The 70,309-nt window shown below is 53.6% G+C and overlaps 5 protein-coding genes and 1 non-coding gene across 8 annotated transcripts in view; 4 read left to right on the plus strand and 2 right to left on the minus strand.

The window, feature by feature from the left end:
• Positions 1-3,905, plus strand: part of LOC144736030 (uncharacterized) — a 14,892-nt gene extending 10,987 nt beyond the window's left edge. Inside the window, exons 7-8 of the mRNA XM_078618670.1 lie at positions 355-640; positions 3,302-3,905. Of these exons, the coding sequence (XP_078474796.1) occupies positions 355-640; positions 3,302-3,591 (576 nt within the window). The 3' untranslated portion in view covers positions 3,592-3,905. The remainder of the gene's footprint in view (positions 1-354; positions 641-3,301) is intronic.
• Positions 3,906-8,994: 5,089 nt separating this feature from the next.
• LOC144735936 (uncharacterized) lies at positions 8,995-21,745 on the plus strand. Of its 2 annotated transcripts, XM_078618526.1 has the most exons (10): positions 8,995-9,553; positions 11,445-11,538; positions 13,272-13,400; positions 14,457-14,564; positions 15,683-15,772; positions 16,434-16,495; positions 17,519-17,834; positions 18,402-18,698; positions 20,245-20,411; positions 21,493-21,745. In XM_078618526.1, exons 1-10 carry the CDS (start codon positions 9,500-9,502, stop codon positions 21,655-21,657), a joined length of 1,482 nt encoding a protein of 493 aa, XP_078474652.1. In that variant the 5' UTR covers positions 8,995-9,499; the 3' UTR covers positions 21,658-21,745. The 2 variants fall into 2 exon arrangements, with proteins under 2 accessions (XP_078474652.1, XP_078474653.1); XM_078618527.1 differs by lacking the exon at positions 15,683-15,772 and having other exon boundaries at positions 9,272-9,553.
• Positions 21,746-25,486: 3,741 nt separating this feature from the next.
• On the minus strand, positions 25,487-25,568 carry TRNAS-GCU (transfer RNA serine (anticodon GCU)). The gene has a single exon. It is a non-coding gene; the product is annotated as a tRNA-Ser (tRNA).
• A 1,451-nt stretch (positions 25,569-27,019) lies between these two features.
• On the plus strand, positions 27,020-40,818 carry LOC144736005 (dipeptidyl peptidase 1-like). The gene is made up of 7 exons (XM_078618635.1): positions 27,020-27,645; positions 30,772-30,917; positions 31,134-31,330; positions 35,469-35,612; positions 36,411-36,529; positions 37,856-37,987; positions 38,631-40,818. Exons 1-7 carry the CDS (start codon positions 27,480-27,482, stop codon positions 39,137-39,139), a joined length of 1,413 nt encoding a protein of 470 aa, XP_078474761.1. The 5' UTR covers positions 27,020-27,479; the 3' UTR covers positions 39,140-40,818.
• A 414-nt stretch (positions 40,819-41,232) lies between these two features.
• RRN3 (RNA polymerase I transcription factor RRN3) lies at positions 41,233-54,986 on the minus strand. Its single transcript, XM_078618634.1, has 16 exons — positions 54,274-54,986; positions 52,903-52,992; positions 52,368-52,497; positions 51,756-51,815; positions 51,286-51,349; positions 49,746-49,815; positions 48,389-48,487; positions 48,146-48,232; positions 47,130-47,289; positions 46,016-46,146; positions 44,781-44,911; positions 43,692-43,876; positions 43,290-43,398; positions 42,973-43,122; positions 42,729-42,816; positions 41,233-42,563 (listed from the first exon to the last, which is right to left on the minus strand). Exons 1-16 carry the CDS (start codon positions 54,448-54,450, stop codon positions 42,390-42,392), a joined length of 1,905 nt encoding a protein of 634 aa, XP_078474760.1. The 5' UTR covers positions 54,451-54,986; the 3' UTR covers positions 41,233-42,389.
• Positions 54,987-66,909: 11,923 nt separating this feature from the next.
• Positions 66,910-70,309, plus strand: part of CENPM (centromere protein M) — a 6,581-nt gene continuing 3,181 nt past the window's right edge. Inside the window, exons 1-4 of one of the 2 annotated variants that reach the window (XM_078618539.1) lie at positions 66,910-66,990; positions 67,339-67,645; positions 69,233-69,312; positions 69,619-69,717. In XM_078618539.1, coding sequence (XP_078474665.1) covers positions 67,589-67,645; positions 69,233-69,312; positions 69,619-69,717 — 236 coding nt within the window. In that variant the 5' untranslated portion in view covers positions 66,910-66,990; positions 67,339-67,588. Of the gene's footprint in view, positions 66,991-67,010; positions 67,646-69,232; positions 69,313-69,618; positions 69,718-70,309 lie in introns of those variants that run through there. The other variant, XM_078618540.1, reaches the window with a different exon arrangement.

Here is a 70,309-nt window from a genome sequence, read left to right on the forward strand (position 1 = left end):
TTCTGACCTGACTGAGTATCCAATGGGGAATGGAAACTCCACACCACCACCTGTGTTGTGTAGAGAGTGCATTCGTCATTTACCAACTGGGTATGGGGCGCCTGTCACTTTATTATATAACCCAAGTAAAAGCAATATCGGTCGGCAGACTTACCTGCCTTTAACCTAAGAAAATGTTTGTTAAATATAAAATGAAAACTTAATGTGGACTAGCTTGTGATTCAAACTCAGGAACAAATGAATGCTGTTTACATTGTTTGGATGTGTTTCCTATATGAACCATGTGCAGATAGACCATTATGTGTACATTGTATTCAGTCCTATTGAGAGATTGCTTCTTTATCTCACTTTTAGAGACCAGGAGAGCAAAATACACGGAATCTCATCCAGGACAAAAAGGAAATCCTGACGGCATGGATCGGAATAAATCCATCCCCTATCCTGGAGTACATGGATACACATTCTCTGATCACACGGAAGGTCTACAATGAAGCCAAGAAAGAGCATGGACCAGAATGTGCAAACTACTTGCTGTTGAAATGTATTGCTGCTGGTAACAGCCAATGCCAGAAGCTGCTGGAAGCACTCCTTGATGTGCAGGAAAGCTACCCTCAGATGCAGACATGGCTGATGGGCCTGGGTAAATATTTTGTTTTACATTCGACTGATAATAATTATACATTCTTTACTGTGATGTGTGCTAGCATTTTGGGTCTCTCATTCTGTGCAGAACATTGCATCCTTCTGTCTTCAAATAATAACCTCTGGAAGCCAGACTCTGTTACACCAGAGTTTTGGGTGTGCCAAAAAACTAAAAATTTCAATCATAAACCCCAAAAATTGCAGGTAAAACACTCTTAACGTGAGAACTAAGTTATGGACAGAAATATTCAGCGTTGTGTGGTCATTCAACTTGAGGATCCAAAGGGGAGATTGCAATGTACAGGTAGTCCCCGAGTTACGATGGTCCGACTTACGATATTTCGATCTTACGATGGCGATAGTGATGCGACAAAATTTAAAATATTTGAAATTTCGCACGGAAGGCAAACGCAGCAGCGTACGAGGTACGATACTGTACGTTGGGACGATACGTTCAATGCATGTTAAAAGTTTTTATAGCAGATAGGATTGTTTCCTGAAAGAAACTTTCTATTAAATTGCAGTTCATATAGGTAGGCTAAGAATTTACCTCTTTTTTTACTTTACATTTTACTGTGCAATACAGTATTGTAATTAATAAATACATACAATATGTAGTTTATACAGTACGGTACTGTAAATTGCTCTGTTTTGCTAAATTATCACCATTCTTTAAGACTCCTGGGTAGGCTATACCATCTTCGACTTAGGAATTTTTTTGATTTACGATGGGGTCGTCGTAACGCATCTTCATTGTAAGTAGAGGACTACCTGTATTTGAACTGTATTTATATTTTATTGTTAAATTGTATTTAAAGTTATCCAAAACTGAGAGCACAGGGTCCCGAGTACCACGTAGTCTGATAAACCAGACAACACACACAGACACACCGTGTCACTAATAAACCAGACAACACACAGATAGACAGACACACCGTGTCACTAATAAATCAGACATTACACACAGACACACTGTCACTAACAAACTAGACAACACACACAGACACACTGTCACTAATAAATCAGACATTACACACAGACACACTGTGTCACTAATAAACCAGACAACACACACAGACAGACACACTGTGTCACTAATAAACCAGAAAACACACACAGAAACACTGTGTTTACTAATGAACTAGACAACACACACACACAGACACACACTGTCACTAATAAACCAGACAACACACACACACAGACACACTGTTTCACTAATAAACCAGACAACACACACACACACTGTCACTAATAAACTAGACAACACACACAGACACAATGTCACTAATAAACTAGACAACACACAGACACACTGTCACTAATAAACCAGACACACAGACAGACACACTGTGTCACTAATAAACCAGACAACACACACAGACACACTGTCACTAATAAACCAGACAACACACACACAGACACTGTGTCACTAATAAACTAGACAACACACACAGACAGACACACACTGTCACTAATAAACCAGACAACACACACACTGTCACTAATAAACCAGACAACACACACACAGACACACACTGTCACTAATAAACCAGACAACACACACACACAGACACACTATCACTAATAAACTAGGCAACAGACACAGACACACTGTCACTAATAAACTAGACAACACACACAGACACACTGTCACTAATAAATCAGACAACACACAGACACACCGTGTCACCAAGATGCAGAGACATGCGCTATCACGAACACACGCGCACCACCCAACACAAACGTGCACAGTCACACGTTGATAACTTGAACAACTCAATACAAATAAGTGAGTGTGCCCACCACACCTGTAATGCGATCCACGTTATCGCAACAAATTCAACAGCGATGCCCACAGCTGCAACAGCTCTTGCAAAGCAGCATACTTACTCGTGCAACAAGCACGAGTAAATATGCTGCCCACTCCCGACACGAGCATGGTCATAGTGACACGGTGTGTGAGGAGGAATGAACCACAAACGGACAACGGTTGAGAAAAAGCTCCTTGATTCAGAGCCCACGCATCTTTTAACACCCGCGGTGTCAACCTCCGACAGCCTCCCTGTGTACATGGACAACTGCATGACGCTTTCCGCGAGACCCTGGCTACCAAATCCTTGGCCACTGATGGAGAATGTTTATGTGAGCATCCTGCGGTCACATGAAACAATTTGTCCTTCCCCTGCGCCTCCGATTAGCACGGTTGGCTACGTATGGTGTTAAAGAAGTTCAACGTACGTACATAATTGGTCAGATCATTACGTGGCCAAACTCGGTCAATTCTGAATTGTAGTTTTTATATTAGGCACTGCGCATGCGAGACAAGAATATAGCTCCTTTAAAATAATGTCGTGCAACAAACACAGTATTCCCTTATGTGTCGAGAGCTGTCAGCCCTAGATGCATGAAAGTAATCATGTGTGTTCAATTACGCGTTTGTGAAAGGAACTTAATGCACCACAATTTGGATTTATGAAGCATCTGACCACGACCGCACCTCGGGATGATGTACAAACAGGTGAAGCATGCCCATTTGACCAATGCGGTCCATATGGAACTTTTGTCTTAAGCGTTGATTGACTCCATCTGGAACCGTACCACGATTAACGATATCTGTGTTGTGCATTCACTCTCCTCGCCAACCTAAATCCCACAGACACCAAGCGGCTGATTCCAACGTTCGAGGGAATCGTCTGCAAGAAAGTTCGTAGAGCGAAACCTGACCTCAAGCACTGGATCGGTGTGGAGACTCAACCCCTCGTGGCGCATATGAAGAACTCCTTGATGATGCAACAAATCCCTCACAACTTGTCAACATCCTCTGATCTCATTGACTTTGTCATTGATAATGGGGAGGAGTTCTGTCGGGCACTGGTGTCTGCCTTGAAGGATCTGCCAGATCAGTATCCAAATGCCCAGCCTTGGCTGCAACTGTCCCAGAAATGATCTAAAATGCCGCTGTGAGAATTATAAGCTCAAAATCGAATCCCGAATCGAATTAAATATCTAACTTGCAGTCTTCAAGATCCTCCATTCCAACGTTTCCCGGGGTATCTCTATACTCCACGCACTCTCCCACCTCTCTCTCTACTCCACGCACTCTCCCACCTCTCCAATCTCATCTGACCTCACTCCCTTATGTGCATTCTACATCCTAGCAGCTGAGACTTCCATTCTGTCAAAGCCTCCAGTCAACCTTTGTTCAGTGGGAGGTCGCTCTTTATCCTCTGCTGCCCCCAAGGTCTGGAACTGCCTTCCCCCAGCCCGCACACGCCACTGCCTGCCCCTGCTCAGGTCCAGACCCAACACTGCTTTGTTTCCGCATCCTATAACTGCCTATCAAATAAACATGCTCGCTGTTTCTGTACAGTGCCTTGGGATGCAGGTGCATGAAGGCACTGCATATTGAATGCTCTGGGTTCGAGTCCTATGGATGGGTCTCTCTCCCAAATTGGGTCACAGTGCATCTATCTGAATATTATATTGAGGCAGCGGCACTCGTATAGTAGTCCTAGCAGTCGCTAAGCCATCGATGGGGCTGTGGTTTCAAACGTTCCTGCGGGTGTCACGAGCCATTTCCCCTAGCCAGGCCTCCTGGACAGGCTTCATGTCCACATCATCTACCACGATGATGATCTGAGCGTCGGAGTCCTGGGTTATGTTTCTGAGCTCCCAACTTGGGTTTAATTAAGCGATGGCATCTGGTGTGCCTGATACCATCTGTTTCATCACTAAAGCCTGGGGCCATTTGTGTTTTTAATTCTTAATGTTAATTCTAGATTTGAAGCTTTCGTGACTGCAAGGATTCATACTTTTAGGTCTTTTCGGTAAAGTCACGTAGGTAAAAAATATAAATAATATAAGAAATAATAGAAATAAAATAATAAATCACGACGTTTCGGAGGCAACACAAGCTTTCGTCTTCAGGTGGAACCGTCACAGCACAATTTCTGTATCAAGTAAAGAGAGAAGTCCCAATAGACCCGACCTTGTATATACTGTATGTAGGATGGGCCTCGGGGGATGAGTTATTGTGAGATGGTTAGTACGGCTGCTGCTGCTGGGACTGAGCCTTTGTTATGTAGATGGCAGAAGCAGAAAAGCAAGTCAGGACAAAGCAGCCCCTTGCTATGCTGCTGGGTGGGTAAAACTCAAGGCATGCAACCAGCGTGTGAAAAAATAAGCTAAACATGATAAAAACAAAACTGGCTGTCAGTAAACTGTACGGTAACTAAAGAATAGTACCTGTCAAATAAGATGGTCCAAATATGTGTAGTTAAATCTTTTTTGCATGGTTAATGGGTGATATGTTCCATGTACATTGTCTTAAAAAGTTACTGTAGTGGAATTTTTCCTAAATATATCGTATGTTTATCTAATACGTGTTTTAAGTTAGGTTTATCGGTGCATATTTACTCTATATAACCTTGTTGTACAGTTTGTTCTGTAACGCTGCGTGTTTTCATAATGCAAATTGTATAGAACGCAATTTGCCTGAACGAACCACGTAGCGCGAGTAGGAATAAGCGGTCGTACGGCTGCCTCGGCGTAGCGTCATCGCCACACGAGGCATTGGGATGCTGCTGGATGCTTCTAGATGCTACCCACGCCTCGGTGATTGTTCAGCCTGCATACGCATCTCACGTGTTATCGGCGACCGCTTTATTTATGAAACGCGATTTTCCCATTAAGCGGTGTTCGTCAGGAACGCAACCACTACCGCGTTATAGGAGAGCAGACTATGAAAATATTGGTGCAAAAGTGGCCATGGTGCTGAGAATATCGGTGCCCCTGTGATGAATCTGACTGCTCAGGTTTACTGATGTGATGATCTCAGCTCGGCCACCAACAACTGCCCATGAAAAAAAAACATTACACCAAATTTCATTATGCACTTAATTTGGGAACATTCCAGTTCTGAAAGTTGAAAAGAGAGTTGACGGTCATGCAGTGAACATTACTCTCATGTGGCAGGGCAGATGAGAAAGCGGTATCCCATTCTGTGTAGACCCAGGTCACTTGAAGCGATCTCGAAGGTGGCTCTATGGTATCGGCTTCTTTGCACCTTTCACGAACACAATACGTCGCACTCTGGTGTGAGAGATCAGAATAGATCATTTGTGTTCGTCACTTGACAATGTAAGCACAATTGGGATAACATCGAGGGAAAAAGAAAAACTATTTAAAATGTGCCACATTGTAAGTTATATCATTTATTACTAATCGATGATTTATTTCGCGAATGCTGTTACACGTGACTTCCACACGGTTAGAGCAGATACACAAGGAAACAAGCATTAAGTCCGTATTATGTCGACGTTCTTGTCAGTGGACGTCAGCCCACGTGGCCACAGAGCCACGTGACGGCCTCCTCCAACGACCATAGGCAGCGCGCCCGGCACGCAGTGGCGCGCTTCACTCTCTCCAGTGGTGTCCAGTGGTGCTGTGGGCCACGATCCATCCACAATGGGTACTCAGTAAGGTCATTTATAGCCGCGTGGTTTTCACCTGCTTTGAATCTCCACGTCGACGCATTTATATCATTATTCAGCTGTGTGTGCTTCTTTGTATTTTTGTACTTTAATAAACTTCCCACAATCCCAGTGTTCACCTGTTCCTGCTCACTGCTGCCAGGCTCTTCACGCACCGTCAAGAAGACTTCTCTTCTCGGGCACACGCCAAAGACAACAATCCCCCATCTCCCCGGTGTCACTGACAGATACTGGAATACAACTGGAAAACAGCAGGAAATACATTACCAAGGGCAGGTGTTGAAGTTGCGTTGGGATAAATTTGCATTCGAATCAGTATACCAGTGTGCCTAATTAAAGTGGTAATCAGTGCATATCACCTGCTATGATGTCTATCATGAACGTGGACAGTGACGAAGAAAATCAGAAGACAAGCAGCATGGATGAGGGAGCAGTGACCAGCTAAGACATCGTACTGGGGGCTTGGACTGGACACGACCTATAGAGGGGATCGTGCGCTCGAGACGAGCGACAGAGTAGCAGCCAAAGGAACTCGCACCAGTGAGACCCCAGTGGAGATGGAGCGATGAAATGAGCTGGCACGTGGGAGCTGGATGGATTTTTCCATTGTTTATTTAGCTGAGTGGATTGTTTCGACAAGTTCCCTATTCCTATAAACACGCGAGGCAGCAGGTATCGATACCCACGAAGTAATAAACTGCGCATCACTGCTGGACAAAGGAACCCCCCGCACCGCGTGGGTTGCGGGGCCCTGCAGACCGTACATACTTCCCCGCGCTGGTCAGCGTGGGTCAAGGGAAACGTGCGAGAGCACAGAAAGTACCGTACAACACTGGGTTGTGCTGCCCACGTGGCTTCTCCTGGCTGCATGTCGGGGCACGGCAGTGAACCGCGCGCGACTTCTTAAGACGACTCAGCTGCCCCCTTCCCCCGGACGCCGTCCAACGAGACCGGGGACATTCCTGGGATTCGGCGAAGAGGGCAGTTCGGCCTCTGCTGATAAGGTCGCTCCGTATAAAGCCGTCGTACCGGTTTCACAAGGTTAGGGCGATACCCCTACCCTTTGAATAGATTTCACGACACAATCACTGCCGGTCACTGTAACACATTTGTACTGGTAGGAACCACCTGGTTCCACCAGCCCACAGGGGATTATTGTATCCGTCCGTCGTGCAGGGAGGGGCTGGGTGGGGAGGGGAGGGTGGGGAGAGGCTGGGTGGGGAGGGTGGGGTGGGGCTGGGTGGGGGGTGGGAGGGTGGGGCTGGGTGGGGAGGGGCTGGTCACCCCGTGGTGCCCTTATAAAACTCAACGTTTAACCTAATCACGCCGGCTTGTGCCCGCCCTCACAGTCGGGCATATTTGCGGAATAATTATAGATTTGAAGCTTTCGTGACTGCAAGGATTCATACTCTTAGGTTTTTTCGGTAAAGTCACGTAGGTAAAAAATATAATTAAAATTAATAAAAGTAATAATAGAAATAAAATAATAAATCACGACGTTTCGGAGACAACACAAGTCTCCGTCATCAGGTGGGACCGTCACAGCTAGATTTACTGCATCAAGTGAATTTAGCTGTGACGGTCCCATCTGAGCTGTGACGGTCCCACCTGATGACGGAGACTTGTGTTGCCTCCGAAACGTCGTGATTTATTATTTTATTTATATTATTACTTCTATTAATTTTATTTTTTACCTACGTGACTTTACCGAAAAAACCTAAGTATTTTGCGGAATACACCACGCCGCCATTGACCCTGGCCATTGACTGAGCAACCCAACGTTCCTACCAGCTCCCTCCGCAGGACAATGTGTTTCACTACAGGCTTTTTTCAGTCCACCGCTGGAGGCCTCCAAAACCATTTGGGTCATGGCAGGTGTCAAACCAAACTTCGCCACGTCGGTCCGTGCTGGTTGCTGAAGGGGTGGGGCCCGTGACCTGCTCAGATTCCACTCGCCCACCGATCCTCCCCGTAGTCGGGAATCGAACTCGGGTGACCGGGTTCTGAACGCTGAGCGATAACCGCTACATCGCAACTCCAGTGAGTCGTGACGAACCACAGATTCTGCTCTGACCATCAAGCAGTCTGTAGTATAGTCTCACGGGAAAGCTACCGTGGGTGTCATTGTATGTACTGTATGTTAAACTTATTTCGCACCGTACGTAGCCAACCGTGCCAATCGGAGGTGCGGTGGAAGGACAACAAACTTCACACAAAAAGCAGTTCTAAAGAAATGAGTTTGTCAATGTAGATGATTTCAAAGTGCACAGTGATGTTGGTTCACAGGTGTTGTCACCACATCTACGCCTATATTTAAGGAACGAAACAAGTGGACTTCACCAATCTGGCTGCTGTCCGCCTGATGAAGCTGGTTGTAATTACTGGCGAAACGTCGTACTCAGATTGTAAATGTTGTGGCTTGGCTCTCCAACACACAACCGGTTCGTGCTGTCCTCATGACGAATTGGCCACGTTCTGTTTACGTGACAACTCTTAATGGTTGACTGTGTCAGGTGGTGGCGGGTTTAACGACACATTTATATATTTACGCGATCTAATCTAAAAATCCTGTATTATGGTTTATACTCCTTGCCGAGATCAACGAGGGATTGTGGTTTATATGCGACAAGCGCTTTGTGTGTCATGAGTGCGACCATCCATGGATTCGTTCGGCAACCGAAAGCCAACGCAGCTCGGCACGCACCGCACGGACACGAACTTGCAGCGCGGAGGTCGCGGGTTGACCTCCTCGCGCCAGAGGTCAACGTCGGTGCGAGCCTCTCGCAACCCAGAGGTCGTGTCCGCCCAGCGGTGTTCATGGGCGACGCCGCAGTCGATGGGAAACAGGCGTAGCGGAGCTGCGATGCTGAGAGTCTAACAAACACGCTGGGAGCGATCTCGAGTCGTCATATCAGCACAGAAAAGCACTACGACCATGGCAGTACAATATGATACGTTTGTGGGAAACTGCTAACGCGATGCTATTGTCGTCTTTTTTCCTCCTAATGACGATCGATTGTGTTGTGATCGTAACGTCGTAATCTTTTGTTATCTACGTGACGTTACCGAAAGATCGAAAGACCCAGAGAACTCTTGCTTTGGTTCCTCTTTCGTTTCGTTTGCCCTTCCGCCCAGCAGCATGCAGGCCGAGTGAACGCAGCGACTCCCCGCCAGGTTTTAAAGTGATGTAAAACTCCACGGCGTGAACACAAAAACAACATTTTACACACACACAGAGATCTCTGCTGCTGCTGCTTCACAAGACACGAGGCGCGGGTCTCGGGGGAGGCTGCGGTCGATCGTCGCAGGGTCACCGATGCGGCCGTGGAGGTCACCGAGGCAGGCGACTCGCGGCCCGCGCGATGCAGGGAGGAGCCTGGGCGAGGAGGAGAGCCGTCGTCTCGCTCGCCCTCGGGGTGAGTCGCCCCCCAAGGCTCAACCTCGTCGCACTCGTCACCTCGTCGTCTTGCGAGTTGTATAAATGTGCGATGTGTGTCGGACTTTGTTCGCGCCGTGCGGAGCCGGCCGCGCGAGAAGCGGAGATGAGAATGTGGCAGCTGCTGTGCCGGACTCCTGAGCTGAAGAGGGAGACACACACAGACACACACACATACATAGACACACACAGACACACACAGACACACACACAAACACACACATACACACAGACACGCACAGACACACACACAGACACACGCACAGACACACACAGACACACGCACAGACATAGACACGCACAGACACGGACACGCACAGACACACAGGTGATTGGGTGGGTGAGTAGGTGGATGAGTGAGTGAGTGGATGAGTGGGTGGGTGAGTGGGTGAGTGAGCGGGTGGGTGGATGAGCGGGTGGATGAATGGGTGAGTGAGTGGGTGGGTGAGTGGGTGGGTGGATGAGTGGGTGGATGAATGGGAGGGTGAGTGGGTGGGTGAGTGGGTGAGTCAGCGGGTGGGTGAGCGGGTGGGTGAGCGGGTGGGTGGATGGGTGAGTGAGTGGGTGAGTGAGTGGGTGAGTGGGTGGATGAATGGGTGGATGAGTGGGTGAGTCAGCGGGTGGGTGAGTGGGTGAGTCAGCGGGTGGGTGAGCGGGTGGGTGGATGGGTGGGTGAGTGGGTGGATGAATGGGTGGATGAGTGGGTGAGTCAGCGGGTGGGTGAGTGGGTGAGTCAGCGGGTGAGTGAGCGGGTGGACTTGTTGTTGTTGTCTTGGTGTGGTCTGTGACTGTTGTGGTTGTTTTGCTGCCTTGCCCACTCGCATTTAGTCTTGAAACATTGGCAGGAAATAATATACGATTGCGATTTGTAAATGAGTGAGTATTTAGTTTCAGTGATGTGCACAACTTCCTTATACCTCGCGCTCCTGCCGTGTTTTTGTATCGTTGTTGTTGTAACTTTCTGACAAACCCTCATTGGACATCGGTGATAAAGAGCTTCATAGCTCATCGGATTCCTCCAGGACAAACAGATTCTGAGTCACCCCGCGCGGTGTCGGCGGGGCTCGATCGATCATCGTCTCCCCAGGTCCGTGCAGGTTGACCGATCGATACAGCAGGGAGCCCGCAACCGCCACTGCGTGCACCCAGCCCGCAGGGTGCACGCAGAGTTCAGTGCGCTAACCACTGCGCCACTACTCCACCCACAATTCAAATTTGTCGTTAAACTCTCCTCGACGTTTGCGACTGCAACCGCCGGCACCAAACCCCCACCCCGCCCGCCCGGTCCCGACTCGCACGCCCCCTGCTGCCCCTGCTGCCCGCGCTGCCCTGCTGCCCGTGCTGCCCGCGCTGCCCCCCTCCCCCCACCTCCCGTGTTTGTGTCCCGGAGGAATCCGATGAGCTGCGAAGCGCTTTCCCACAGATGCCAGAATGAATGACGTCATCGAAATCAATCGGCAGGTCGCGTGCGGTGAGTTAAAGTGTGGGCGCCCCCACCTCTTCAAGGCGTCTGAAGAGCGTGGAAGAGTAGGCCAACTCTCCTCTGTAGAGGGCCTCTTGGAGGCCCTTCCTCCGGCGATGGTGTGAGCGAGGCAGTTGCGGGGCTGCACCTTCGCAACGTTGTTGACCATTTGGTCTGTAGGCGCCGTAAAGATGTCGAGTGAGTCCGTGAAGGCATCGCCCCTCCACACTTCTCGGGACTCGCTGCTGTTGCCCCCCCACGGTGATTCCGCTGTCGCTTCCCAGGTGTCGCGTTGTGACTGGAGCCATCGTCCCACACGCGCTGTTCACTCACAACGGATGTTTAAATGCCCATGTCCTGTACACATTGAGCCGTGACTGTTTTGTGACGTTTTTGTTTTTCTTTCCAGATTGTATTCTTCACCAGGCTGGTGTCTTGTCAAGCCTGCAGTGCAGAATTCTACAAAACGAGTAACAACATCTGTTGCAAGCCATGCCGTGCAGGTAAATCAATCGTACATTGTGCCATGTTAGGGCTCATAATAAAGGTTGGTTTGGGTTAGATCGCTTAAATGTGGTGTCGTTAAACCTGTCACCACCCGACACAGCCAATTAGTAAGGTTTGTCACGTAAACAGAACGTGCCAATTCGTCACTAGTACAGCACAACCGATTGTGTTGGAGAGCCAAGCCACAACATTGATAGGTCGTGTTTGGGTTGTTAAACAACAACAGCAGCAGCAAAACAAACCGGTCGACCGGCTTCTCTCTCTATGTGAGTCACGTTCTCTCTCAAAGAAGTTGGTGATCACAGCCTCCTGCCATTCAGCTCTGAGACACACAGACTCACAGAGATACCCACAGACTCACATAGAGACCCACAGCCTCACAGAGATACCCACAGACTCACATAGAGACCCACAGACTCACAGAGAGACCTACAGATTCACATAGAGACCCACAGACTCACATATAGACCCACAGACTCGCATTGATACCCACAGACTAATATAGAGACACAGACTCACATAGAGACCTACAGACTCACATAGATACCCACAGACTAATATAGAGACACAGACTCGTATAGAGACCCACAGACTCACACGGACACCCATAGACTCACTGCTTTCACATCCACACAGGAGATCAGACTTCCTATCTAGCACTGAAGTATTCTAATTCTTGTTGTGAATAATAATATACTTTTCAATAGAGATGCCATTTTCTATGCTTCTCTTTATCGCTGTGACGCGCCTTGCAGCTACTGTTACCACGCCTCCTAAAGAGTTAATTGGCTCCCACAGCACCTGCTGGTTGTGGACGTCACAGACTTGTGTTTGACATTGAGGCTTGAACCTCTTCACTGGTATGAACAAACACCCTGTGTGTGTGTGTATACAGTGGATTGTTCATCCTTTCTTTAATTTCCTAACATAATTTTTACCCGGCGTATTTTGCAAATCGCTCTCAGATACTGCAATGAATACAATGCCATCGGAATGTCTCAGGTCATTGATATTTTGACCACCATCTTCCACTCCATGCAACTCCTCTGTCACTCTCAGCATCCTTTCACTACACGGCGAGTCATCGCTTAACGCGTGGCGGTGTTCGCACGACAACACTTTTCGCACAACGCGGAACACACGCCGTTATAACGCTTCTCGTTATAACGTAGTTTCTGAGCGGTCGATGATGAACTACTTTCTTGAGCTGTGCGGCTGAGTGGTGCAGTGATACAGCACGCGGAATGATGCAGTAATGCGGCTGCAAACCCTCAGCTTCTGAGATCTCGCCAGATGGGGCGTCAGTCGTGTGTACAGTATTCACTTCAAAACCGGAACAAAACAAGCCACGTTTAACACCATCAAACTTCACTCGACAGCACAATATACTCAGCAGCGTCACTGGGGAGAACAAACTAATATAAATAAGCGGCCAAAATACCTCGTTCCCATAACTGACCCGACACCGCCAAGATTAAAGTATTTTTGACACACCTCATCTGCCACACGGCCTTCTGGGAGTGCATAATTTCAGGGGCATTGGATCAACACAAGCAAGCACTGGGCCAATTGAGACAGCATTGTTGTTGACTCATGGATCACTGCCGACCTTCGGTGAACTGTAGCCAACTCCACAATTGAGCACGACTTAGCCAATCACACAATAACTGAAGCACGTTCGCATGATTTGGCATCTCATCAGTATGACTAATGTCTCTTTTTATTGCAGGAACTTACAAGGCAGTGGACTGCACAGAGAATGGAAAGGATGCTTTCTGTTTGTTGTGTCCCGAGGGCCTCTACATGGAGACAGAAAACCACGCCACATCCTGTAACCCGTGTAAGAAATGTGGAAAAGGTAAAGACATCGTGATCGATAGAGGCAGCATTGGCATGGCTATTGCACCGCAGTGTGGGGCGGCCGACTGTAACCATCACCGAGAACATTCAGCTGACTGAATGCTCTCAAATCCAGCCATCCCCGAAGATCTGAGAGGTCTACGGAATCGCCATTCACGGCAGCTTGAGATGCAGAAGCATCTCGACGCTCGGTGCATTTAAAACATCGCCATTGATGTGGCGCCTCCTCAAAACACCACCTTCACCATGCCTTAGGAATTCCGCATTACGACTGCAGTTATACCATCACGCGTGTACCATCACGCAACTCCGGTCATACTCGCAGCAGCAGCAGCTCTTGGCTGGCCATCAATCAAAGACGGCAGTCACCGCATCGTGCACTTTTAGACGCGCTTTTGCGGCCGTCTGGAACGCTCTTCCTTCCGATATTGGGAAGCCTCTGGAGCTGTACACTTTTAAATCATCATCGTCTAGAATGGCAAACTAATTTTATTAGAACTGATTTTTGTGTTTAGTTTGTTGTCCTTCCCCGCACCTCCGATTAGCGCGGTTGGCTGCGTACTGTGCAAAAGAAGTTCAACACACATGCGAATACGTCATCACAGCCCATAACAGTTTTTTTCTGGATAAACTAAAGAAGATTGGAACTGCATGGGCCACCATTCGAAGTTGGTATATTCACATTAAAGATGAGAATTGTCTATTATTCTTGAAGTCCACTGAAGACAATGGTATTATCTGGATTGTAGTTGGGGAATACAGTTTATAATAAAATATAAAGAAAAATAATGTATATATGTTGAACTTCTTCTGCACAGTACGTATGCTAATAGGAAGTGCGGGTTACAGGATGTGGCATGGTTTTCTGTCTCCATGTAATGGCAACGCATCACGTGGCATAACCAGTTACCAGAGTCCACATCCAACTCATTGTGGCAGTAGACTGAGCAGTGCAACACATGGAGGAGTTGTCGTTGCTTCCAGAAAACTTCATCTGATCACAACATAAACTAAAAGTTGCATTTATGATTTACGCATGCTGCTTTCCATACAGATGAAACCATTAAAACTCCATGCACTATCGCATCGAATACCCAGTGCCGGTGCAAAGAGGGCCTCCAGTGGAATCCAGAGACCAGAACTTGTTGGATGACCGAGCCAGGTACGGACACGCATGGTGACCCTTCCCCTGGTGACTCTTTCCCTGGTGACCCCCTGGTGACCCCCTGGTGACCCTTCCCCTGGTGACCCTTTCCGTGGTGACCCCCTGGTGACCCCCTGGTGACCCTTCCCCTGGTGACTCTTCCCCTGGTGACCCTTCCCCTCGTGCCCCCTGGCTCTGGAGCCAGGGGGCAGCAACCTGCAGCTCCAGAGCCACGTGCGGTGGCTCTTTGGCTTCCCCGCTTGCTGGAAGCCGTTTTTTTTACTTGAATCTTAAACGTAATTTAACACAACGATAATAATCAATTTGTTCAATATGAAAGGGAATGGGTCACTATGGAATGTCTTGGTGACGACATGATTACACCAGTCAAACGTGTTTTGTGAAAGAATAACTAAAGAGGGAACACACGAAATAGACGCTGTTTATCCATCAGCTATTTTGTTTATTTAAGTCATCTGCTGTATAGCTGCCGTGTGTCTGTGTTTGTGTACAAGTGGCCCTGCGTGTGATACGACTCTCGAACTATTTTGGTCAAAGACAAAAACACAAAATGGATCTTCTACCTTTCAACAGTCGCCGACCACTGCCCACAGACGACGGATGAATCCACAGACTCACAACGAGACCGTCGCCTCACACCGAGACAGCTTGACGAGGATGTCTGTGGCCAATGACGTGCTTTATCATTGATTTTGTGTTCGACCACAGAATGATTTGACCAAATCTGTATCGCGAATCGTCCACCAACCGGACACAGCCAAGCAAATTCTATTGGCGCCGTGAACACGCGTTTAACGTACCGACGGTTATCAATATCGTCGTCGTTTCAATTTCAAGAGTAATTCTCAAAACTGTTATTGCCAAATATGAATCCATTTGGAGAAACACCAAAATGACAATACTTAGAGCTGATCGTTACACGTAATATGTGGTTTGGAAAATTGTCGATAAGTCGGTGATATACACAATTGACTTGTTTCACAATTCCAACCTTAGGTTTAACACGTAGGCTTTCATGATCGATAAAAAAAATCTCATGAAGAGGTTGTGTTTTAATACAAGGCAAAGAACGTGCGTAGCTGTGTTGATGTTTGTTGTTTATCTGCTTTATCCAGGTGCGATAGTAAAACCAGTGACACATTTGGCCGTGTTCATTCTTATTTTATTGCTGATTTGGATCGCTCGATATATGTGGAAGTTCTTCAGTGAGTACTGACTGCACATTGTCACTTGCTCATGATGTTTTCCCTTTTTCCCTGATCGTGCTATCGTCATCATGTGATATGATGAAGAATTAATTTTGATATATTTCGCTGAGCAGTTGCGACCCCCTTGCGTTTAGAGAACTGCCTACAGAAGTGGATATCACAGAGCTCACTCTGAGATTTGTATTGTCATGTACAAATCGCCCAGATGTCGTCAGATCTCAGAAGCTAAGCAGAGATGAACCTGGATAATAGTGCTTGGATGGGAGACCACCATGCACAAACAGGTTGTCAGAGGGCAGCAGAAATATGTAGTTGTATTATACATCTATGCTCTCTTTTTGGTATTCGCATTGTCCTTGTACCGTTCACATTTTGTGGTTGTTCTCTGGTCTAACACGGGTGGTGAGACAGGGCCGTGGAGGCGGCTGCCTCTCGTGTGGCCAATCAGTTTCAAGGACAATGCGTGACATTGTCATCAGCGCATGTTTGTTTGTGTGTGTGTGTTACCACGAGCATGTGTGGTGAATGACAGCTGTTGTCTATTTGGGGTCTGGACATCTTAACACGTGCTGTGTTATTGCCGGAAAGGCCAAAGCCTCTTAAAACTCTTTTTAAGGAGTTTATTTCTTCATAAAACATTGATGTATATGTTTTGCAGAAAATCGAAAACAAACATGGGAACGAAAGGATCAACTACCCATGTTCCGGCCCCAGTCAGACGTGAGTGTCCCTGTAATGAGTGCGATTATTATGACGACGTGTTAATCCATGCCACGTTTTGAATCAAAACACGGACTCACATGAGGAGCTTCATTTATCACTCCAATCTTCCCGTCGGTTGCTAGGCTGGCTTGTAGTTTTGGGCATAAGGCACTACCACTAGAGTACAAGCTATGACTATCCGTTACAATTCAATGTTATTTTGTATTATCTACGCCTGTAATCCGATGAACACGTTGAAACAAAATGATAAAACGAGGCGATATGCATGTGGAGTGCCAATATAAGTCTGTGAACAGAGTTAATGACTGTTCTGACCAAGTGTTGCAAATGGCTAAATTATTACTTTGAACACATGAGATGGTTTGGTGGCTCACAACTGCTGTTCCAAAGCAGATTGCCAACCATCCCGGTGGCTTAAGTTGAAACGATTGCCAATAGGATTACACAGGAACACGGAATGCCCATAGACTAACATTGAGAAACGATTCCCCATAGCGTTACGTGGGGGAAATGCCAGCTGCAAATGAATAAATTGTTATCAGAGCCTCGGCAACTTCCACTTTGCGTGCAACCGCTTCGAGATACCAGGTTGCATCGTCCACCGTTGTCACAATGTATCGATTGCCTTTGTAAAAATGTGTAAACATTACGAGCATTTTACCCAGTGCCACTGTATATATCCCTTTGCAATTGTCCTCAGGCAACTGTGATACGACTGGCAGAAACTCTGTGGTTAGTGCACAGCCCAATCGATCCAGTCGCCTGAGCTTCATTATTATCCATAGCTACCATCAGTGGGAGGAGATTTCTGATCCGGTACAGGTACGCCCCCTTCACCAACCCACACTGACCTGCAAGGTGAAGAATGGTCAAATAACCCCCGTGACCTGCACGACAGGGGCAGACCCTCGGAGCAGTGGATTGATTAAAGGGCTGTGCATGTACATAGACACAGTTAGATGTGAGAGTACTTCACTGTTTTCATCAAGGACTCTGTGTTTTTGTTCACTCATAATGTAGGAGTTGGAAATGCTGATTACAAATGTTAAGGCCGAGCAGGACGGACCGGCGTTCTTTTTACTGAAAAACAAGAAGAGGGATTTGAAGTTCTGGCTCAGAGTCAACCCAGATCACCTTCTGGAGCACCTCGACAGCAACAATCTGATGTCACGTGACTTCTACAAACGAGCCACAGCCTTGCCTCCTGAAGAACGCATCGACGTTGTGCTCACAAATTTCATGATGGGCGGAGAGCACCAATGTCGTGTCCTGCTGAGGGCCCTCTTTGATGTGAGAAAGACTTACGCTGATGTGTGGAATTGGCTGATGGATACGGGTAAGAGAGATGTACCCACTTTAAAAGCGTTTTTATTTTTCCATAATGTTTTCCCGATTGTGCTACCGGCATCACACATTCTCTCCATGGATCTCTCACAAGGCGTGCAACACTTTGCTTGAGAGAGCAGAGCGGCCCAGTGAAGCGGACACCACAGAGCAACCTCTGAGATCCCTGCAAGTGACCTCGGGCCTACACAGTAGGAGGCAGCACTTTCCCATTACCTCTGCCACAGAGATCAATGTTCATTCATGATGGTCAAACCAGTGCATTTCATTTTTAACTCTCTCCGCTGTGATTTTGCAAACTTAAGTGCAGAACAAAATTTTACGCCATCGGTTTGTGTGCAGTCATTGGTAACTGGGCTTTAACCATCAACTCACTTAAGAAGTCAGTTTAATCACACGCAGCTTCCTGGATTCGAACCCGGTAATCTTAGTGGTGCCGGGGTCAGCGCTCTTGACCTCTGTAGGCACCAAGGTGAGACTTGTATAGTTCAGCCAATGGCATGTCATGCTGTGTTCGCGTAGGAGGTGTAATCAAGTGCTCGATCGGTTGTTCTCACAGACAGGAAGGTGAAGTTAGTCATCGTGGAAGGACAGTCACTGAGAGCTATTCGCTCGAAGAAACTCGAACTTAAGCAATGGCTGAGCTCCAATCCGAGCCACCTTGTGGACAAGTTAAAAAAATACGGATTCCTGGCAGCTTACAAAGCGCCTTCGTTCACAAACAGCGAGGAATGCACCTTGAATGTTCTGAATCACTTCATCGACCGAGGGGACGAAGGCTGCGAGAAGCTCCTGTTTGCCCTTCAAGCCGTGCACGTCCACTACGCCCACTTACACACGTGGCTGCGCTCTCTCGGTGAGTGGGATATAAGGATATATCTGTTGTCTCGCCTTTTTAAATCCTTTATATTAAGTTCGCTTGCTTGCTTGCGTGCTTGCTTGCTTGCGTGCTTGCTTGCTTGCTTACGACCGTGCAAATCTTTCGGTCGTTTTTTAACCCACTTCCCGTGATCCAATCGAGCTGACATTTTCCACACAGACTCGTTGTGCGAGACAATTAATGTTCGTGAAACATTTTTTCAAAGATTTTACACTTTTTAGGCAAAAAAAACATATTTTACATATATTCAAATAGAACTCATTCATGGCTTTGGCTGAACGTCACAGTATAAGAGCCCAGAGCGTAACCCGTCCACAGGCCGTGGCGGAGTAGCGCAGTTGGTAGTGCCCTTGCCTCCCATGCCAAAGGTCGCGGGATCAATCCCCGCGTCCTCCACAGGCGAATATATTTTTAAATCCTTTATATTAAGTTCGCTTGCTTGCTTAGGACCATGCAAATCTTTCGCTCGTTTTTTAACCCACTTCCCGTGATCCAATCGAGCTGACATTTTCCACACAGACTCGTTGTGTGTGACAATTAATTTTCGTGAAAAATAATTTCCAAAATTTTACACTGTTTAGGGAAAACAAATTAAATATTTAATTACCAATTGCTTAATACTGGCAGACAATCATCTGACCCATAGGTGGCAGCCATCTCAAGCCAGAGGACGAGAGGACTCTAGCCGCCACGCATATAAAGGATTTAGAGTGAAAAACTTTGTTTTTACGGGTTTACTTGTTACGAATTTCATCCCTACAGTTACATCGGCCTGCTTTCACGCCAGACGAAGTACGGCAAACCCTGGCCCGTCGCGGGGGGTTGCGTTTTTGAAAATAGCCGCGAACGGAAAACCCGTGATCGGAAAACTCAAAAGCGAATGGGGAAAACTCGAGATTGGTTCACAGTTCGTAATGCAACTCCCAACCCTCCTTTTGCTTTATGTTAGCCTACATCAACCCAAACATTCAACAGGAAGTGTTTTGAATGGAACATTTGATTAATATTTTCTAGTGTTAAATAAAACTTGTTATGGTGAATGTTGAGAAAGAGAAACAAATGTATGCAGTGTCCAATACTGCACCACGTATCGTCTAAATGTAACTAACGTTGCACCCCTCCTCGCTTCTCCTAATCACTGTAGGGGTAGATAACGATGCCGTGCTTTCCTGTTCCTTGTTCATTTAGTTATATAATGACGCTAATGGTTATTTTGTGTTATGTATTTTATTGTTTGTGTGTCAAACCCGGACCCACATTTGACAGGGTGGTTGGCAATAAAAAGCCGGCAGTTTGCTCGCATTGGTTCAAACAGACGTTGTTCTGCTGATGAGACACTGATTGTCACATTTATTCCATTCTTTGTTTGGAGTGAACCAATTCTGCTGAAATGCTGCACTTCCAGAAGGTCGTGTGGTTATTGTGATGTGTAAAACATACTTTGAACTTTTATATGGAAAGCATATAAGGGATGTAGGCACGTCGCCTATTTGTTTACTCTGTTCTTGTCACTCCCTTTCAGGGTTCTTCATGGAAATTCTGAACAACTCCCCCTTATTTATCATGCAACGTAGCGACGCTGAACTCAGCAATACTCTGCAGAATTGCCTCCCCAAGCTGATAAAAATACTGCAAAGTGATGTAAAATTTCTCGTACGTCACCTCCTCCAACAAAACCTCATCACTAAGGTGAGCACCACTTTCTACCTTCTGTCATCGTGTACACTCAAATAAATATCGTTATTTCTCAATCCACAAATGGATGCGGGCTACCACATGCCACTTGGGACATCACGTTTGCTTTTCTATGTATACAGTGTATATATACAGTGTAGACGTACAGTGTATATACAGTGTATATATTATGCTTAACTGCGCTGGTCAGTTGTTGGGGGAGGGAAGGAGGAAAGGTAGAACCAGTTCTGATATCACCTGCCGCTGATGATGAGCATGGCCAGGTATCGAACTTGGGTATCTCAATCCTGGAATCACCACCACAGGTGGCTGTGGAGAGATGACCTCTCTGCAGGATTTTCCCGATCAAGCGATGTGTCCTTTCAGCAACCCTTGCTGCTGTTTGTTGAAACATGTGGGTGTTAAAGTCTGCATTCAATTTGGAAGTTGGGAATAGGAAACCGATGCCGACATCGTCATAGAGAGGATCGTACGATGGTAGGGACACGTGTAAGGATGGAGGAGAGCACTTTTCCAAGACTGGCATTGAAGTGGAAATCAGAGCGGTTGCTGACCAAGGAGACGAGCTAAAGCCAGACAATGGGATGCTAAGGAAATGGAGCTTTCAAGTTTGGTTTCTATAGGGCGGTGACATGGCCTCGCGGTAGCGCATTCGGCGCTTGTTGAAGAGGGTCACGGCGGCCACTCCGATTGATACTCTGGGCGTGTTAACCACACAACTACATGCCGTCTGTGTCACAGTGGATGTTACATATCCCGTGACATCATTCATAGGAGCAGACCTTACGCGCTGGCCTCATGCTCCAAATTTGCCACGTTTTAAAAATTACTCGCAAAATATACAGAGCATAGCAATCATCAACCCCCTGCTGTGAAAAACGTGGCAAGACCCTTATAAAAAAACATTCATGAAACTTCCCTCGGTAAGCAAGCGTAATGATCATACAAAATATACTTTGTAGCATTTGTGGATTCTGGCAGAATGGCGAGGTGTGGCGGTATAAACGACACGAGCTGCACAGACATCTTGATCTTAAAAGGACATTGCATGAAACTGTCATCACCGATGTTTCAGGAGACAGAGGCGACGTTGCTTGGAGAGGCAACGGAGATGAAGAAGTCTGTCACGCTGCAGGATGTCGTGAAGAAACATCCGCGTTGCGCGAGCAAACTGTGGGAGATCGTGTGGGGTCTCCGAGATTCCCACCCACAGCTCACGGAGTTTTGTCTGAAGCTTTGAGCCCCCCCCCCCCCCTTCCAAAAGTAATCTTTGGTTTATTATAACATTTATGCAAACAACAAATTCACAGCCAGTCAGCTTCAAGGGGAATTGTATATGGGTGGGTGGAGACAGTAGGTGGGCACATCTCTGCTTTATTGACCTGGTCAAGGCTTATGATACCATCAACAGGCCAGGGCTGTGAGCAGTTTTTCATCTATTCGGAGTCCCTGACTCTCTGTTCACAATCATTAAGGGCCTTCATAATGGTGGACAGGCCCGGGTAAACGTACGTCGCCAGGAGTCAGAGCCATTCCCTGGTCACCTTCTATTTGGCCGCATAAAGGGGGCTAAACGGGCACGACATAGGCTGGAGAAGAGATGGTCTAATGCGGTACGTGATGATGTAGCGCTGAATAGACTTGCCGACGACTGGTACCAGTGGTGTCAAAATCGGTCTCTATAGAGGAGGCTCGTGAATAACGCTGCTAGGCAATTTGTAGGCAGTCGCCCTCCAGCAACAACGGAGGGCAGAGGAGCAACGCTCACAACAATGAGCAGAGCACCGGGCGGCTAAAACGCAGCAAGTCGGCACAGTAGGGGGCACAGCTGGTAGTGCATCTACCGGTCATCTCAGTCAGCCAATCCATGGCACCTGCTGGGTCTGTCCCGAGACTTGTCAGCGAGCCTTCGACACTTTACGTGGCCTCAAAGTGCACTTGGCCTGGCACAGGTACTGTGGTGATGTCACCGTCACTTAGTGGCGAATGGCGGCTGTATTGGTGGGTGGGGACAGTTGTGGTGGGTGGGGACAGTCGGGTGGGTGGGGACAGTCGGGGTCAGGCAGATTTATGATGACTAGAAATACTATTAGAGCAGAAATGGAACGTAAAATGTCGGTCATCATTTGAAAGTGTGATATCCTAGAAACGTGGACTTTTGTTCACTTATAAAATGTTTTTTTATAATGAATATATAAACCTGAAGTTAAATGTTTTTATACCAATAAAAAATGTGGACATCATTAACTTGTCAAATAATGTATCCAACTTTCAAATCAAATATATGTTCAGGTGATGAGGTGCACAAATCAACACAACTTACAGCCGTAAATAGTTCTGATGCCAGTTTTCCTTTTGGTTCTATCATTTATTGTGGATGAAAACTACTTTGTTTCCATCACTGTGATCTCCGTAAAATGATGAGGAAAAGAATGAGAGAACGCTGAGAACACTGCACAACAATGAACGAAGCAATGGAAGCTTGAAAGCAGGAAAAAGGAGGTTGATGATTGACAATTCAGGAAGAGAAAACCAAAGCTCATGATTGAGATATTTTAAAATTAGTGGAGGAGCTGTATGCAGATCTCTTTAGCAAAACAAAAAATGTTTCGCCCAGGAATCGGACTGGCTGTCAAGTGCAGATGGCAGACTGCACAAGTCAACACTGCCCTTCGCAGTATGAAGGTGAAAACTCCGAGATCAAATCTCTACACAGAAATTGAAAACCGCAATCATGGAATGATGCCTCCACCATTGTTTTTTAAAATGGTGATAAATATTATTTTAAAAACTGCGAGTCCATAACCTCTTGTTATTCATAATAAAGGTTTTTGGGTTGGATCACGTTATTTATAAACGTGTCGCAACCCTCCACCACCCGACACGGCCAATCAGTAAAAATTGTGTCACGTTGACAAAAGACATAGTTGACTACTTTCGCCCACCGGTGTGTTGAAGAGCGGATCCATAACATTAATAATTTTAGTCCGACGTCTCGCTGGTAATTACATTCAGCATCTTCGGGCGATTTGCCAGAATAGTGAAACCATCTACCTGCTCCCGGTCTTAAATAGTGCAGGATAACGTCATCATTGTTGAACCCCGTCAAGATTCGAGATCAGAGGCGGAGGTGGAGGTATATGCAATTATGTAATATATCAGTACTGATCTATTCAACACCAAGGTGGACTAAAGTAGTGAACTATTTGTCAATTATGTAATAGATCAGTGACTCTCACAAATGGGTAAGCAACAACAAGACCGTGTGAACAACGAGGTGCAGCCACCTCCTGCTCGGCTCCTTGTTGCCGAACCGGAGTGTGCTGCAGGGTCCAGCAGTGACTTGTCCGCACCGTGGCTCAGTTCCGTGGGTGGCACAGGAGCATGCGCAGGTGATTACATTTGCCCCTGGGCGGCTGCTGTGGCTTGTCGGACACCCTAGAGCCCGGGCGGTGGAACAGGACATGGAGATGAGGCGCTTGTTTGATGATGGAGGGAGGGCTTGAGACACGACGGGTGAACAAACCAAAGGCGACGTCCCGACTGCGCGCGAACGCATTGAGACCGGGCCCTGCCACAGTTGGTGGGGCACACCCCTAGGGGTTTTACCCAACGGGGATGGAAAAAAACCCGATTTTTCCAGCGGCAGGCATCGGGTTTTTTCTGTAATACAATTAAACCCGATTTCGGGGAATTAAAACCTGATCTTAATTTTGGAGCTTTCGTGACTGCAACAATTATTCTTTGGTTCTTTCGGTAAAGTCACGTATAAAGATAAAATAATAATTTATTATTTTATCTTTATACGTGACTTTCCCGAAAGAACCAAAGAATAATTAAAACCTGGTTTAATGAATATGAAACTCTGATCCAAGGCTTAGGCTGCTTCCTCGTCGGTGCTGCTGTCGTACTCGGGGGGGGGGGGGGGCGTCGGGCACGGGGTAGTCGTAGAATGCGGCGGGCAGGTTGGTCGTGATGAACACGAGGAGCTTCTCCTCCACAATCGTGGGCACCGCCAGTGAGTCCCTTCGCTTGGAATGGATGAAGCCCATCGGTGAGAAGTTGGCGAAGTGCGGTTCTGCAATTAGAACCAATTAAACCGGATTTCTCCCAATCTCAGATGATCGGGTTTAATATAAAAAGACAATTAAACCTGATTGTAAAAAAACCCGACTGTGGTTGCCACCCTTGGTTTTACCCAACTGGGGTTCTATGGGCGGATCAGGCCGGACACGACGAAAAGGGGGAAAAATCTCGTGGAGGCACGTGGAGCCTCACCTACTACCCGGCAGAGCCTGGACGTTGTCGTTCTGTTCAGCCGCTCCACCACGCCATCCACCTGAGGGTGGCATGGGGAAGCGCGCTTCTTTTTCGTGCCTGGGGCCTCGCACACATCCCGTAGGAGTTTTTCGATGAAAAATGTCACCCCTGATCAGTAAGGAGCTGTTCGGGGGGCAGGGCCTTGTCCACCACAAATCCATGGAGGCACGCAGGTTGATGAAGGGCTTCAAGCACCTTCATTTATCCCAAGAAAACCGTGACGCAGCAACATTTGTGAGTCACACAACCACACTGGTTTAACACGCAGCAGGAGGCTTTCGCGACCAATATCATCCAGAATAGAGTTTTTTTTGGGTTAGATCGCGTAAATATATAAATGTGTCGTTAAACCCGCCACCACCCGACACAGCCAATTAGTAAGGGTTGTCACGTAAACAGAACGTGCCAATTCGTCACTAGTACAGCACACCGGTGTGTTGGAGAGGCAAGCCACAACATTTACAATCTGAGTACGACGTTTCGCCAGTAATTACAACTAGCTTCATCAGGCGACAGCCAAATTTATGGCTAGCTTCATCAGCCTTACAAGTTGGCTGTGTCGGGTGGTGGTGGCTTTCACGACACATTAATATATTTTCGCGATCTAAGCCAAAAACCCTCTATTATTGCAAACCACATTGGTCACATTGGCATGGCCAGTGCTGCTTCTGGGAGCCAAGAGTCACATTCAGTGAGAATGTATTCATGGCGATGAGAGCTCAGGATCAATAATAAAAAAAAAGTGTTTGCGACGAAGGTGGGATTCGAACCCACGCGTGCAGAGCACAATGGATTAGCAGTCCATCGCCTTAACCACTCGGCCACCTCGTCCCCACACTCTCTGGCACTCACCATCAGCTACTATTCATCACTTCATGGTGGTGATGCCACTTCACGCCACTTGTGCCAGGCTAGATGCACTTTGAGGCCGCGTGAAGTGTGAAAGTCTTGCTGCTGACAGGCCACAGGAGAGAGCCCAGGTGTTGGGGGCTTGACTGAGCCGTGTGCTCCCACTGTGCCAAGTTGCGTTAGATATATGCACAACAAAGACAAAGTTTCCCAAGTAGCCTTGTGCCGACTGTTGGGGCAAGTGCTGTAAGCAAGCCCCTGTGAAGGAGTCATCACAAGACTAAACAGTCGTCAATAATTCTAGATTTGAAGCTTTCGTGACTGCAAGGATTCATACTCTTAGGTTTTTTTTCGGTAAAGTCACGTTGGTAAAAATAAAACATAATAAATATGATTAATAATAATGGAAATAATAATTATTTTATTTCTATTATTATTTCTATCATTTTGTTATTTATTTTTATTATTTATTTTTCCCTACGTGACTTTACCTGAAAAAACCTAAGAGTAGTCAATAACACTGGCACAAGGGGATCTATACAATAGGTGACGTTTCGGACAATGGCTTTTTTTAGAGCCCTTAAGTAAAGCAGAGAGGCAAGAGAGATGAAGTGGATAAGATGAGAATGGGTTTTTTCTGATTCCCAGATTTTAGGTTAGCATATGCACTACAGTAGTTACCTAATAGCTATTAGGTTACCTAAGAGCTAATAGTAGTTACATATTAGCTATTAGCTAACTGTGTATGCAAATACAAAAAATCGGTCGGTTCATATGGGAATTAAAAAACAAGTTACTAGAAGCTAACTTCATTTGCCATTTTAAAAACTGATCAGAAAACATTTAAGGAAATTCTCGTGAAGCCCCATGGCGTAAACTCTGCATTCATTAAAAACACTGTCACTAATAATAATCCACTCTGCCCTGTCTGCTCTGATGGAGGCCCGCTGCCCGAAACGTCGCCTTTGACGGCGCTGTTGTTTTATCTGTGCCCCACTGCCACGTTTTATTTGTGCAGTGGTTGTGAGATGATCTTTTGCACGAACGACGCTGCAATGTTAAGTTATAATTAAAATAAATACATGTTCACCACCACTACCTCGCTTTACCTAAGATAACATAATATATAGTTTAGTTAGATGTTTTAAATATTTTAAAGTGACTTGCTAACCTTCCCTATACTTCGCACTCCCACAGTGTGTGTGTTTTGTATTGTTTGTAGTTGTGACGTTGTGACCCCGTGACCCCCTCCTGGACCCCCTTCCTCAAGAGCTTCACAGCTCATCGGATTCTCCCTACGCAAGATGGCCGACCGTGGCCACGTGACACGACGCCGATCAGCTGTGCGCCGCACGCGCTCCAACGGGAGCGGGCGGGGGAGGAATCGATTCGTTATTGCCGAATGAGAACATCGATTGGTCGCGTTCATTCGTAATCAAAATCGATATTTGTCTTAAACAGATGTCCGGGAGGGGCACGGGGTCAGAACGCGATAAAAGCCCCGACAGGAGCGCATCTCAACCCTGTGGCTCGCACCGGGTACTCATTTGAGGCTGAGTCGACCTAGGGGAGGCGCACGACCGGTTCAAATAATCGTCGCCAGGTTCGCAGCGCAGCGCACTAACCACCGCGCCACCGCTCCCCAACAACGCCTCGTGTCACGCGCACGGGAATCGATTCGTTGCGACCGAGATTTAAAGGGAGGAGTCGAGGCCCGAGGAATCGATCATTTCGCTTTGTCCCAGTGCAGGCGCGGCGAGCCGAGCCCGGCTCTGTGTGTTCTGTGCCAGGGCCGCCTTTGTCTCCCCACAGCGGCAGCTGCACCACCGCCTCGGTCTCTGCCGTCCTCGCTCGCTGCCCACTCCCCCGGCTACTGCGCTGGACACGTTCGCCATGGCGAGGACCCCCCCACTACTGCTGATGCTGCTGCCGCTGCTGCTGCCCGGGCAGGCCGGGGCGGACCTGCCCGTGAACTGCACCTTCGAGGACCTCGTGGGCACGTGGGAGATGGAGGTCGGGCCGGTCAACTCCGGACCCCAAGTGGACTGCGAGCCGGCAGGTGAGGAGGAGTTGGGGGAGGGGTAAGAGACACCCCTTAGAGACCCCCTTAGAGACCCCCAGATACCCCCTAGATACCCCCTAGATACCCCTTAGAGACCCCCTAGATACCCCCTAGATACCCCCTAGATACCCCCTAGAGACCCCCTTAGAGACTCCCCTAGAGACCCCCCTAGAGACCCCCCTAGAGACGCCCTAGAGACCCCCTAGAGACCCCCTAGAGACCCCCTAGAGACCCCCTAGAGACCCCCTAGAGCCCCCTTAGAGCCCCCTTAGAGCCCCCTTAGAGCCCCCTTAGAGCCCCCTTAGAGCCCCCTTAGAGCCCCCTTAGAGCCCCCTTAGAGCCCCCTTAGAGACCCCTTGGAGACCCCCATTAGAGACCCCTTAAGAGACCCCCTAAGAGGCGTTGGGGCCCTGCAGCCCGCGGGTCGAACCCGGCCCGCGACTTTCACTTCGCCCTCCGCACATTCGACACTCGTTCCTTTTCATCTTCACCGCAAGTGAGTTACAACTCGTACATGAATGGTGCAGCTCGAGTGAGTACATTCCTCGTGGCCGAGCAGACTTTGATGATGTGTTTGTTGATCTAATTGTGTATGTCTGACTGGCTGGTATTCGGTGCACAACTCTTAGAATCGGAGTCTTTATGTCGACTGGAGGAATCCGATGAGCTACAAAGCGATTTTTCAGAGATGTTCGGTGGGGGCGGGGTTCAAGGCCGTAATTATAAAATATTTATTTGCTCAAAATGCCCCCCCCCCCCCCCCCCAATATATTGCTATAAAATAGATGTCTGTTTATATGATTGTGGTTATGGTTGTACTTTATTAATCCCTAAGCTCTGCCATTACATACAATGAAACAAGAAAATGTAAAAAAGAAAAAACAGCAATGTAATACAATACACTAGTACACATTATTGTAAAAAGATGAATAAAAAGTCCATCCTATGTGTTAGTTAATTTTTAAATATTTAACGCAGTAAATGGAAGGAAATTAGTTTCAAATTTAGATATTTTTCTGGGGGGGGACCCCCAAACCCCCTGGAAGATTTGGTCCCCCCCAATGTTGACTCCATGGCTACTACGGCCTTGGCGGGGTCATAACAACAACAACAAATAATAAAAAACACGATAAGAGTGCAAAGTGTGTGAAAGGTAAATAAATAATGAATATAAATGCAAATACAACTACCGGTAAACGATACTGTTTTTTCAGTAAAGTCACGTAGGTAAAAAACTAAATAAAATAAATTAAAATGAAAACAAGTAAATTAAAACAAATCACGACGTTTCGAAGGCAACACAAGCCTCCGTCATCAGGTGGCTGCTCCAGCAAAATTACTGTAGCGTATGAGATATACGTCGTGATTTGTTTTAATTTAGTTGTTTTAATTACATTTTATTTTGTTTTTCACCTACGTGACTTTACCGAAAAAACAAAGAGTATCGATCCTTGCAGTCAGGAAAACTTCAAATCTAGAATTAATACCGGTAAACTATTTGTTTTATCTTACCAGGAAAAGCCCACCAAGCTATACAGCTTTTTCAGAAGTGATCTGGCTACAAATGGTAGCCCAACGAGAAGGGGCTTCTCGTCACGTGTAAATGTAATAGCAGCCAGATAATGTAAATAATAAGATGTGAGTGTACAAGTCAATAGGTGTTTGCCGTGTACGTGTAAGCTGACCCCACCCACGGGACATCCCTACAAAGTGAGAGGTCCCGTCTGGGGTGAAGTATAATAAGTACATTGTATCAACATGTTCATTAAATACAGGGTGCACCAATAAATGTTTAACAATTATATGGGTCTATCGTTTTTAATGGAAAAAGAACGGATAAAACACTAACAAGATAACAAATGTAATGTTAATAGCTTCACAAAGTCAGTCTCCCCCACTTGATCGCCATCGTTGTCAACGCGTGCCTGGAATCTTCTCCAGGTGGTCTCCAGAGTCCGCAGTCGGCACATTTTTGAAGCGCCCTGTGCTTCTCACGACTTCATTGGAGTTGTTCCGTGACTGTAATCACATGCTGTAGGGGAGGGGAGGGAGGGAGGGCTCCGTCTTTGTGTCGTCTCTCAGGACACTGCTGTGGAGTGGAGTCTGTGCAGGAACATTCTACAGAGTCTCAACACTCGTTGCGATGAGGGTCCTGCATCTGGGGGGCGTTTGGCACCCTGGCCGTATCGCATTCGCCGCGTGGAGTAAAGCGATGTGGAGGACTTGGGGCTGTGCTGCCACCAATCGCCATTTTGCGCAGACCCAACCCGGACATTTCTCAGCCGAGGTCTCTCGGAATGGATATTCTGGAGGAATCCATGAGCTATAAAGCTCTGTGTTACCGATGTCCAGTAGATGGGCGCGGGTCAGAAAGTTACCACAACAATACAAACGCACGACAGAATTGAAAAGTATAGGAAAGGTTAGTAAATCACGAAAAATATACAAATAAATTATTTTTATCAGGAAAAGCCCACGGTTTACTGTAATTAAGTTGCACACGAGGTCTCAAATCTATTCCTTCCACCTCGGTCACAAATGCCAAATTTAGAGCCGTCTGGGTCACTACTGGAACAGGTGGCAACGCTCGTGTCACACCGCATGAGTGAGAGAGCTGCACATGAACAGAAAAGTCAACATTCATTAATAAAAGCCACGTGCACGAAATGTCACCCATCCAATCCTACTATTGCTCATCTACAGTGTCTTGAGATGCAGCTGCGTGTGGATGCCAGGTGCACCTTCTTTAGCAGCGTACGTAACCAACCGTGCCCATTGGAGGTGCGGGGGAAGGACAGCAACCCTAAACACAAAAAGCAGTTCTAAAGAGTTTTCTATTTAGATTTAAAAGTGCACAGCTCCAGCGGCTTCCTAATATCGGAAGGAAAAGCGTTCCAGACGGCCGCAGAAGCGCGCAATGCGGTGACCATCTTTGTTCAGTGGCTAGCCGAAAGCCACCGCTGCGAGGATGACTGGAATTTGCGTGATGATAGTTTATGCTTCTTGACGATATCAGCGAGCTATCGTGGTTCACTTGTGGCAATGCGCTTTTTGCGTGGCATGAACCTGCGTTGTATGCCCACGGCGACCCAGCCCCGTAACGCTCGGTGTGTCCCCACGCAGGCAAGGCCGTACAGGTGGTTCGGCTGCACCTGCTCAAGATGAACGTGGCGGCCGACGAGAAGGGAAACCAGGGAACGTTCACCATCATCTACAACCAGGGCTTCGAGGTGGTGCTCACCGGGTACAAGTGGTTCGCCTTCTTCAACGTAAGCACCGGCTGTCACTCGCAAGGCAAACGTACGCGGCCTTCCCACACACTTGTCTCTCCACGTAGAACACGGCAGAACAGGAATCCCCTGTGATCGGTTGCCTTGTCACATGGCTGACGAATTCGGGAGTCCGGGCCCGAGCACTGGAGTGTCCGCATCTCACGTATTCTCTCCGTCTCTCTCTTTCTCTCTCCCCTCTCACCCGCCCGTCAGTTCACTAAGGTGGGCACCGTTGTGACGAGTCTGTGCGCGGAGACGCGGGCCGGCTGGGTGCACGACGTGCTGGGCCGCAACTGGGCCTGCTTCAGGGGCCGCCGAGTGAAGCCGCAGTCGTGGAGAGGAGCGGAAGTGGCAGGAGAAGAGGGGGGCGTGGGCTCCCAGTGGAGCGTCCAGGAGGCTCCCAGCACGCGGTGAGAGACCCCGGGGCCAGCGTGTGTCGACGCTGTGATTATCCGGCGGCAGTGCGGGCCTCCGGCTGATCTAAAGCAAAATGCCGGTTGTCGCACCTCCAATTGACACGGTTGGCTACATACGGTGTGAAAGAAGTTTGACATACGTCCATCTGACCCTGCATATCCATAATTTGTACTTAGCCGGACCGAGCCGGCCAGTAAAAACAAACTTCTGCACAGCGTGGAGGCGGAGTGTTAAATGTGATCGATGCATTTGTAAGTGGGAGATGGGGGGAGGGTGTGATAGGTGAGGTGGAGGATGTGGGTACCGACGGCCCCTCGAGACCAACCATCCAACTGGCCACAGCGCAGCACGCCATGCACACAGTAAATACTGAACGCTTTTTGGTCTTTACGGTAAAAAACAATCACATTCTGCAATGGCCCATTTTCTGTTCCGTGTGAAGTTGATGGACCTTTACAGTTGACTGTGACTCACGACTCGCTGTGAAGAGCGCAGTAAACAGCGATGCAGCGTAGCTCTGCACACTTCAGTATTTGTGATGTTTTCGTGACTGTAACTCAATCTTATTGTTTCCATTTTCTAAAGAAATGTAAAGAGGGAGCGAGGGGGGGGTCCCCAAAAAAGGGGAAGTGAGCATAGCCACCCACTGTGACTACGCACACGTTATCGTTTCATAAACTGCCCGAAACTGACATTTGTAAGAGGAAGCGAAAACTAAAATCTGTTGACTCAACTTTGTGCACTTATTTATCTGCGTGGAGTTGTTGCTCAAGGTCACGAGTTTCCCAAGCGATGTTGCTCAGTGCGGTTTGCGGAGGAGGTTGGGGTAATGAGGCTGCGTTCGCCTACGGGTTTTCTTTATTTAAATATATAATAATAAATGTGTCATAATGTCGAACGGAGACCGGTCTGTCGGGTTATCGCTGTCTTGGAGACCCCATCGTCAAACACCGCTCTCAAAAAAAAATCTATATTTTATATACCCGCATCACAGAGCCCGTGTCTGTACATGTGCATGTGGACACCTCCTTTTGGTATTGTCCACTGCTGGATGGAGACAAAGGTGAGCTGGGCGTGGTGCCAGACACCCCCCTCCCCCTTTGTCTCCGGCATGCTGCCCTTAATAGATGGTTGCCTCGAGCTATAGCAAGCAAGCTCTGGCCATACGGTGCAGGATCTTAATCTCTGTCTGTGATGCGGGTGCCCGCAGTCCAATGTCCAGATAACAAACTTGCTTTACCGTTACACCGCCTGGTCTGGCTTGATGCACTTGCATCAGCTGTTTGCGCTCTGCGCTGTCTGGCTTCCGCCTTCCTCTTTCAGAATGGGTTTTATATATCCCCCGGTGGGTGCGTGAGCTCATCGGATGAACGACGCTCCGCAGAGATGCCAAATGTGTCCGGCGTTGACTTTTTTTTCATTGAACGATTGGGCGGGGGTGGGAGTCCATTATTTTACATGGAGTGCTCTTGCCAATGACATCGGTTAATTCAGCAGTATGCTGATGAGACCCAGAAGGTCAAAATCACTGCAGGGGTTCACTTAAGCACACGCTGCTTATACGTGTGTGTGTTGAACTTCTATCGCACCGTACGTAGCCAACCGTGATAATCGGAGCTGCGGGGGCAGGACAACAACACTGAACTGGGAAAAGTGTTGTTTGATATCGGACTGGAAAGCCAAAAGGCTGATGGAGTAGACGTTGTATTCATGTGGACTGTAAGAATGGAGTTCTGCTGAAGCTTTATTCGCTTTCACCTGTCAACTAAATCGCATCTCCCTGTTCAAACTACCAATGCCCATTTCCATTGGTGGCCCTGAGGCATTGTTGAACATACCACGTGACACTGGAGGGAGCCACAGAGCATGTATCAACCACTGAAAATTGTAACTCCATTTTATTGACCGTAGGGGAGATGATTGGTCGGGTCGAATCACATGACCGAGATATTGAGTCGTAACTTTCCGATTGTGGAGTCGAGTGTTCTGACCTTGTCGGCACCACCGTGTGTCATTCGCATGGCATTTGGAAAGAGCGGCAGCAGCTCTACAGTTGCAGGTTTAATGTTGCGAGTGTCTGGGGCGGTAACGGAGTGGAGCAATCCGCTCGTTTCACCAGAGCACAGTGCGTGGTTGTCATGCGGCAGCCGTCCGTGATGTACGCCTGAGGGTTTGCACCTCCCCGCATTCCCGGTTTGGTGGAGTCCTTGATCCTTCCGATTATTCAGAGAAATATCCCCACACCTCGTTCCACGTGGGGTCGTTGTTGGTGATGGGACGTGGGTTGTTGACGGTGGTCTCCACTTGTCGGGGGCAGTGAAACGTGTGACTTGTGCAGGTCCCCCATGGAGGGGCTCGCCACAGCCGCCCCCCCCCCCCCTCGCAGAGAGCCCTTCTGACAGCAGCAGCACGAGGGAGCAATTGCTGGACTGCGCCTGGACCTTGGCAACACGATTGGAATAGAACTGGGGGAGAAAAAGGCAAAACGCGCTGAAGAACCGGACCCAGATTGAAACTTTGGCCCGCAAGGTCATCCCACGGGAGAGTTGGCACTTGCCAGGCTTGGCCAGCGAAGAGCGCCGAGTCGGAGAAAGATGATGCGAGGTGGGGGGTTGGGCGGAATGGAATTAATGATTGGCCCTGCAGCTGTTTGTGAGTGAGTGCGAGTGGGAAGGAGTTTATGTAGGTGGAGAGTGCATCGCTTAGCGCTGCGGTTATCGTGCTGCGCTACAAACCGGGTTTGATTCCTGCTCCGAGCCGGTCCTGAGCCTCCCATAGATGGTCTGAGTCTCAAATGAGTACCTTATGCAGTGTGTGTAAAATATCAGCACTGGGAAGACAAAGGGGGTCGGGCGTGGTGCCGGTGGGGCATGGCGCTTGCCACAACTCTGCTTCGTACACAGCCTTCAGAGGTACCCGCTTGACAGCACTTTTTGTGTTGAGTTTGTTGTCCTTCCCCGCACCTCCGATGAGCACGGTTGACTACATGGGGTGTGAAATAAGTTCAACGTACATACCAACAGCCTGGGTAGGCCATGTGGGGGATCTTTAATTGTCTTTTGTATCCGTGTGTGTCCGTGTGTTCGTGTCTCGGAGGGTGTTTGTCATCCTAGTCCACTGGTAAGTGTGGCATCACATGACCCGCCTGGGTCAACTTTCCCAAGCATGGCAACGTCTTCTCGATAACCGCAGCGCTAAGCGATGCATTCTCCACCTACATAAACTCCTTCCCACTCGCACTCACTCACAAACAGCTGCAGGGCCAATCATTAATTCCATTCCGCCCAACCCCCCACCTCGCATCTCCTCGACAGACCTGTTCTCCACCTGAGGACAGCTGCTTGCGTTGTGGCCGAAACGTCGTGAGAATTATTTAATGTTTTATTTTTATTATTTTATTATTTCCATTCTACGTGACTTTACCGAAAGAACCAAGAAGATGAATCCCTGCAGTCACGAAAGCTTTGAATCGAAAAGTCTTCTCTCTTGTTTTATTTACAAGGGAAGATCAACAGGAACCTACCTCTGCGTCAATCGAGGACCCCCGTATCCTTGCCGGACATTGGTTTTGGCAAGCCTGAAGATGCCGATGAGACATTGAATATCAAAACCTGGTGCAGCATTTGCTTTGTACGAAACAGATACTTCTGGGAAAAAAATACGTCCCAGAAAGTTGTGGGGCTGATGGGATGTGTAAATGTAAATGTTTATTGTTTGTGTGTCGAGAGACAAAGGTGGGACCGAGGCGTATTGGTCACTTCCTCTGTTACCGATTAGTTCTCTACCATCCTCTGTTACCGATTAGTTCTCTACCATCCTCTGTTACCGATTAGTTCTCTACCATCCTCTGTCACCGTTCGCCAAGCGAGCTGCCGCTTGGCGTCATGCACAGGGGTGGGGGGGGGCGGTCGTGTCTCCTCCGTCACGTCCGATTAGCACGGTTGGCTACGTACGGTGCAAAAGAAGTTCGACATCTGTATGGACATACGTGCAGATGCGCTGCACCGCACATCGTGAGCGCGTGGCTCCGTGTCCCGAGCGCACTGCGGTTTCTCTGAACGTGCACCATATATCGAATGCTGCATACCGTGTGTCATGTACCGTGTGTCGTGTGTCACGTGTCGTGCGCAGGCTGTACGAGCACAACGCGGCCTTCGTGCAGCGGGTCAACGAGGCGCAGCACTCGTGGCGCGCCGTGCACTACCCGCTCTACGACGGCCTGAGCCTGGGGGAGCTGACGCGTCGGGCCGGTGGGCGTGCGTCGCGCATCCACGGGTGAGACGGGGGAGGAGAGGCTGACGGGGTCAAAGATTGTCAGGCTCCGTCGTTGGTTACTGCCCAGTTCGGCGCCACGGTGGCTAGGAGATGTTACCTACCTCGCCTGGTGTACAGGAGGTCGTGGGTTCGATCACAACCCTGATGCCTGCTGTATGATTGGAGTTTGCGTGTATCTTTCCAAGTGGTCGTGTGGATTTTTCTCCCGGTTCTCCGGTTTTTCCCCTCCACATTTAGAAACATGTGTTTAGAGTATTTGGCTGCGATACATTTTCCCATCGTAAACCACTTAGTCATTTGTGGCCGGGTCGCTTCTGTAAAAGAGTGGAATAGCTCAGTGGGCCTTACCTGGTAAAATAATTTTTACAAATTGCCTAATCCCAATTTGGGCTCTCGGTGTCTCGTCACGAGTTGCGAGCATCCAAATGGATCTCTCGAGCGGGCAGTTTGCATCTCCCCGTGGTTGAGAACAACCCGCGGAAGCGGACATCGCAGAGCCACCTCCGAGATCCCCTTCATCGAGTGACGCTCCCTGGTCCGTACGGTAGAAGGCAGCACTTTCCCACCAGCTCTGCTGTTTGCATAACGCGCAAACCGAATAATTCTCAGCTGGAATTAATCCAAATTAAGTACGGAACCTTAATTTAATTTGACCCAAGTTCGATTCGCACTTGTGGCCAGCGCCAGTGATGATTAATCTGACTGGTCTTGGGCCTCCCTAGGTGTGAAAATACTAGCAGAGGGAAGAGAAGGATTATCTGACATGGTGTGTATGTGTGTGCACGTCTTCGTTTGTAGGCGACCAAAGTCGTCTGTGGTGACGGAGGAGACGCGGCGACTCGCATCCACCCTGCCCACATCCTGGGACTGGAGGAACGTTAACGGCATCAACTACGTCTCTCCCATCCGGAACCAGGGTGAGCTGTCCCACTGATACCAGTCTGTGCATCATTGTCTATTGACCCATCAGAGACCAGTCTGTGCATCATTGTCTGTGAACCTCATCAGAGACCAGTCTGTTCATCATTGTCTATGGACCCATCAGATACCAGTCTGTGCATCATTGTCTATTGACCCATCAGATACCAGCCTGTGCATCATTGTCTGTGAACCTCATCAGACACCAGTCTGTGCATCATTGTCTATTGACCCATCAGATACCAGCCTGTGCATCATTGTCTGTGAACCTCATCAGACACCAGTCTGTGCATCATTGTCTATGGACCCATCAGACACCAGTCTGTGCATCATTGTCTATGGACCCATCAGATACCAGTCTGTGCATCATTGTCTGTGAACCTCATCAGATACCAGTCTGTGCATCATTGTCTGTGAACCTCATCAGAGACCAGCCTGTGCATCATTGTCTGTGAACCTCATCAGAGACCAGCCTGTGCATCATTGTCTGTGAACCTCATCAGACACCAGTCTGTACATCATTGTCTATGGACCCATCAGACACCAGTCTGTGCATCATTGTCTATTGACCCATCAGACACCAGTCTGTACATCATTGTCTGTGAACCTCATCAGACACCAGTCTGTACATCATTGTCTGTGAACCTCATCAGACACCAGTCTGTGCATCATTGTCTGTGAACCTCATCAGACACCAGTCTGTACATCATTGTCTGTGAACCTCATCAGATACCAGTCTGTGCATCATTGTCTGTGAACCTCATCAGATACCAGTCTGTGCATCATTGTCTGTGAACCTCATCAGATACCAGTCTGTACATCATTGTCTGTGAACCTCATCAGATACCAGTCTGTACATCATTGTCTGTGAACCTCATCAGACACCAGTCTGTGCATCATTGTCTGTGAACCTCATCAGATACCAGTCTGTGCATCATTGTCTGTGAACCTCATCAGATACCAGTCTGTGCATCATTGTCTGTGAACCTCATCAGATACCAGTCTGTACATCATTGTCTGTGAACCTCATCAGATACCAGTCTGTGCATCATTGTCTGTGAACCTCATCAGATACCAGTCTGTACATCATTGTCTGTGAACCTCATCAGATACCAGTCTGTACATCATTGTCTGTGAACCTCATCAGACACCAGTCTGTGCATCATTGTCTGTGAACCTCATCAGATACCAGTCTGTGCATCATTGTCTGTGAACCTCATCAGATACCAGTCTGTGCATCATTGTCTGTGAACCTCATCAGAGACCAGTCTGTGCATCATTGTCTATGGACACTGAGACACTGCTGTATCGCGTGTTGTGTGTAGGATCGTGCGGCAGCTGCTACTCCTTCTCCTCCATGGCCATGCTGGAGGCTCGCATCCGCATCCTGACCAACGTGTCGCAGACGCCCATCCTGAGCACCCAGCAGATCGTGTCGTGCAGCAACTTCTCCCAAGGTCAGACGCCTACAATGACGAACATTCGGCCAAAGCGAGGAGAAGCGAGCGTCTCCACCCACACGCCACGTTGATCACTCGCTCCACCGAACTGCCTCGCCCACACCGTGTGCACCCATCACACTGCAGCTCACAACAACAACAGACGCCGTTTACCGCTATATGGCGGTTGCGTATCCGTAGTGATTGTGCCGCTTTTAGGCCACGAAGTGTCGAACGCCCGTTGGCAGGTCCACGGGACACCCAGGTGTGTCATGGGTTGACTGAGATGACTGGCAGATGCACCAGCTATGCACCAGCTCACTGTGCCAACTTGCTGCGTTTTATCCGCCCGGCGCTCCGCTCGTTGATGTGAGCATCGCTCCCCTGCACTCCTCAGCGGCGTCCTTCACGAACCTCCTCCACAAAGGCCGATCTTGACACCGCTGGTACCAGCCATTGCAAGTCCGCTCGGCTCCACATCCTCCTGTACCACATCAGCCCCTCTCTTCTCTAGCCCGTGCCGTGCCCGTTTAGCCCCCTCTATCCAGCCACACAAACGGTTTAGTTTTAGTTTAGTTACATTTTTGAGCCGGTTGGCCAAGATTGAGCAACTGGAGATCACCACAGACTCGAGTCTCCCTCCCTCCCCTCCCCTGTCCAGGCTGCGACGGTGGCTTCCCGTACCTGATCGGCGGCAAGTACGCGCAGGACTTTGGGCTGGTGGAGGAGAGCTGCTACCCGTACACGGGGCGCGACGACGCCACGTGCCGGCCATTGCGCGCCGACTGCTACCGCTTCTACGCGGCGCACTATGGCTACGTGGGCGGCTACTACGGCGCCTGCAACGATGAGCTCATGCGGCTGGAGCTGGTGGCGCACGGGCCGCTCGCGGTCGGCCTGCAGGTGTACGACGACCTGCTGCACTACCGCGGCGGCGTGTACCACCACACGGGGCTGCGAGACTCCTTCAACCCGTTCGAGGAAACGAACCACGCGGTGGCGGTGGTGGGCTACGGCGTGGAGCCGGGCACGGGCGAGCGCTACTGGGTGGTGAAGAACAGCTGGGGGGAGGAATGGGGGGAGCGGGGATTCTTCCGTATTCGGCGCGGGAGCGACGAGTGCGGCATCGAGAGCATCGCCGTTTTCGCCAAGCCCATCCCGCACGTGTGAGTGGGGCGGGGGGGGGTTACGTAACGGGATGTTGTGCGTGCAGTATCAACGCCGAGGAAAAACCCCCGATGGCAACTGAAAGTTGAAAGCAGCAGTGGCGGCGGCGGCGTGCGTGCGGGTGGGCGCTCGTCTGACACGCGCGGGCATTGATCGCAATGCGCTTTCCCAATTGGTGACCTCAAATTAGATCGCAGAGGTCACATGACTACTAAAGCTTGTGTGCTGTCTCGAGCAACATCGTCACTCTCCAACCCTCTGGCATTGCTGTACAGAGTTGCCCAAAGGAATGTGCGTTACTGGATACCGTTTCCCCAAAATTTTCACTGTCATGGCCCTATAGGCAATTGTTTAAATATTATTTTAGCATATCGTAATTTTAACACGTTTACATATCAAGCATTTCCCAGGTGAGAGAGGCATTTCAGGTCCTTATATTTCACACGGAGATCACACAATCTCTCTTTAGAGTTGAGCCTTTTCTTTTTTTCTGTGGCTTTAAATGAGACGCGATTGGTGAATCAGAATCGAGGGCTCCGATGGTTGCAAGTCACCTGCCGGCTATCCGTGTCAATGTCTGTCGAGGCTAGTGTACAGCAAGTAGGTTTGTGAGGAAGCCATGTACATATCACCCTTGCAGAGCTTGCTGCATGTTGCATTGAGTGCGCGTTTTCCCATCTGCTGGTTCTTCCGGTACGCACCGTTGAACTTTCCAGTTGCTCGGCCTTGAAACTCGTTCACAGCAGTGGCGACACGGAGCCAAAGTACGGTGAGCCGCGTGCATGAGACCTAAAATACACTGCAGACTAACCAGGTGGGTAAGGCATGAGTGGGTTGATGACTGGTTACATTGGTTAGCAGTACGAGGGGGGGGAACAAGGGGGACCCTTTTGGGCAGCTGGCTTGGCAAGGAATCGCGCTTCACCCGGTGCCAGTTACAGCTCGTCACCACTGCTCTCCTGGCCTCTGTGCCGCCTGTGGGTCGGACAAGCTGCGCCGGCACTGGGTGAGGCAGGGCAGTGGTGATGGCTGGACACGAGGTCCAATCCTCTAGTGAGGTTGTTGTCTGCGTCGTTTTATCGTGAGAGGAAATCAAAGCCAGCCAACAAACACCCCACAAATGCTTGGCTTGCAATAACGGCAACTCTTCATCTCTCTGCGAGCCCCCAACCTGACCAGGCCTGCATGATGATATATCCAGCCCCGAGAATCTGGCTTGATTGGCATATGACAAACACTCCCGAGCTGGGCCTATACAAGGAGTGTGGCTCGTCTGCCTAGAGGCCAGCTGAAGGGATTTCAGCAATAGTTCCGTGATGCCCTCTTCTGTGCCTCGTTGTTGGTTCTCCCCTCCTCGTTTGCATGGCTATGGCACCACCACCACCCCAGTGAGGGCAATGGGGCGGGCGGATTGTGAGGGCGCTACACTCCTGGGGCGGCGGGTGCTGTTTAAAGGGAATCTAAGTTCAAGGGTAGTTTAAATCCTGGTTAGTCTGATCATAGATCAATGTTCTGGGGTGGGGTGAAGGTTTGTGAATGTTTATTTGTTTTAAAAATTTAATCTGAAATATTTGTAACATTGCAATTTGGTTATTGTTGTGACCTAATGTGTTGGGCTCAGGGAATTCCTTGGTTTCTTTTTGAGAAGTGCAAAATAATTTTCAAATAAAGTAGTGAGAAAATATTTCGTTGGACTGAATCACTGCACAGGCCTTTGTGAATCGACTACTGGATGAGGGCCTCCGCACACCGTGGGTGTTATTGTACCAGACTTAACCATTTAAATCTAGATTTGAAGCTTTCGTGACTGCAAGGATTCATACTCTTAGGTTTTTTTCCGTAAAATCACATCGGTAAAATAATAATAGTAATAAATGACGTCCACCTTGGTCAGTTGTAGCTTGGGAAAGGGGGAGAGCCATCGACTCGTGAGGAGAGTGCAGTGGATGTTGCTCCACTGCCCTCTGCTGCCCAACCAGCCCTGGGACATCACCTTCACAGGGCTGGCCCCTCGGACAAACCGCTCGAGAAACCCTAGCGGCGGGGCTGTCTTACCGCACGAGTCTGTAAACATTTACGCGTCTTTGCGAGTGTGGTGCCTTGTACACGGGGACTGTATTCACGACACATGCTCTCCAGAACACAGGGAGCAATCCACGTGGTCGCACTGTACACCACAAAACACTGGCACAGACCAAAACGCTTTAAATATCCAAAACATCAGGGATGCTGCCCCCACTTAGAACGGTTTAAACACTGGACTTGCACTGCAGCAGTAGGCGGTCCCATCTCGAGATGCAACGATTCTACACACGGCAACTCCGAGGGGTCATGCACTCGCACTGCGTGCCATGAACTGGTACTCCAGCTCTTGTCTTTTCACGAAGTTAACTTTATCAACGGTTTTATTTAACTTCACTTGTGTTTGTCGAGGTCAAATCTTGTAATCAAAAGTTAGCCGACTTCCCGTTGTCCAATCAATTCCACATTTTGCACACACGTACTCAGGTCCGGTGACATTGCATGCCTGTATCAAAATAGGGATCAATTAATCAATTGCCTTCTTTCAAGCAATTAGACTTTTTATGGGCGGCTTATTAATTATATATTTTAGTAGGTCAAAAACGCCGCGGTCCCTAAACTGTGGAATTGGCTCGCACAAAAAGCAGGTGACCGCGAGTTAAACGAAGTTAATAAAACCGTTGTTTTTAAAAAACTTTTTTTAGGAGTTTATTTATATACACACACACATCTGGTCATGGGGTGATGGTCAGCCTTCATCTGCGCTGTGGGACGACGATCGCTCTCGAATTTGCCAACCGAGTCGTTTCCAGGTCATTATTTTTTTTTAAACTTGGCAAGTTTGGCCATGACTGGCACACGACGGCCGGCTTCTCTTTGAACGACGTCGCAGGATCTTCGACCTGCATTGAAGTAGACTGCCGAGTGTTTGATAGCGCAATACCAACCCACCGGGCGGGCGGCTTGGCGCTAGAGCGGGCGGCTCGCAATCAGAAGGTCGTGAGTTCAAATCCTGGTTGTGGGCTGACTCGGCCCATCCCTCCGGGGTAGGTAAAATGTAAATACACCACTCTGACGTGAGTGTCAACCAGGGCGGCCTGTCAAATTCTAACCGCGAACTTCTGCAACGAGCGGCGAATGTGCTGCCGCAGGATTGAGTGGTGGTGTTGGTGGCATTTGATGACTATTTTTGGTGGCTGTTGGTGGAAGTTGGCGGCGGTGGCAGTTGTGACTACAACGCGTGGGGAGTCGGGCCCATGTCCGTCTTGTAAGGAGGAGAGTCGAAACTCGCTCCGCCGCTGTTGAAGGGGTCGTACGAGCCGGGGGTCATGCTGCTGCCACTCCTCATCGCCGCGTCGCTCTTCAGGAAGTCATCCTCATCCTCCTGCTGCTGGCCCACCACCATCTGCACCATCACCGGACACAACAACACACCCACAGTGACAGCATAACCCAGTCAAGATTAGCAGCCGGTCACTCAAATTGTATGCCACGACCACCACCACAACACGGATGTGACGATGGTGACAAAGGTAGCGATGATGATGATGGTTATGATGAAAGGAAGCACCTTGCTGGGCCGACCCTTCAATGCGAGATCTCCGCCCAGATCCTCATTCCTCCACTCGCGAAACAGCGGCGCAATTACTCTCCTGGAGCTGAGACACAGGGGATGCGGGGCGGGGGGTCCAGAGACAAACGGCGCGCGCCGGTGAGACAGACACAGGACGGGGCACGTCCGGGAAACCTCCGGGACACCGTGTGGTGGCGGGTGGCGCCCTCCAGGCGCTGGTGGGGGAGGAGGCGGTGCTCACCGGCGCAGCAGGTAGGGGTCAAAAGGGAAGACGGCGTCCAGCTGGTCGTGCGAGGCGGGGGCGGCCCCCACGAGCGTGTCCCCGGCCACGGGCAGTCTCTGCCGACTGTTCTTCTCCATGATGGAGTAGCAGAATGCGATCTGATACCGCCTGGGGAGACACGGAGACGGACACACGCAGCAGGCTTGAGCGGCTGACACGGCCGTTAGGAACCGGCCACCGTAGCCACACCGGGGTCACCAATCGGGAGATGGATCGGCGTGCGGAGGATCGGAGCCGCGGGGCAGCAGCGGGCACCGCCGCACGACGACGCTCACCTCGTCAAGGCAGCGAAGATGTTGACGATGGGTGGGCGGCACACACGCAGGGGGTTGAGACGGCACAGCACGATCCGCTCCAGGTTGAGGCTCTGCAGGTACGCCAGGCCTGGCCACACACACAAAGATCCCCGATGTGGCCTTCTCAGACTGAGGGGAAGTGCCGTTCGCGAGTAGTGCCGATGAAGGCCGGCACCACGTAACGGAGTAACCTCCGTTACGGTCGCTCATTCCCCAGCCCTTGCACGCCCCTTGCCATCTAAATCACTCGATTTTTGTGACCACCATTTAAACCACGTTATAGAGCGCCCTTGTGAGTTGAGGCGCTCTGTATAAATATAAGATCACGTGGGCGCACACGCACACACTCCCCGTGCCTGCCCGCATGCGTGCGGCCTTCACCTTTGCGCATGTCGGGCTCCAGCAGCTGTCGGTGGCGGAACGAGAAGGAGTAGAAGACGGCCTGGCAGGCGGCGTAGAAGGGGCCGTGCGCTGCCACGAGGCAGCGGGGCCGCGCGCCGCCCTCCTGCCCGTCGATGTAGCGGTGCAGCCAGGGCACCAGCAGCCCCAGGCACGCGCGCACCGTGCTGACGTAGCGCGCATGCACACAGCACAGACGCGGGCACAGCGGCTAGATGTATCATCAAAACCAAGCGACACACCACGATATGATAGTGTACGCAAAACAACACAAGGCGGCTTTACTTATTTACCGATTTACCCCGGAGAACCAAGCCGAGTTGTAGGGCTTTTGCTCAGGAGAGTCCTCCCATGTTGGCTGTCTATTTTAATGTGTTCATGAAGTGGGAGGCTGAAAAGGCTGAGACTCACCCCACTGGGATGGACAGGGCCTGGGCTAGCAGACTGAGACTCACCCCCATGGGATGGACAGGGCCTGGGCTAGCAGGCTGAGACTCACCCCACTGGGATGGACAGGGCCTGGGCTAGCAGACTGAGACTCACCCCCCTGGGATGGACAGGGCCTGGGCTAGCAGGCTGAGACTCACCCCCCTGGGATGGACAGGGCCTGGGCTAGCAGGCTGAGACTCACCCCACTGGGATGGACAGGGCCTGGGCTAGCAGGCTGAGACTCACCCCACTGGGATGGACAGGGCCTGGGCTAGCAGGCTGAGACTCACCCCCCTGGGATGGACAGGGCCTGGGCTAGCAGACTGAGACTCACCCCACTGGGATGGACAGGGCCTGGGCTAGCAGGCTGAGACTCACCCCACTGGGATGGACAGGGCCTGGGCTAGCAGGCTGAGACTCACCCCACTGGGATGGACAGGGCCTGGGCTAGCAGACTGAGACTCACCCCCCTGGGATGGACAGGGCCTGGGCTAGCAGGCTGAGACTCACCCCACTGGGATGGACAGGGCCTGGGCTAGCAGGCTGAGACTCACCCCACTGGGATGGACAGGGCCTGGGCTAGCAGACTGAGACTCACCCCCCTGGGATGGACAGGGCCTGGGCTAGCAGGCTGAGACTCACCCCACTGGGATGTACTGGGCCCGGGCTAGCAGGCTGCCCATGTAGCCCACGGCTGCCTGCCTTATGATGGCTGCCTCGCTGGGGTTTTGCAGCTTCTTCCACAGGTGCTCAAGGAACGCCTCTGCCAGACCCTACACACACACAGAGATACAGTACAAACTTAGCTGTGCATGCATACACACAGCTATACATACAGGTAGATACAGCTACACACACACGCAGATACAGCTATACACTTAATACGTTGTTTTTGATAGCGTGCCCTCCTATATGCTGCGGCGTCTCACAGGACATCCCGTCGCACATCTCAACATGTATGAAAGGGCACCCCCAGTGGCAGCTGTGCCTGTGCGCCACGAGGTGATCAGACACCTGGCCAACAACAACAGGCATCGGCCTGCCAGAAGGGGGTTGACGATTGCTCTTCAGGAGTCTGCGAGGAATTTTTTGTATTTGACAAATGACCCAACTCTTACAAATGACGCCGCGACATCTGCAAGGTGCACCGTGAAACAGATGGCGCCGTGGTTAATGCAATGACAAAGATGCCCCGTGTGGCCTTTACAGGCTGTTGAGGCAAGTGTTGGTAGGGGGGTCGAGGGAGGAGGACAGCGGTTAGCGTACTGCACTGCAAACTCCACCGCCATGGTTCAAATTCTGGCCGTCGCGATGAATATATCCATGCGTATTGGCCTTCTTCCGCACCGTACATAGCCAGCCATGCTAATCTGGGCCCAGTACATCCCAGTGGGGTGAGCTTCTAGTATCGGTGATAGCTCCCTGAACTGGTAGGGCCTCTCCTAGGTAGACTCAGCCTTAAGTTAGTGCCCGGTTCGATGTATAAACGTCAGGGGAAACAAAGGTGGCCAAGAGTGGTGCTGTGCGGGCTCCACGGGGGACCTTTGTCTGTATGTGTGGAGTGGTGGTGCAGCGGTTAAATAACCGCGCTACGCACCCAGCGACCCGAGTTCGATTCCCGTTCACGGCCACCAACATCAGTGACGATTATCTGAACCGGTCCTGGGCCTCCCCTAGGTCGACTCAGCCGCAAAGCGAGCACCCGGTACGACGTGTGGGGAGACAAAGGCGGCCGGGCGTGGCATTGGCCACCCATCCCCTCGTGCGCCGCGTCAGCATTCGTAGGCGCTACTCGCTAACAGCACTTGCCCCAAGAGCGTGTGCGGGCCACACGGGGGACCTTTGTCTGTGTGTGCGTATGTGGGGTGCCGTCGTACGAGGCGGAAGCTGCACAGGTAGAAGAGGCAGAACTGCACGTGGCAGGAGGCGTGCGTGGGCAGCAGCAGGCGGTCAAACGCATCCAGCAGGTCCCGGTACACGGCCTTCGTCATCTCCACGTCCAGCTTCCCTGAGCACCACAGAACACAACCCACTCACTCACCCAACCACTCACCCACCCACTCACTCACTCACCCAACCACTCACTCACTCACCCAACCACTCACCCAACCAACTCACCCACTCACTCACCCAACCACACACTCACTCTACCACCCAACTCACCCACTCACTCACCCAACCACTCACCCACCCACTCACTCACTCACTCACCCAACCACTCACCCACTCACTCACCCAACCACTCACCCACCCACTCACTCACCCAACCCACTCACTCACTCACCCAACCACTCACCCAACCAACTCACCCACTCACTCACCCAACCACCCACTCACTCTACCACCCACTCACTCACCCAACCACCCAACCACTCAACCACCCAACTCACCCACTCACTCACCCACTCACCCAACCACTCAACCACCAAACTCACTCACCCAACCACCCGCTCACCCAACTCACCCAACCACCCAACTCACCCTACCACTCACTCTACCATCCAACTCACCCACCCGCTCACCCTACCACTCACTCACCCAACTCACCCAACCACCCACTCACCCAACCACCCACCTCACCCAACCACCCACTCACTCACCCAACCACCCAACTAGCCCAACTCCCCACTTCACCGACCCACCCACCTCACCGACCCACCCACCCACACACGCAACCACTCACCCACCCAACCACCCGCTCACCCAACCACTCACTCAGCCAACACACCCAACCACCCACTCACCCACCCAACCACCCGCTCACCCAACCACCCACTTCACCCAACCACCCACTTCACCCAACCACCCACTTCACCCTACACCTTTACCCACTGTACTCAATGTTCCTACTTACCATGGTCACCCTACCCACCCAACCACGCAACCACCCACCCAACCACGCAACCACCCACCCACCCAACCACGCAACCACCCACCCACCCAACCACCCGTCCACTCTCCCCAACGCACACTCGTGCCGCCTGTGCCCACCGTTGGAGTGGCACGTGTCATGGATGTATCGGAAGAGCAGCGCCATGAGGACATCGAGCGTGTTGGCGGCCGTGTGAGCCATCTCCCCCTCCTCTTCGTCTTCGCTCTTTTCCCCACCTCCTCCTCGCCCGCCCCTCGCCTCCACACCCGCGTCCTCATCCTGGCGCCACACGGCAGAGGATCAACGGCGACGTCAGCGTACGGCACCGCAAGCAAATCACAAAGACAAAGACCCCCCGTGCAGCCTTAACAGACTCGTGGGGCAAGTGCTGTGGTGAGCACCCGCTCCCGACATGCATACATACACACGTACATGCGCACAAAGACAAAGATCCTCCGTAAAGCGATTAACGGACTCGTGGAGCAAGTGCCGACACACAAATGCACACAAATATGGGAGGGTGGGTAGATGGGTGGACATGTGGGAGGGTGGGTGGGTAGGTAGGTGAGAGGGTGGGTGGGAGGGTTGGTGGGCGAGTGAGCAGGTGGTTGCGTGGCTGTGTTGGTTGGTGGAGGTGGGTGTGTTGGTGAGTGGGTGGGCGAGTGAGCTGGTGGGTGGACGGGTGGGTGGGTGGCTGTGTTGGTGGGTGGGTGAGTGGATGGGTGGGTGGCTGTGTTGGTGGGTGGGTGAGTGGGTGGGTGGCTGTGTTGGTGGGTGGGTGGCTGTGTTGGTGGGTGGGTGGGTGGGTGGCTGTGTTGGTGGGTGGGTGAGTGGGTGGGTGGCTGTTGGTGGGTGGGTGGGTGAGTGAGTGGGTGGCCATGTTGGTGGGTGGCTGTGTTGGTGGGTGGGGGGACGGGTGGGCCGGATGGCTGTGTTGGTGGGTGGGTGAGCTGGTGGGTGGGTAGAGTTGGTGGGTGGGTGGCTGTGTTGACGGGTGGCTGTGTTGGTAGCTGGGCGGGTGAGCTGGTGGCTGTGTTGACGGGTGTGTGGGTGGCTGTGTGTGTGTGTGGGTGTGTTGGTTGGTGGCTGCGTTGGTAGCTGGGTGGGTGAGCTGGTGGCTGTGTGGCTGTCTCACCATGTGGAACACCTCCTCCTGTGCGGCGCCCGACTGGACGGCCGCCTGCTGCTCCGCGTCCTCAATGTCCTGGCGGGGAGCGTTCACCTGGTGGGGTGGGGGGGGAGAATTAGAATTACTTTCTGGGTCGCCGCTCTGAGTGAAATGAAGCTCAGCCTCTCATTGACATTAAGGGTGAGGGGTGAGGAGCGGTGAGGAGCGGTGAGGAGCAGTGAGGAGGGGTGAGGGGTCGGGGATTCTCACGTCGAGCTTGAGCAGCCTGTCCAGCAGTAGGGCGAGCACGTCGCGTCGCAGCACGGGCAGGTAGGTAGTGACGCGCAGTAGGTTGTGTACGTAGCACTCCTAGCAACACACAACACGCGTGTCATACACACACACACACGCGTGTCATACACACACACACACAACACGCGCGTCACACGCACACGTGTTAACCACGCGCGTCACACGCACACGTGTTAACCACGCGCGTCACACGCACACGTGTTAACCACGCGCGTCACACGCACACGTGTTAACCACGCGCGTCACACGCACACGTGTTAACCACGCGCGTCACACGCACACACAACACGCGTGTCATACACACACGTGTTAACCACGCGCGTCATACACATACACACACAACACGCGTGTCACACACACGTGTTAACCACGCGCGTCACACACACACACAACACGCGTGTCATACACACACGTGTTAACCACGCGCGTCATACACATACACACACAACACGCGTGTCACACACACACGTGTTAACCACGCGCGTCACACACACACACAACACGCGTGTCATACACACACGTGTTAACCACGCACGTCATATACACACACACACAACACGCGTGTCACACACACACACACGTGTTAACCACGCGCGTCATATACACACACACACACACAACACGCGTGTCACACACACACGTGTTAACCACGCGCGTCACACACACACACAACACGCGTGTCATACACACGTGTTAACCACGTGCGTCACACACACACACACAAGTCACACCACACGTGTCATACACACACGTGTTAACCACGCGCGTCACACGCACACACAACACGCGTGTCAAACCAACACACCACACGTGACACACACCACACACGTGACACACACCACACACGTGACAAACACCACACGCGTGTCAAACCCACGCGCGTCACACACCATGACACCCCACGCGAGCCTCGACACACACCACACACAAAAGACAAAGAACACCCCCCCCCCATTCACAAGCGGAATAATTTAAAAAAAACTGGTGCCTCGGTGACTTCACTGTAAATCTTCGCCGAGTGGCGGCCGTTCAGTTTGTTCCGTTCTCACGGCGCCACGCTTCCCTGCCGTAGCGTCGCGCGAGGGGTGCGGTGGAGCTGCCACGTGCGGCGAGTCGTTTGCAGACAAAACCTTTCAGATTCAGACCACGGCGCCGACTCTTTGATCTTTTGATGTCCCCTTGCGAGCGGAGCCGACGGCGTAGCAGCATCTTACGCTCAAATATAACGCTGCCGCGGTTTTAACCGGGGAAGCCTCCCGGATTCGAACCGCGAAGCTTCAAGCTACCAAGCAAGCGGGGGCCACGCATCCAGTACCTGTGTCCGCGGAGATTTGGTCACAAACGGGAACCTCTCCGCCAGCAGCGGCATCAAGAACATGGGCGTCCTGCGCACACAGAGGGCGGGGTCACGCGGGGTCACGCGCTGGAGGCCACGAGTGAGCTGCGGCGAGCTGTGAATGAACTCGAGTTCAATTTTTATGTACAATACGTATTGAAAAACTGCGTGTTATCTTGGTGTGGTCTGGGACTGTTTTTGCTGTTGTTATCCTGCCTTTTCGAAGCTTGGGAATTGATGATGTAATTTAAACTTTTATAGTTTTTAAAAATCTATTTAAGGGGAGCCATGGTGGTGTGATGCTATCTTCCTCGCCTGGTATGCCGGAGGTCCCGGGTTCGATCCCGACCCCTTCACATTTAGAAACACATGCACTGAGGTTATTTAGATTATTTTGATGATATAAATGTACAAATGATGGGCCACTTTGTGGCCAGGTTGCTTTAAAAAAAATAAGTGAATACCTCAATGGGCTTTGCCTGGTAGGATGGGGATGGTTTAGTTTTATTTGTATGTGTTTAGGTGATTTGTTTACCTTTCTTGTACTGCACTACTATCAAGCTTTTATTCTGTTTGTTGTTGTAACGGTCTTGCCTGCCCCTACTGGACATCTGTAAAAAATAACGTCACAGCTCATCGGATTCCTCCACTATATTTTTCATTTTGATTTTGAATTCAGGGCCCCATTATGGACGAGAGAGTACTTGCCAATAAAGTCTAACATCATGGCATCGTGATAACCCACAATGCCATCGTGATAACCCACAATGCCATCGTGATAACCCACAATGCCATAGAAGAGGCTGCCTCTGGTGCAGGCCAATCGGTCTCAAGATCACTGTGGAGGGTACACCAAGGCTTGCGTGCGTCTGTGCGTGCCGTTTACCACGAGCACGCGTGGGCACGCATCGAGCCGATGCCTTGTAGTCGGTGGTGCGTTGTTGGTGTTTGAACGTCTTAACAGCCGGATTGACGCCAGAGAGCATCACTATCCTGACACTGGCGGAAGGGACCCATCGTTTGGCCCGAGTCTGCTGATGAGGCCCAGAATGTTGCAAGAGCAGGCCACTGCGTGTCGGCGGCACGGTCCACATTTGACTAATTTTTCGTGGAAATGTGCTCACAAATGTAGCCAATTGGGATTATATAATAATATTATTTATATCCAGTGTCGGCTAAGTACGGTGCGAAAGGTCAACATCCATACAAACTTCCCTTGTGCGTGAAGCAGTCCCCCTCCTCCTTCACCTCCTTCCGTTCCTCTCTGAAAGCCTCACCCCTTCTCTACTGCCCATTCACTTGCTCTTCCCTCCCCTTGCCCCTCTACCCCTTCCCGTCCCTCCCCTCCCCTTGCGTGATCCCCAACTACCCTCCCCATCACTGTTACTCATTCCTCAATCCTGCCAGCACGCCCCTGCCATCGACCGTGTCTTTATGGAGGGGGTGAGTGAGCGGGGCGAGTTAAACCATTACTACGGGGGGGGGGGGGGCGTGTGTGGGGGCGTGTGTGGAGACGTACGAGGGCACGATGCCAGCGATGAGCTCCAGGGCCTTGTGACAGATTTGGAAACACCTGTCCGCATCTGGGGAGACGACATGTGGAGACACGGGATATGTGAGAGAGACACGGGATACGCGAGAGACACGGGGAGACGAGAGACACGGGGAGGAGAGAGACACGGCAGAATGACCCCCCCCCCACCACCTGTCTCCCGTCACTCCCACATACAGGTGGTGCAACAGGTGGTGATTGTCTCCAGACTGCAGTAACACAAAGTGGCACTGGGCCTGTCCCATGATCTCCTGCACCTAGCCTGGTACAACAGTCAACCCGTAGCACCTGGGTCTGTTCCGTGACCTCCTGCCAGCGAGCTTTTGACACTTGACGTAGCCTCAAAGTGCACCTAGGCTGGCACAAGCACCGTGGTGGTGTTACCGCCACTCAGTGGAGAACGACGGCTGTTGTCGTTGTGTCCGTGCGTCTCTCACCCTCGTCGTCATCGTCGGAGTCTGTGAACTCCCCCCCCGCCTCGTCCACCACGCGCTTGCCTGCAGACACACACAGCAGCAGCAGCGGCAGCAGTGGCTCACTCACCGCCCCAGACCGCACACCGAGCCCCACACACATGGGTGGGTGTGTGGGTGGGTGTGTGGGTGAGTGGGTGGTTGTGTGGGTGGTTGTGTGTGTGGGTGATTATGTGGGTGAGTGGTTGTGTTGGTGATTGGTTGTGTGGGTGAATGATTGTGTGTGTGGATGAGTGGTTGTGTGGTTGGGTGGTTGTGTGGGTGAGTGGTTGTGTGTGTGGGTGGTTGTGTGGGTGGGTGGTTGTGTGGGTGGTTGTGTGGGTGAGTGGTTGTGTGGGTGAGTGGTTGTGTGAGTGAGTGGTTGTGTGGGTGAGTGGTTGTGTGGATGGATGGTTGTGTTGGTTAGTGGTTGTGTGGGTGGGTGGTTGTGTGGGTGGTTGTGTGGGTGAGTGGTTGTGTGGGTGGGTGGTTGTGTGGGTGGGTGGTTGTGTGGGTGGGTGGTTGTGTGGGTGGTTGTGTGTGGGTGGTTGTGTGGGTGGATGGTTGTGTGGGTGGTTGTGTTGGGGCGTCTCGCACGGCGGGTGAAGTTGGAGAGCAGCATGATGAGGCAGGAGCGCAGGTAGATGGTCTGAGCCGACACCAGGTGAGTGAGGAAGGAGAGATATTCCTCCACCACCGCACGGCCACGCGACATCCAGCTGATCCTCTGCTCAATGCACGCAGAGACAACAACAACTCCCGTTCGCCACGGAATGGTGGCGATGTCACCACAGCGCTTGTGCCAGGCTAGGTGCACTTTGAGGCCACGTGAAGTGTCGAAGGCCCGCTAGCCGGAGATCACGGGACAGACCCACCAGGTTCTATGGGTTGACTGACTGAGATGGCTGGCAAAAACACCAACTGCGCAAATCTGAAGTGTTTTATCTGCCTGGCACTCCGCTCGTTGTTGTGAGCATCGCTACTCTGCCCTCCGATGTTGTTGGAGGGCGACTGTCTCCAACTACCCATATTAGTGTGTTGTGGATAAAGCAGTGTGTGAGGTGTGCTTTGCGGTGTGTTGTGGACTAAGCGTCGTGTGCGTGTTCCGTGTGTGCCGTGTGGCGTCACGCACCAGTATCAGTGACACCAGCAGCTCGTAGTCCTTGCTGAGCATCGCCACACAGCCCCGCAGCTCCTTGAGCCAGCACTCCAGCTGCACCTCCTGCAACAGCATCAGTAGCAGCAGTAGTAGTAGCATCAGCAGTAACAGCTGCAGTGGCAGCACCAATAACATCATCAGCAGTAACAGCTGCAGTGGCAGCACCAACAACATCATCAGCAGTAACAGCTGCAGTGGCAGCAACGTCATTAGCAGCAGCTGGACCGCCTGCAACAGCAACAGTACTATCAGCAGTAACAGCAGCAGCAGTAACAATAGCACCAGCAGCACCAGCAGCAGTATCTGCAGTAACAGCAGCAGTACGAGCAGCAGCAGCAGTACGAGCAGCAATAGCTGCAGCAGCAGCAGTACGAGCAGCAGCAACAGAAGCAGCAGTAACAATAGCAACAGCAGCAGTAGCTGCTGCTGCAGTAACAGCAGCAGCATCAGCAGCAGTACGAGCAGCAGCAACAGCAGTAACAACAGCAGTAGCTGCACCAGCAGCAGCACGAGCAGCAACAGCAGCAGCAACAGCAGCAGCTGCTGCAGCAGCAGTACGAGCAGCTGCTGCAGCAGCAGTACGAGCAGCAGCATCAGGCGTGAGACGCCGCAGAGGCCTCGCCGCCACTCCGAGTGGGGACGCGAGGCCTCCACGGCTGATGCCGCCAGTGTGACAGGGCTGTGAACGTGGTGTGCTGGGGATGGTGGCTAGCGAACACGAACACGAAGCCCCCCCCCCCCCCTGTTGGTATCCAGCCGGCTGCAGGGCGAGTTGATATGCGGTGTTTTTTCTGGAAGAATTTGCAGTTTTTTCCTGGATTTTTCTGCTGCGTGTAGTCACTTTAAGATGTTTCTCGTTCACGTTTTAGTTTGTTGCGGACGCACCCGAGTCAAGAGCCCCATGGCTCACAGCACTACACCTCACGAATGGAACTGAAGCGCTGTTAACGAGCGGCGCCTACGAAGGCTCAGCGTCTCTGGCACAGTCGGGGTCTTTACAATCGGGTTTAATTGTCTTTTTATATGAAACCCGATCATCTGAGATTGGGAGAAATCCGGTTTAGTTGGTTCTAATTGCAGAACCGCACTTCGCCAACTTCTCACCGATGGGCTTCATCCATTCCAAGCGAAGGAACTCTCTGGCGCCCACGATTGTGGAGAAGCTCGTGTTCATCACGACCAACCTGCCCGCCGCATTCTACGACTACCCCGTGCTCGACCCCCCCCCCCCCCCGTACGATAGCAGCAGCACCGACGAGGAAGCAGCCTAAGCCTTGGATCAGAGTTTCGTATTCATTATAAACCACCAGGTGTTAATTCCCCATCACCACCCCGGCCGCCCACCTTGATGTCGGGGTCTGCGAGCTGTCGCAGCAGCAGCGTGTACTCTGCCGCGTGTCCCTGGCGGAACTCGCTGAGCGCCTGCACGACCCCCTGCCCGAACCGCACGGCCTTGCGAGCCGAGGTGGGCGACAGCAGCGGCGCAGAGTCGTCGCGCGCGTCTCCCTCCGTCATCATCATCGCCGCCGCCGCCGCCGCCTCCTCCTCCTCCTCGAGTCCAGGGACAGACGCTGCCGCTGCTGCTGCTGCTGCGTCTCTCGAGCAGAGAGGCTCCCACGGCTCTCTCCCTCTCACACCCACGGCCCTCTCCCTCTCACACCCACGGCCCGTCTCTGTTGCCGGCAACAGGGTGATGATGGCGAGCTCGGTAGCGCGCCCCCCCCCCTGCCGTCGCTGCACGACTCTCTCCGTCTCTCTGTGTCTCTCTCCCTGTCTCAGTGTCTGTGTCCCTCTATGTGTCTCTCTCTCTGTGTGTGTCTCTCTCTCTGTGTGTCTCTCTCTCTCTCTGTGTGTGTCTCTCTCTCTCTGTGTGTCTCTCTCTCTCTCTGTGTGTCTCTCTGTCCCAGTGTCTGCGTCTCTCTGTCTCTGTGTCTCTCTGCGTAGCTCCGCTCCGTATCAGCGCGGCCTTTCGCCTCCACCCGGCGCGGCCATGCTGCTCGCCCGGTCACGTGGTGATGCTCGCCCGGTCACGTGGTGCTGATCGAGTATTTTTATTTATTTCCCGCGGCCCGCGTCGCAGGCGGCGGCGCTCCCATACGGCTTCCAGCGCGCGCGGTGACGTCATCACGCACGGCTTCCAGCGCGCGCGGTGACGTCATCACGCACGGCTTCCAGCGCGCGCGGTGACGTCATCACGCACGGCTTCCAGCGCGCGTGGTGACGTCATCGCGCACGGCTTTCAGCGCGTAGTGACGTCATCGCGCACGGCTTCCAGCTCGCGTGTGACGTCATCACGCACGGCTTCCAGCGCGCGGTGACGTCATCACGCACGGCTTCCAGCGCGCGGTAACGTCATCACGCACGGCTTCCAGCGCGCGCGGTGACGTCATAACGCACGGCTTCCAGCGCGCGCGGTGACGTCAACACGCACAGTTTCCAGCGCGCGCGGTGACGTCATCACGCACGGCTTCCAGCGCGCGTGGTGACGTCATCACGCACGGCTTCCAACGCGCGATAACGTCTTCACTCACGGCTTCCAGCGCGTGGTGACGTCATCACGCACGGCTTCCAGCGCGCGTGGTGACGTCATCGCGCACGGCTTCCAGCGCGCGTGGTGACGTCATCACGCACGATTCCAGCGCGCGTGGTGACGTAATCGCGCACGGCTTTCAGCGCGTGGTGACGTCATCGCGCACGGCTTCAAGCTCGCGCGTGACGTCATCACGCACGGCTTCCAGCGCGCGCGGTGACGTCATCACGCACGGATTCCAGCGCGCGCGGTGACGTCATCACGCACGGCTTCCAACGCGCGGTGACGTCATCACGCACGGCTTCCAGCGCGGTGACGTCATCACGCACGGCTTCCAGCGCACGAGACGTCATCACGCACGGCTTTCAGCGCGCGTCGTGACGTCATCACGCACGGCTTCCAGCGCGCGTGGTGACGTCATCACGCACGGCTTCCAGCGCGCGTCGTGACGTCATCACGCACGGCTTCCAGCGCGCGTGGTGACGTCATCACGCACGGCTTCCAGCGCACGAGACGTCATCACGCACGGCTTTCAGCGCGCGTCGTGACGTCATCACGCACGGCTTCCAGCGCGCGTGGTGACGTCATCACGCACGGCTTCCAGCGCGCGCGGTGACGTCATCACGCACGGCTTCCAGCGCGCGCGGTGACGTCATCACGCACGGCTTCCAGCGCGCGTGGTGACGTCATCGCGCACGGCTTTCAGCGCGTGGTGACGTCATCGCGCACGGCTTCCAGCTCGCGTGTGACGTCATCACGCACGGCTTCCAGCGCGCGCGGTGACGTCATCACGCACGGCTTCCAGCGCGCGATAACGTCATCACGCACGGCTTCCAGCGCGCGCGGTGACGTCATAACGCACGGCTTCCAGCGCGCGCGGTGACGTCATCACGCACGGTTTCCAGCGCGCGCGGTGACGTCATCACGCACGGCTTCCAGCGCGCGTGGTGACGTCATCACGCACGGCTTCCAACGCGCGATAACGTCTTCACTCACGGCTTCCAGCGCGTGGTGACGTCATCACGCACGGCTTCCAGCGCGCGAGGTGACGTCATCACGCACGGCTTCCAGCGCGCGCGGTGACGTCATCACGCACGGATTCCAGCGCGCGCGGTGACGTCATCACGCACGGCTTCCAGCGCGCGCGGTGACGTCATCACGCACGGTTTCCAGCGTGCGCGGTGACGTCATCACGCACTGTTTCCAGCGCGCGCGGTGACGTCATCACGCACGGCTTCCAGCGCGCGGTGACGTCATCACGCACGGCTTCCAACGCGCGGTGACGTCATCACACACGGCTTCCAGCGCGGTGACGTCATCACGCACGGCTTCCAGCGCACGAGACGTCATCACGCACGGCTTTCAGCGCGCGTCGTGACGTCATCACGCACGGCTTCCAGCGCGCGTGGTGACGTCATCACGCACGGCTTCCAGCGCTCACGGTGACGTCATCACGCACGGCTTCCAACGCGCGATAACGTCTTCACTCACGGCTTCCAGCGCGTGGTGACGTCATCACGCACGGCTTCCAGAGCGCGTGGTGACGTCATCACGCACGGCTTTCAGCGCGTGGTAACGTCATCGCGCACGGCTTCCAGCTTGCGTGGTGACGTCATCACGCACGCCTTCCAGCGCGCGAGGTGACGTCATCACGCACGGCTTCCAGCGCGCGTGGTGACGTCATCACGCACGGCTTCCAGCGCGCGCGGTGACGTCATCACGCACGGCTTCCAGCGCGCGCGGTGACGTCATCACGCACGGTTTCCAGCGTGCGCGGTGACGTCATCACGCACTGTTTCCAGCGCGCGCGGTGACGTCATCACGCACGGCTTCCAGCGCGCGGTGACGTCATCACGCACGGCTTCCAGCGCGGTGACGTCATCACGCACGGCTTCCAGCGCGCGTGGTGACGTCATCACGCACGGCTTCCAGCGCGCACGGTGCCGTCATCACGCACGGCTTCCAGCGCGCGCGATGACGTCATCACGCACGGATTCCAGCGCGCGCGGTGACGTCATCACACACGGCTTCCAGCGCGCGAGACGTCATCACGCACGGCTTCCAGCGCGCGTGGTGACGTCATCACGCACGGCTTCCAGCGCTCACGGTGACGTCATCACGCACGGCTTCCAACGCGCGATAACGTCTTCATTCACGGCTTCCAGCGCGTGGTGACGTCATCACGCACGGCTTCCAGCGCGCGAGGTGACGTCATCACGCACGGCTTCCAGTGCGCGTGGTGACGTCATCACGCAAGGCTTCCAGCGCGCGTGGTGACGTCATCGCGCACGGCTTCCAGCGCGCGTGGTGACGTCATCACGCACGATTCCAGCGCGCGTGGTGACGTAATCGCGCACGGCTTTCAGCGCGTGGTGACGTCATCGCGCACGGCTTCAAGCTCGCGCGTGACGTCATCACGCACGGCTTCCAGCGCGCGCGGTGACGTCATCACGCACGGATTCCAGCGCGCGCGGTGACGTCATCACGCACGGCTTCCAGCGCGCGCGGTGACGTCATCACGCACGGTTTCCAGCGTGCGCGGTGACGTCATCACGCACTGTTTCCAGCGCGCGCGGTGACGTCATCACGCACGGCTTCCAGCGCGCGGTGACGTCATCACGCACGGCTTCCAACGTGCAGTGACGTCATCACGCACGGCTTCCAGCGTGGTGACGTCATCACGCACGGCTTCCAGCGCACGAGACGTCATCACGCACGGCTTTCAGCGCGCGTCGTGACGTCATCACGCACGGCTTCCAGCGCGCGTGGTGACGTCATCACGCACGGCTTCCAGCGCGCACGGTGCCGTCATCACGCACGGCTTCCAGCGCGCGCGATGACGTCATCACGCACGGATTCCAGCGCGCGCGGTGACGTCATCACACACGGCTTCCAGCGCGCGAGACGTCATCACGCACGGCTTCCAGCGCGCGTGGTGACGTCATCACGCACGGCTTCCAGCGCTCACGGTGACGTCATCACGCACGGCTTCCAACGCGCGATAACGTCTTCACTCACGGCTTCCAGCGCGTGGTGACGTCATCACGCACGGCTTCCAGAGCGCGTGGTGACGTCATCACGCACGGCTTTCAGCGCGTGGTAACGTCATCGCGCACGGCTTCCAGCTTGCGTGGTGACGTCATCACGCACGCCTTCCAGCGCGCGAGGTGACGTCATCACGCACGGCTTCCAGCGCGCGTGGTGACGTCATCACGCACGATTCCAGCGCGCGTGGTGACGTAATCGCGCACGGCTTTCAGCGCGTGGTGACGTCATCGCGCACGGCTTCAAGCTCGCGTGTGATGTCATCACGCACGGCTTCCAGCGCGCGCGGTGACGTCATCACGCACGGATTCCAGCGCGCGCGGTGACGTCATCACGCACGGCTTCCCGCGCGCGTGGGAACGTCATCACGCACGGCTTTCAGCGCGTGGTGACGTCATCGCGCACGGCTTCCAGCGCGCGTGGTGACGTCATCACGCACGGCTTCCAGCGCGCGTGGTGACGTCATCGCGCACGGCTTCCAGCGCGCGTGGTGACGTCATCACGCACGATTCCAGCGCGCGTGGTGACGTAATCGCGCACGGCTTTCAGCGCGTGGTGACGTCATCGCGCACGGCTTCCAGCGCGCGCGGTGACATCATCACGCACGGATTCCAGCGCGCGCGGTGACGTCATCACGCACGGCTTCCAGCGCGCGTGGTGACGTCATTGCGCATGGCTTTCAGCGCGTGGTGACGTCATCGCGCACGGCTTCCAGCTCGCGTGTGACGTCATCACGCACGACTTCCAGCGCGTGGTGACGTCATCGCGCACGGCTTCCAGCGCGCGATAACGTCATCACGCACGGCTTCCAGCGCGCGCGGTGACGTCATCAAGCACGGATTCCAGCGCGCGCGGTGACGTCATCACGCACGGCTTCCGTCGCGCGCAGTGACGTCATCACGCACGGCTTCCAGCGCGCGCGATAACGTCATCACGCACGGCTTCCAGCGCGCGCGGTGACGTCATCACGCACGGCTTCCAGCGCACGTGGTGACGTCATCACACACGGCTTCAAGCGCGCGGTGACGTCATCACGCACGGCTTCCAGCGCGCGATACGTCATCACGCACGGTTTCCAGCGCGCGTGGTGACGTCATCACGCACGGCTTCCAGCGCGCACGGTGACGTCATCACGCACGGCTTCCAACGCGCGATAACGTCTTCACTCACGGCTTCCAGAGCGCGCTGTGACGTCATCACGCACGGCTTCCAGCGCGCGTGGTGACGTCATCACGCACGGCTTCCAGCGCGCGTGGTGACGTCATCGCGCATGGCTTCCAGCGCGCGTGGTGACGTCATCGCGCACGGCTTTCAGCGCGTGGTGACGTCATCGCGCACGGCTTCCAGCTCGCGTGTGACGTCATCACGCACAACTTCCAGCGCGCGCGGTGACGTCATCAAGCACGGATTCCAGTGCGCGCGGTGACGTCATCACGCACGGCTTCCAGCGCGCGTGGTGATGTCATCACGCACGGCTTTCAGCGCGTGGTGACGTCATCGCGCACGGCTTCCCGCTCGCGTGTGACGTCATCACGCACGGCTTCCAGCGCGCGATAACGTCATCACGCACGGCTTCAAGCGCGCGCGGTGACGTCATCACGCACGGCTTCCTGCGCGCGCAGTGACGTCATCTCGCACGGCTTCCAGCGCGCGCGATGACGTCATCACGCACGGCTTCCAGCGCTCGCGGTGACGTCATCACGCACGGCTTCCAGCGCGCGCGGTGACGTCATCACGCACGGCTTCCAGCGCGCGCGGTGACGTCATCACGCACGGTTTCCAGCGTGCGCGGTGACGTCATCACGCACTGTTTCCAGCGCGCGCGGTGACGTCATCACGCACGGCTTCCAGCGCGCGGTGACGTCATCACGCACGGCTTCCAACGCGCGGTGACGTCATCACGCACGGCTTCCATCGCGGTGACGTCATCACGCACGGCTTCCAGCGCGCACGGTGCCGTCATCACGCACGGCTTCCAGCGCGCGCGATGACGTCATCACGCACGGATTCCAGCGCGCGCGGTGACGTCATCACGCACGGCTTCCATCGCGGTGACGTCATCACGCACGGCTTCCAGCGCGCACGGTGCCGTCATCACGCACGGCTTCCAGCGCGCGCGATGACGTCATCACGCACGGATTCCAGCGCGCGCGGTGACGTCATCACACACGGCTTCCAGCGCGCGAGACGTCATCACGCACGGCTTCCAGCGCGCGTGGTGACGTCATCACGCACGGCTTCCAGCGCTCACGGTGACGTCATCACGCACGGCTTCCAACGCGCGATAACGTCTTCACTCACGGCTTCCAGCGCGTGGTGACGTCATCACGCACGGCTTCCAGAGCGCGTGGTGACGTCATCACGCACGGCTTTCAGCGCGTGGTAACGTCATCGCGCACGGCTTCCAGCTTGCGTGGTGACGTCATCACGCACGCCTTCCAGCGCGCGAGGTGACGTCATCACGCACGATTCCAGCGCGCGTGGTGACGTAATCGCGCACGGCTTTCAGCGCGTGGTGACGTCATCGCGCACGGCTTCAAGCTCGCGTGTGATGTCATCACGCACGGCTTCCAGCGCGCGCGGTGACGTCATCACGCACGGATTCCAGCGCGCGCGGTGACGTCTTCACGCACGGCTTCCCGCGCGCGTGGGAACGTCATCACGCACGGCTTTCAGCGCGTGGTGACGTCATCGCGCACGGCTTCCAGCGCGCGTGGTGACGTCATCACGCACGGCTTCCAGCGCGCGTGGTGACGTCATCGCGCACGGCTTCCAGCGCGCGTGGTGACGTCATCACGCACGATTCCAGCGCGCGTGGTGACGTAATCGCGCACGGCTTTCAGTGCGTGGTGACGTCATCGCGCACGGCTTCCAGCGCGCGCGGTGACATCATCACGCACGGATTCCAGCGCGCGCGGTGACGTCATCACGCACGGCTTCCAGCGCGCGTGGTGACGTCATTGCGCATGGCTTTCAGCGCGTGGTGACGTCATCGCGCACGGCTTCCAGCTCGCGTGTGACGTCATCACGCACGACTTCCAGCGCGTGGTGACGTCATCGCGCACGGCTTCCAGCGCGCGATAACGTCATCACGCACGGCTTCCAGCGCGCGCGGTGACGTCATCAAGCACGGATTCCAGCGCGCGCGGTGACGTCATCACGCACGGCTTCCGTCGCGCGCAGTGACGTCATCACGCACGGCTTCCAGCGAGCGCGATGACGTCATCACGCACGGCTTCCAGCGCGCGCGGTGACGTCATCACGCACGGCTTCCAGCGCACGTGGTGACGTCATCACACACGGCTTCAAGCGCGCGGTGACGTCATCACGCACGGCTTCCAGCGCGCGAGACGTCATCACGCACGGTTTCCAGCGCGCGTGGTGACGTCATCACGCACGGCTTCCAGCGCGCACGGTGACGTCATCACGCACGGCTTCCAACGCGCGATAACGTCTTCACTCACGGCTTCCAGAGCGCGCTGTGACGTCATCACGCACGGCTTCCAGCGCGCGTGGTGACGTCATCACGCACGGCTTCCAGCGCGCGTGGTGACGTCATCGCGCATGGCTTCCAGCGCGCGTGGTGACGTCATCGCGCACGGCTTTCAGCGCGTGGTGACGTCATCGCGCACGGCTTCCAGCTCGCGTGTGACGTCATCACGCACAACTTCCAGCGCGCGCGGTGACGTCATCAAGCACGGATTCCAGTGCGCGCGGTGACGTCATCACGCACGGCTTCCAGCGCGCGTGGTGATGTCATCACGCACGGCTTTCAGCGCGTGGTGACGTCATCGCGCACGGCTTCCCGCTCGCGTGTGACGTCATCACGCACGGCTTCCAGCGCGCGATAACGTCATCACGCACGGCTTCAAGCGGCGCGCGGTGACGTCATCACGCACGGCTTCCAGCGCGCGCAGTGACGTCATCTCGCACGGCTTCCAGCGCGCGCGATGACGTCATCACGCACGGCTTCCAGCGCTCGCGGTGACGTCATCACGCACGGCTTCCAGCGCGCGTGGGTGACGTCATCACGCACGGCTTCCAGCGCGTGTGGTGACGTCATCACGCACGGCTATCAGCGCGTGGTGACGTCATCGTGCACGGCTTCCAGCTCGCGTGGTGACGTCATCACGCACGGCTTCCAGCGCGCGTGGTGACGTCATCACTCACGGCTTCCAGGGCGTGGTGACGTCATCACGCACGGCTTCCAGCGCGTGTGGTGACGTCATCACGCACGGCTATTAGCGCGTGGTGACGTCATCGTGCACGGCTTCCAGCTCGCGTGGTGACGTCATCACGCACGGCTTCCAGCGCGCTCGGTGACGTCATCACGCACGGCTTCCAGCGCGCACGGTGACGTCATCACGCACGGCTTCCAACGCGCGATAACGTCTTCACTCACGGCTTCCAGCGCGTGGTGACGTCATCACGCACGGCTTCCAGCGCGCGTGGTGACGTCATCACGCACGGCTTTTAGCGCGTGGCAACGTCATCGCGCACGGCTTCCAGCTTGCGTGGTGACGTCATCACGCACGGCTTCCAGCGCGCGAGGTGACGTCATCACGCACGGCTTCCAGCGCGCGTGGTGACGTCATCGCGCATGGCTTCCAGCGCGCGTGGTGACGTCATCGCGCACGGCTTTCAGCGCGTGGTGACGTCATCGCGCACGGCTTCCAGCTCGCGTGTGACGTCATCACGCACGGCTTCCAGCGCGCGCGGTGACGTCATCAAGCACGGATTCCAGTGCGCGCGGTGACGTCATCACGCACGGCTTCCAGCGCGCGTGGTGATGTCATCACGCACGGCTTCCAGCGCGCGATAACGTCATCACGCACGGCTTCTAGCACGCGCGGTGACGTCAACGGCACGGCTTCCCAGCGCGCGCAGTGACGTCATCTCGCACGGCTTCCAGCGCGCGCGATGACGTCATCACGCACGGCTTCCTGCGCGCGCGTGACGTCATCACGCACGGCTGGCCAGCGCGCGTGCTGACGTCATCACGCACGGCTTCCAGCGCTCACGGTGACGTCATCACGCACGGCTTCCAGCGCGCGTGGTGACGTCATCACGCACGGCTTCCAGCGCGTGTGGTGACGTCAACACGCACGGCTATCAGCATGTGGTGACGTCATCGTGCACGGCTTCCAGCTCGCGTGGTGACGTCATCACGCACGGCTTCCAGCGCGCGTGGTGACGTCATCACTCACGGCTTCCAGGGCGCGGTGACGTCATCACGCACGGCTTCCAGCGCGTGTGGTGACGTCATCACGCACGGCTATTAGCGCGTGGTGACGTCATCGTGCACGGCTACCAGCTCGCGTGGTGACGTCATCACGCACGGCTTCCAGCGCGCGTGGTGACGTCATCACACACGGCTTCCAGCGCGCGAGACGTCATCACGCACGGTTTCCAGCGCGCGTGGTGACGTCATCACGCACGGCTTCCAGCGCGCACGGTGACGTCATCACGCACGGCGTCCAGCGCGCACGGTGACATCATCACGTACGGCTTCCAACGCGCGATAACGTCTTCACTCACGGCTTCCAGCGCGTGGTGACGTCATCACGCACGGCATCCAGCGCGCGTGGTGACGTCATCACGCACGGCTTTCAGCGCGTGGTAACGTCATCGCGCACGGCTTCCAGCTTGCGTGGTGACGTCATCACGCACGGCTTCCAGCGCGCGAGGTGACGTCATCACGCACTGCTTCCAGCGCGCGTGGTGACGTCATCACGCACGGCTTCCAGCGCGCGTGGTGACGTAATCGCGCACGGCTTTCAGCGCGTGGTGACGTCATCGCGCACGGCTTCAAGCTCGCGTGTGACGTCATCACGCACGGATTCCAGCGCGCGCGGTGACGTCATCACGCACGGCTTTCAGCGCGTGGTGACGTCATCGCGCACGGCTTCCTGATCGCGTGTGACGTCATCACGCACGGCTTCCAGCGCGCGTGGGGACGTCATCACGCACGGCTTCCAGCGCGCGTGGTGACGTCATCACGCACGATTCCAGCGCGCGTGGTGACGTAATCGCGCACGGCTTTGAGCGCGCGTGGAAACGTCATCACGCACGGCTTTCAGCGCGTGGTGACGTCATCGCGCACGGCTTCCTGCTCGCGTGTGACGTCATCACGCACGGCTTCCAGCGCGCGTGGGGACGTCATCACGCACGGCTTCCAGCGCGCGTGGTGACGGGGGGTGAGGGGGGGGTTGAGGGGGGGGTTGAGGGGGGGGTTGAGGGGGGGGTTGAGGGGGGGGTTGAGGGGGGGGTTGAGGGGGGTGAGAGGGGGGTGAGAGGGGGGTGAGAGGGGGGTGAGGGGGGGTTGAGGGGGGGTTGAGAGGGGGGGTGAGGGGGGGGTGAGGGGGGGGGGTTGAGGGGGGGGGTGAGGGGGGGTTGAGAGGGGGGTGAGAGGGGGGTGAGAGGGGGGGTGAGAGGGGGGTGAGAGGGGGGTGAGAGGGGGGGTGAGAGGGGGGTGAGAGGGGGGTGAGGGGGGGTTGAGGGGGGGTTGAGAGGGGGGGTGAGGGGGGGGGGTGAGGGGGGGGGGTGAGGGGGGGGGGGTTGAGGGGGGGGGTGAGGGGGGGGTTGAGAGGGGGGTGAGAGGGGGGGGTTGAGGGGGGGGTGAGGGGGGGTGAGGGGGGGGTGAGGGGGGGGTGAGGGGGGGGTGAGAGGGGGGTGAGAGGGGGGTGAGGGGGGGTTGAGAGGGGGGGTGAGGGGGGGGGGTGAGGGGGGGGGGTTGAGGGGGGGGGTGAGGGGGGGGGGTGAGGGGGGGTTGAGAGGGGGGTGAGAGGGGGGTGAGAGGGGGGGTGAGAGGGGGGTGAGAGGGGGGGTGAGGGGGGGGTGAGGGGGGGGTGAGGGGGGGGTGAGGGGGGGTTGAGGGGGGGGGTTGAGGGGGGGGGGTGAGGGGGGAGGGTGAGGGGGTGAGGGGGGGGTGAGAGGGGGGTGAGAGCGGGGGTGAGAGCGGGGGTGAGGGGGGGGTGAGGGGGGGGTTGAGGGGGGGGTTGTGGGGGGGGTTGTGGGGGGGTTGAGGGGGGGGTTGAGGGGGGGGTGAGGGGGGGGTGAGGGGGGGGTAAGGGGGGGTTGACGGCTTCCAGCGCGCGGTGACGTCATCACGCACGGCTTCCAGCGCGTGTGGTGACGTCATCACGCACGGCTATTAGCGCGTGGTGACGTCATCGTGCACGGCTTCCAGCTCGCGTGGTGACGTCATCACGCACGGCTTCCAGCGCGCGCAGTGACGTCATCACGCACGGCTTCCAGCGCGCGCGATGACGTCATCACGCAACGCTTCCAGCGCGCGCGGTGACGTCATCACGCACGGCTTCCAGCGCGCGTGGTGACGTCATCACGCACGGCTTCCAGCGCTCACGGTGACGTCATCACGCACGGCTTCCAGCGCGCGTGGTGACGTCATCACGCACGGCTTCCAACGCGCGACAACGTCTTCACTCACGGCTTCCAGCGCGTGGTGACGTCATCACGCACGCTTTTAGCGCGTGGTGACGTCATCGCGCACGGATTCCACCTCGCGTGGTGACGTCATCACTCACGGCTTCCAGCGCGCGTGGTGACGTCATCACGCACGGCTTTGAGCGCGTGGTGACGTCATCGCGCACGTCGTCCAGCTCGCGTGTGACGTCATCACGCACGGCTTGCAGCGCGCGTCGTGACGTCATCACACACGTCTTCCAACGCGCGAAAACGTCATCACGCACGGCTTCCAGCGCGCGTGGTGACGTCATCACGCACGGCTTCCAGCGCGTGTGGTGACGTCATCACGCACGGCTTCCGGCGCGCGTCGTGACGTCATCACGCACGGCTTCCAGCGCGCGTCGTGACGTCATCACGTACGGCTTCCAACGCGCGTTAACGTCATCACGCACGGCTTCCAGCGCGCGTGGTGACGTCATCGCGCACGGATTCCAGCGCGCGTGGTGACGTCATCGCGCACGGCTTCCAGCGCGCGTGGTGACGTCATCACGCACGGCTTCCAGCGCGCGGTGCCGTCATCACGCACGGCTTCCAGCTCGCGTGGTGACGTCATCACGCACGACTTTCAGCGCGTGGTGACGTCATCGCGCACGGCTTCCAGCGCGCGTGGTGACGTCATCACGCACGGCTTCCAGCGCGTGGCGACATCACGCACGGCTTCCAGCGCGCGTGGTGACGTTATCACGCACGTCTTCCAGCGCGTCGTGACGTCATCGCGCACGGCTTCCAGCGCGCGGTGACGTCATCACGCACGGCTTTCAGCGCGCGTCGTGACGTCATCACGCACGGCTAACAGCGCGCGTCGTGACGTCATCATGCACGGCTTCCAGCCCGCGCGGTGACGTCATCACGCACGGCTTCCAGCGCGCTCGGCGACGTCGCGAGCGGTGGCGATGGGAAGTGACGTCATCGCGGGTGGTAGAGATGCGTGATGACGTCTTTCCGAGATATATCGATGAGTAGTGACGTCATCACGGGCGGCAAGGCCTGGAGGAAGGGTAACGTCACGCGCCGGTTGTGTGAGGCGGGGTTTGATAACAAACCTGTCCAGTGTCCGAGCTGATTACAGACCAATTCAGACATTATTGATCATCTTATAAATATAAACAAACATGTGTTGTTGACAAACACGTGTTGTTTGTATTGTTGTTGCCCGTATCGGCATGCGATTAAAGCGTCGGGGGAGGCGATGACGTCATCGCGACCGGAAAATGTGACGTCATCGCGACTGGGAGATGTGACGTCATCGCAACCGTGAGATTTGACGTCATCGCAACCGGGGAATGGGACGTCATCGCGACCGGGAGATGTGATGTCATTGCGATTGAGGGATGTGACGTCCTCAGGCCGCACCGGAAGTTGTTTCCCACCACCGGTTGGACGTTTTGGCGGGAATTTCGCTTTCGGCAACGGACGAGAGGAGACGGAGGCGGGGAGAGAGAGAGACGGGGAGGGACCGGAGGGAGACGAGAGGGAGACGGAGAGGGAGACGAGGAGGGAGAGGAGACGGGGTGAGACCGGAGGGAGACGAGGAGGGAGACGGGGAGGGAGACGGGGAGAGACCGGAGGGAGAATCGAGTGACTCTCGCGGCACCCATGGCCGTGCTGCACCCCTTCGCGAAACTTCCCGAGCCGCGTACGGCCACGGTGCTGGTGAGGAACGGGGCGCTGCTACTGTGCGTGTACTGTGTGTTACTGTGTGTGTGTACTGTGTGTGTGTACTGTGTGTACTATGTGTGTGTTGCTGTGTGTACTGTGTGTGTGTGTACTGTGTGTGTGTACTGTGTGTGTGTACTGTGTGTGTGTATTACTGTGTGTGTGTACTGTGTGTGTGTGCGTACTGTGTGTGTACTGTGTGTGTGTGTACTGTGTGTGTTTGTACTGTGTGTTACTGTGTGTGTGTTACTCGCTAACAGCACTTGCCACCACAGTCTGTTAAGGCTAAATGGGGGATCTTTGTGTTACTGTGTGTGTGCGTACTGTGTGTGTATACTGTGTGTGTGTATTACTGTGTGTGTGTACTGTGCTAACAGCACTTGCCCCTACAGTCTGTTAAGGCTAAACGGGGGATCTTTGTGTACTGTGTGTGTGTGCGTACTGTGTGTGTACTGTGTGTGTGTGTACTGTGTGTGTTTGTACTGTGTGTTACTGTGTGTGTGTTACTCGCTAACAGCACTTGCCACCACAGTCTGTTAAGGCTAAATGGGGGATCTTTATCTTACTCTGCGTACTCTGTGTTTGTTATTCTTGTGTGTGTTACTCTGTGTGTGTTAATGTTGGCACAGTAAGGGAACCGGTGGTGCATCTGCCAGTCATCTTAGTCAGTCGACCCATGGCACCTGCTGGGTCTGCCCCGTGACCTCCTGCTCGCGGGCGTTCGACACTTCACGTGGCCTCAGCGTGCACCTAGCCTGGCACAAGCGTCGTGGTGACGTCGCCACCACTTAGTGGTGAATGGTGGTTGTTGTGTTACTGTGCACTGAGTGTGCCGTTAGCGGTAGTGTAGCGGTTAGCGCACTGCGCTACGAATCCTGGCGACCCGAGTTTGATTTCCTCTCACGGCCAACATCAGTGACGAGTTTCTGAGCCAGTCTTGGGCCTCCCCTAGGTCGACTAAGCCTCAAACGAGTACCTGGTTTGGTTCGTGAAATAAACATCCCCACTAGGGAGACAAAGACGGCCGGGTGTGGTGCTGGCCACCCACCCCTCGTGTGCTTTTCCAGCACTTGTCCCAACAGTCCTGTGAAGGTTATACGGGGGATCTTTGTACTGTGTGTGTGTACTGTGTTTTTCGTGTGTCACCGCCTTTGTTGTTACTGTGTTGTAAATGTGCTGTTTATTGTGTGTCCTGTGTTGAGTCTCAGTGTTGGCTGTGTGTGTGTACTGTGCGGTTTACGTGTTACTGTGTGCACTGTCGGCTGTGATTCTGTGTGTACTGTCGCGTGTTACTTTTTGACACAGTGGGCAGCACATTTGCTGCATCTGCTAGTCATCTCAGTCAACCCATGGCACTTGGGTTTCTTCCGTGACCTGCCAGTGGGCCTTCGACACTTCACGTGGCCTCAGTGCACCTAGCCTGGCACAAGCGCCACTTACTGACGAACGGCGGTTATTGTAATTTGACAGTACTTTGCGAGTGCTGTGTGGACTCTTTGACTGACCCATGTGCTCTGTGTTGAGTTGTGTCCTGTCGTGTAACGGACCCGCGTGTCCTGCGTGCTGTCGTGGAACTGACCTCAGCTCGTGGGTGCCGTGGGGCCCGGGCAGAGCGCCCTTGCCGAAGCGATGTGCCGCATCAACTCCCCCTTCTCCATCAACGTGTAAGTGAACCCACCCACCGTCAACGTGTGAGTATCGGGTGGAGAACATAAACACTCCATGTAGGACAGTGCTCGAGTTAGAAATCAAACCCCCGGCCCTCCTTGCTGTGAGATAGGAATACTGTGGGATAGGAATACTACTGGGTTAGAGAGTGCGGATGTAGGAAAGAATCCGGTATACGTATCACTTACCTATAAATGTGGTATGCCATTAGATAGATATATAAATATAAATCAGCATTCTCTGCACAAAAGGTTTTTGATTGGCCGCCATGGCGTGTTTTGTTGTGTGTGATGTCATTGCAGGCACATCGCCTCGAAGCTGCCCCTCCCTGGGCACAACGAGCACCGGCGACCCCGCATTGACCTCATCCTCCTCCTCATCGACCTCACCAGCATCAACAGGCACGGCACCCTCCTTTCCACTGCCTCGCGTGCACGCCAGACGGCGTCTTCGTCCGTGGGTGTCTTTGTCTGAGTGTATGTATCTTTGTCTGAGTGTATGTCTACATATGTGGGGAGCGGTGGCACAGTGGTTAGCGCGCCGCGTTACGAACCCGGCGACCCGGGTTCAATTCCCGCTCACGGCCAATAATCACAAAGAATATTTGAACCGGTCCTGGGCCTCCCCTCAGTCAAATCAGCCTTAAATGAGTACCTGGTGTGGTGTGTAAACATCGCCACTGGGGAGACGATGGAGGTCGGGCGTGGCACTGGACACCCACCCCCTCGTATTCCTTGCTGGCCTTAATAGGTGCTACTCATTAACAGCACTTGCCCCAAAATTGTGCTATGGCTATAAGGGGGATATTTGTCATCTTGTCGACCTACGTAGGTAGTGTAGTGGTTAGTGCACTGCACTACGAACCTGGCGACCCGAGATTGGTGAGGAATTTCTAAACCGGTCCTGGGCCTCCCCTAGGTCCAATCAGCCTCAAATGAATACCTGGTGCGGTGTGTAATCACCACCAGGAAGACAGAGGCCTTCATAAATGCT

The sequence above is a fragment of the Lampetra planeri genome, chromosome 58, assembly GCF_965212315.1.
Source record: "Lampetra planeri chromosome 58, kcLamPlan1.2.h2, whole genome shotgun sequence".
Taxonomy (NCBI): Eukaryota; Metazoa; Chordata; class Hyperoartia; order Petromyzontiformes; family Petromyzontidae; genus Lampetra; species Lampetra planeri.

Coding starts and splice junctions, on each gene's coding strand:
- RRN3 (XM_078618634.1), bottom strand. CDS start 54,450: ATGATGATGACGGAGGGAGACGCGCGCGACGACTCTGCGCCGCTGCTG. Junction 51,816..52,367: donor GCTCTCCAACTTCACCCGCC/GTGCGAGACGCC, acceptor GTGTGTCTGCAG/GCAAGCGCGTGGTGGACGAG. Junction 47,290..48,145: donor AGGAGGAGGTGTTCCACATG/GTGAGACAGCCA, acceptor GTGTGGCGCCAG/GATGAGGACGCGGGTGTGGA.
- LOC144736005 (XM_078618635.1), top strand. CDS start 27,480: ATGGCGAGGACCCCCCCACTACTGCTGATGCTGCTGCCGCTGCTGCTG. Junction 31,331..35,468: donor CAGGAGGCTCCCAGCACGCG/GTGAGAGACCCC, acceptor TGTCGTGCGCAG/GCTGTACGAGCACAACGCGG. Junction 36,530..37,855: donor CTCTCCCATCCGGAACCAGG/GTGAGCTGTCCC, acceptor TGTTGTGTGTAG/GATCGTGCGGCAGCTGCTAC.
- LOC144735936 (XM_078618526.1), top strand. CDS start 9,500: ATGCAGGGAGGAGCCTGGGCGAGGAGGAGAGCCGTCGTCTCGCTCGCC. Junction 9,554..11,444: donor TCGTCTCGCTCGCCCTCGGG/GTGAGTCGCCCC, acceptor TTTTCTTTCCAG/ATTGTATTCTTCACCAGGCT. Junction 15,773..16,433: donor ATATATGTGGAAGTTCTTCA/GTGAGTACTGAC, acceptor TATGTTTTGCAG/AAAATCGAAAACAAACATGG.